This window comes from Camellia sinensis, chromosome 2 (genome assembly GCF_055761805.1).
Source record: "Camellia sinensis isolate YWXY chromosome 2, ASM5576180v1, whole genome shotgun sequence".
Taxonomy (NCBI): Eukaryota; Viridiplantae; Streptophyta; class Magnoliopsida; order Ericales; family Theaceae; genus Camellia; species Camellia sinensis.
This window is the reverse complement of record NC_138962.1, coordinates 46,027,068-46,099,156: the sequence shown is the minus strand read 5'-3', so window position 1 is coordinate 46,099,156 and position 72,089 is coordinate 46,027,068. Positions and strand designations below refer to the sequence as shown.

General features: G+C 37.9%; 3 protein-coding genes across 4 annotated transcripts; 2 read left to right on the top strand and 1 right to left on the bottom strand.

The window, feature by feature from the left end:
* Window positions 1–8,164: 8,164 nt before the first annotated feature.
* LOC114267648 (eukaryotic translation initiation factor 5A) lies at window positions 8,165–25,743 on the top strand. The gene is made up of 7 exons (XM_082908982.1): window positions 8,165–8,173; window positions 21,103–21,177; window positions 23,998–24,120; window positions 24,257–24,313; window positions 24,396–24,470; window positions 24,906–25,030; window positions 25,704–25,743. Exons 1-7 carry the CDS (start codon window positions 8,165–8,167, stop codon window positions 25,741–25,743), a joined length of 504 nt encoding a protein of 167 aa, XP_082765108.1.
* Window positions 25,744–32,319: 6,576 nt separating this feature from the next.
* LOC114258448 (lectin 9-like) lies at window positions 32,320–35,356 on the bottom strand. 2 transcript variants are annotated; one of them, XM_082913517.1, is made up of 2 exons: window positions 34,828–35,356; window positions 32,320–32,735 (listed from the first exon to the last, which is right to left on the bottom strand). In XM_082913517.1, the coding sequence occupies exons 1-2, from the start codon at window positions 35,348–35,350 to the stop codon at window positions 32,605–32,607; spliced, it is 654 nt and encodes a 217-aa protein (XP_082769643.1). In that variant the 5' UTR covers window positions 35,351–35,356; the 3' UTR covers window positions 32,320–32,604. The 2 variants fall into 2 exon arrangements, with proteins under 2 accessions (XP_082769643.1, XP_028054202.2); XM_028198401.2 differs by having other exon boundaries at window positions 34,852–35,356.
* Window positions 35,357–47,935: 12,579 nt separating this feature from the next.
* LOC114258446 (uncharacterized) lies at window positions 47,936–56,041 on the top strand. Its single transcript, XM_082908975.1, has 6 exons — window positions 47,936–47,995; window positions 52,304–53,120; window positions 53,202–53,438; window positions 53,521–53,616; window positions 54,040–54,279; window positions 55,896–56,041. Exons 1-6 carry the CDS (start codon window positions 47,936–47,938, stop codon window positions 56,039–56,041), a joined length of 1,596 nt encoding a protein of 531 aa, XP_082765101.1.
* Window positions 56,042–72,089: the final 16,048 nt, after the last annotated feature.

Below are 72,089 nucleotides of genomic sequence, written 5' to 3'. Positions count from 1 at the left end.
AAAACAACAAAATAACGAGATCCTCCCATAGTAGTAGTAGGGGAAGGGCCCCAAATATCCGAATGTATAAGATCAAAAGGAGAACTGGAAACAAAAATACTTTTATTGAATGAAAAAACAGGTTGTTTTGCAAGTTAACAAGGTATACAATCAAAATTATCTCGAAATACAGGACCCAATTGACCACTAGAAACCAAAGACTTTAAGCGACTACCAAAAAGATGTCCTAAGCGACAATGCCAAAGATGAAAATGAGATAAAGAAGAAGCAAATGCAATACCAACGATCTGTAGGGAGTCCGAAACATGAAGGTGAATGAGTTCATAGAGACGTCCATGCTTATGCCCGATTCCAATAGTCTGTCCTGTCTGAGGGTCCTGCACCAAACAACCATTAGCAAAAAATGTGACGTTTAGACCAAGTTCACATAATTGACTAATGGAGATAAGACTTAAGGTTAGAGCAGGGATATGATAAACTTGAGGTAAAGATAACTGGGATGTGGAAACAGTCCCAACATGACTAACAGACATGAGAGAACCATCAGCAGTATGAATGGAGGGAAGATGAGTAGAGGGAGAGATGGAGGAGAATATAGTAGAGCTGGAAGTTATATGATTACAACAGGCGGAGTCAAAATACCAAAAAGAGTTATCTAAAGTCACAGACAAAGTAGTAGGAGGAGGTGTACCAGAGGTGGAGAGAAGCTGTTTGAACATGGCCTCAACATCGGTGTGAGAAAAGACAGGAGCAGACGGAGCAGGAGACTTAGAGAAATCCTCAGAGGCAGCAGCAGCTGCTGTGCGATGAAATTGACGATAAGAGCTCCCCTTAAAAGAGCCACCGCGAGAGGAGTGACTGGTGGAAGATGACCAGGATGGATTGCGAAAACAATCCTGTTACAGATGACCAGGACCAAGTTTGTTGCAATAACGGCAGGAGCGGACAGGGCAATGAACCAAAAGATGAGTAGAAGGAAGGCCCCGATTCTGACAATAGAGGCAAGCAGTGGTCCGTTGGTTTGATGAGGACCGCGACTGAGGAGTGGCAAGAATAGAGTCCACATGATGAGTCTGGAGAGTACCGAGACGAGTCTCCTCAGATAATAACTCATAAATAGCCTGTTCAAAAGTGGGCAATGGATGGTGATAAAGAAGAGAGACACGCATTGGCTCAAAAGAGGGAGTGAGTGTAGACACCCCATTTTTGACCGACCTTAAGACTCAGACGTCACCGATTGAGCGCTTGGTGATGTTGCATATCGTGCTCGTTCAGAGAGTTCAGAGGCTTGGCCGCGAGCCTTGCCTCCGGACTTCCAGACTCTTTCTTGCTTTGCCTCGGTTTGTGAACCAGGCTCTGTTTTCTCTGTTTTCTCTTTTCGAAGGGAGGGAGAGGTCTCGTAGATCATCTCTCAGTGGCCGTAGGCTATGTTTCGTGGTCGTAGGCCATTTTGCCCGTTCGGAGTCCGGTTTCCGATTTTTCGGAGCCATTGGCCGTGTGCCTCGGTTCGGGACCGCTTAACCATCTCCGTTTGCTCCGGTTCTTGGCATACGTCTTATATCCTCCCTTTTGAGGGACACTGTGGTTCGAGAAACCGACTTCGTGGTCGAACACCACTCCCGGTGCCTAACAGTCAGTTTTCGAGGCCCCGGGCTGCGCGTTTCGGCCCCCGAACCTTCATTTTGTATCGGTTTTGGTTCGTTTTTGGCAGGGACCTCTGTTTCATTGCTAGGAAGGTCATAGAAGGATGGGAGGCTAGTAATTGTTCTGTCAGCCAACTTTATCCCTTCATCGCCCTCCGTCGCCCGAATTTTCTCACTTCAAAGCCAATGTTGATCACCCTTGGGCCATTTTCTTGCACCCTAAACCCCATATTTGTGATGTACACATCTGGGAGGCCACCAATATTTGGTGGCCGGCCAGTAATTGCTTTTGAACCCTTTTGAAAAGTGGGTTGTTCTCTCTCCTGGTTCACTATCTCCAGTTTTTGACCACATGATTGTGTTGAGCACACATGGGAGGCCACCAATATGTGGTGGCCGGCCACCAATTGTTCTTGGACCTTTTGACCCCTAACCGACCGGCCATGGGAAGTAGCCGACCGACCACCTGTAACCTGGATAACCAGCCGGCCTTGCTCCTTGCTGCAGGTACATTTCAAATATGCATCTATTTTCCTCCCAGATTTTGTATCCGGGGGGCCAACTTTTTGGGGGGAAACTTGAATTCATTTCCCCCCCATTTTTCCCCCCTTTTCTCCCCCTCTTTTGCCTATAAAACCAGCCTCCCAGCTCTGGTTTAGGGGTTAGAAAATTTGCCTTTGAGCTCCCATATTGTATCTCTCTCCCTCTACACTTCCAAGCTTCAAACCTCTCAAGTCCTACACCCTATTTCTACACCACCACCTAACACCACACCACCACTCCATTCCAGCAGCTTGGAGGGCCTTCTCAGAGCTTTGGAGGCACCTTTTCTCAAGCCAAAAGGCTGCTAAAGTTTGGTCTCCAAGGGTGAGCAACATTTCCTTTCTTTCAAGCTTATTTTTGTATCCTTTCTAAGCCATACATGCTTGCATATTTGGACTCCGACTCTAACTGAAAATAGCATTATTTTGAGGTCTTATTCATGTTTGTTTTAGGGTCCTTCCATGTTTAAGGTCCCTAGCTACCACTTGCTTCATTACTCCTCTTGTGTGCCTATTTCTTGTGTAGTATTTTTGGCCTACGTGTAAACTTTTTTGAGCTCTATCATAAACTGTAAAGTGGCTTATTTTGAGCCCTTCTTCAACATTGTTGAAGGGCTCATCACTATTTGAGACTTCCATTTTCCACTTGCCTTTATATCCCTCATTTGGCCTTATTTTTGCATGATTTGTTACCCCCTTGTGTTTGCATTTTTGGACTCTGGTCCAAACTGTAAATAGACTTATTTTGACTCCCTCTTCATGTTTGATCAAGGGTCGTTCACTGTTTGAGGCTTCCTTTTTACACTTTGTGTTTAAACCTCTTTTTAGGCCTTATTTTGCATGGCATTTTAAGCATATTTATTCACTGTTTTGGGCTCGGTTGTAAACTGTAAAGTGCTTCATTTTGAGCCCCTCTTCAACTTTGTTGAAGGGCTCTTAGCCATTTAGGGCCAGCAGCTGTCACTTGCTTCATTATCTCGCTTTCGGGGCCATTTTTGCATGCTAGCTTAGCCCCATTTGTGTTCGCTGTTTGGCCTTCCTTAAAACTGTAAATATGCTTGTTTTGGGACTGTATTGAGTCTGTCTTTACATTCCATGTTCGAATAATGCATGCTTTGTATAGCTATAGGTCATTGCGTATGCCTAGTTTTGCATTTCGGGTCTCATTTCATGCATCGGGTACCATATTGCCATATTTCGGGGTTGTTTTGCATCGTATTTCGGTACTGAAATTTGCATGCTTGTATGCCATATTCCATGCCTTGCCATGCTTTGTTAGAGTAGCATTTGTGCCTTAGGTTCGGTCCTCGGTTTGCGTGCATGTGTGCACGCATTTCGAGTGTCTCTTTTTTCATCTCATGGCCTCTTATGTGAGTGTGGTTGAGGTCCACTTGTGTTAGTGTAAGTCCATTATCGCATTGTGTATGCCATTTCCTTCCATAGCGTTGTGTATGCAAGGTTGTATGTTAGCGCATTGTGTATGCCATGCTATCTCGTGCATCGTGTATACCATTTCATAGCATGTTGCATGTTAGGTTGTATCTTAGTTGCATTTCATGCATGTCATGCATATTGCATTGTGTTTAGGATAGGAGTTAGCCCGAGCACGGGAAACGAGGTACGTTTCGTACTCTGAGTGATGGAATGTGTCTCAATTCCCTAGTCACCGACACTCCGGATTATCCACGGTGGAGTTAGGTTTTAGTTGAGTTTTCATGTGCATTCATTCTATATTGAGTAGTGCAATTCGACTCCTCGGCCATCATGCATCGAGATGCGTAATTGGTGGCACGAGGATCGAGGCATGCATACATCTGTGAAAATACATTGCTATGCCCCTCTCCTGCTCTCTGTTGCAGCAAATCAAGAATTAGCAGTCTTCCGGGGCTCGGCGCGCTTTCCAAGAATCATTGCAAAACAGAGGCTAATTGGGGCATCACAGTGGATTTCCGCGCAAAGGCGACCCGGATATGCATCATTCATCATCTGGAGAAGAGTCAAGACAGTCCCTGGCTTGCATGCCAGTTTATTATTTTTCTTAGTTAATTTGTAAATTAATTAGGGATTTGTACATATTTGGGCTGTATTATTTGGACTGTACTATTTATTTGGACCCTCTGTGCGAGGGCAATGTTGTAATAAGTGTGCGTGTGTGTGATGCATATCTTCCAACCCCACGTCTTTCTCCCTTTTATTTACCCGCTTATGATGGTTAGATTAGGGCATGTTTCAATTAGCATACAGTATGATAGCATGTTTGCATTCATTCATCTGTCTTGCATGCACCGGGCTCGGCGCATCATACTAACTGCATTTGTTTTTCAATTCCAAGTTGAATACGTGTTAGCTGTAGCATTTCATATGCCATGTTTAGAATAGCCGAGCCTGCTATAGTTGCATTTTGCGTGTGTTGCATTAGGCATTTCTGTATAATTAGGATCATGCATGGATTTCTAATTAGCTTCTGTTTTGGCTTGGAGTACTCGGTAAGTTTTATGCTTTAGCATCCTTGCATGTGTGTGCGTGACTGCCATGAATAGCATGCTTACCATGAGGCTATATGCTTATGTGATATAACTGCCTGAATGCCTGTGGGTGAAGGTTGGGTTATTTGGATTGGAATAATTCATCAAATGTGTGTTTTAAAGCCCACTAGATAGTGGCAAAATCATGTTTTTCTAAGCCCACCCGAGGGTGGCAAATCCACGTCTTAGCCTACTTGCGAGTAGCACCATCAAACCACTTTCAAACAAACAAACACGAAATGTTTTGTTCCAATTCAGGCGACCCAGTCTATACTTGTATGCTGTGCGTATCACATAGTAAATCTAGGCTAATAACCGGAATAAGAACACATAATGTTTTCAAAAATAGATATCATGGTTAGTAGAGGCCGATCTTTGATCGGGCGAGCGGGGGTGCTCACGAAGTGACCTTCCCCAATCGTACCCAAGTTCCCGAGCCGAGGCAACTTTGGTGATGACGGACACGTGGCCTTAGGCAAACGAGTCAGGGTTTCCTAAATTTCTCCAAAATAAAATATTTAGGTGGCGACTCTGTATCTGGCAAAGCAGTCCATGTTTGGCACTTCTTTAAAAAAAATCTGTTTTCTCAAAACGATTTGCCGGATTTGGACTCTTTGGTTCAGACGTAGAACCGTGACATTTGAGAGTCCTGAGCTGTAGTAAGCCCAATATCGAACGGAACGCGGGGGGGGGGGGGACTCGTTCTTCTCCCGGGGCGTTCGGGGGACGTTTACAGTTTCTGGCGACTCCGCTGGGGACTTAGAGAACTTGACTCGAACTCATGATATCTTGTTTTGACTACATTTGTATGTCTCTTTGCATTGCATTTGCATTGGTGCGCCTAGGATACCGTGTTTGCCATCTGCTATTCCTGAACGGTTTGCCGGAGGCTTGTCTTGTCAAGGCATGACCATAAGGCTGACCGGTTGTGGGCTCTGCCAGTATGGGAACACAAACCCCGGTTTTACCGGGGCACCCTCTTTGACCATTCGACCTAGTGCATATTCGAATCCATAGTGACCATTCCAAACTAGGACAGGTTGCTTACCCGTTTATAGGTTGTTTGAAACCGCTGCGTGCGTAGTGAAACCCTAGCTCCTGACAAAATAGGACAGGGAAAACCCTACCCCAACATAGTGGTGTTTTGGCTCTCAATTATCTGTTATGTGCTGTCAGAGTGTGTCTCTACAGGGATTGCATGTATCAGTTTATGAGTTTGGGGCATCAGGCCTGCGGGCATCAGTCAGTATTTGAGAATTAGTTATCTGCGGGTATCAGGGATTCAGTTTTGGGGACAGTGATTCAGGGATAATGATCAGTGTTGGAGGACAGTGTGTATTCAGCTTATCGACCGTGTGTTGTTATGCCCGGCTGTGTGTCATGCATCTACTTTAAGCTGTTATGCTGTCCGTTTATCTGTTTATTTATTTCCTTATTGCTTTATTTATCTTTTTACTAGGGCAGTTTTAGCACAATTGCTTCCGACCCAGTAGATATTCCCCAAGCACTTTGGACAAGAGGTCGCCGGCTCAATCGATCTGAGGATCTGGTTGACGGACAGCCAGTGTTTCATTCTCTACCCCCAGTTGTCAGAAGAAGGCCAAGGAAACGCAGTGTGTCTGAGCAAAGGTTACCAGAACAGTGGTCTACCCTAGCAGTGAACAGTCAGGCTGAGGTTTTAGTTTCTGCCATAGAAATACACATACCCGTCAGTCAGCAGGATCAACAGAGTGTAGCCGAAATGGAGGATATGATGCGCCAGCTCCAAGAGAGCATGAAACAAATGCAGGAGGACGCCGCCCGCCAAGCAGAGTTCTCTAGACAACAGGCCACAGTCATGGCTCAGCAGGCCGAGCTAATCACTAGACTGCAACAGCAAAATGCAGCATCAGCCTCACATCAAGTTCCTCCTCCACCAGGGGTCTCGTTACCCGAGCAAGCACCTACTGTCCAGAATGCTCTGCCAAACACCTAGAACACCTTACCCAATGTCCAGAACATCCAAGAGGACACGGACCTTCCAACGGGGCCAGCTCCGCCCCCGCTTCCGCCTCAACTGTCCAAGACCCATACACCCAACCACCCGGACTCTCCCTTCGAGTTCGAAATAGACCATACAGCTCTGAAACTGAGCAAGCTCGAGAAGCTTTTCAAGAAATCACAAGGAGTAAAGGCTATTTCGGATATCGAGGACGGATATACCGATGTGGCCGTAACGTTGCCAGACAGATTCAAGATGCCGCAGATTGATCGTTTCGACGGATCTGGGGATCCCATGGTTCACCTCCGGTTATTCTCAGATATACTGCGGCCAATGGGCCTAACCCGACCACAAAAGCTTTCGTTGTTCGGCCGAACCCTGTCGAGTGTGGCCACTATCTGGTACGCGAAGTTGGAAGATGAGGTAAAGAGAAGTTGGGATGAAATGGCCAAGGCCTTTGTCGCACAGTACTCGTACAATACCCAGATCGAGATTACAACTCGTGATCTCGAAACGACAAGGCAGGAGCCCAAAGAAACTTTCTCAGATTTCGTAACTTGGTGGAGGGCGAAGGCATCGATGATGACTTTGAGGCCCACTGATAAGGACCAAATCAGGATGATTGTGCGCAATCTCCAACCAAACTTGATGCAGAAAATGATTGTACTCCCCTTCCCCACTTTTTTGGATCTACATGAGATGGGGTACAAATCGAGGATGCAATGAAGCAAGGTCTGATTGACCAGGACAGGGAGCAACCTCGGAGAACATTTAATCGCAACAATAATGTAGGCCCGAGTGGCGCTGCAACTGCAAGAGCTCCAGAGGTGAGCATGGTCACCACCATCCCCCCTCCCCTTCCAAGACCCATGGCAGCCACACCCTTCTCCGGTGCATCCGGAAGCAATACTCAAACCTCTAAATACCAGCCCAGAGGCCAAAGAACTTTCACCCCACTATACATGCCTTTGTCTAAGGCTCTGGGGGTCTTAATCAGAAAGAGGCATCTAAAACCCCTAGAGCTGAGGCCATTACCAAATCCACTTCCACCTTCTCACAACCCAGCCAAGTACTGTGCATATCATCAGCAGCACGGTCATGATACTGACCAATGTTTCAGGCTGCGTCACGAGATTCAAGACCTCGTTGACAAAAATGTGATTTTGCCGCCAGAAAAACCCAACGTCACAACCAACCCCCTCCCTACACACAACCAAACTCCACCTCCCAAAAGAGTCAATCTTATCTAGACTGGGGTCGTGTCTTACGATCCTAGCATCTATATTACCCTCACCCATCTACCTAAGCCGGAGGTGCTCCTTCCCGACTGCACTGACTTCTTGTGTATGTTGGACATCTCCACAACCCAACCAGAGCCGACAGTGGTGACCATCGAAGATGGGGCAGGGCAGACTTCAGGAAAGAATGGGATTGTTGAGTCTGGGATTGAACAGAGTTTTGCTGGGGAAGTCTATGATCCAAGTGAGTACATCCTGTCAACAAGCCAGATTGGACTGGGTATAGAATTTCCAGAGAAAGAAGAGCTGTGTGTGATCCAGGGGGATGGATTTGAGCAAGGGGCAAATGATCTGACAGCTGTGGAGGAGGACTTTGCCAACCTGCAATTTTTCGATGACCAAGAATCAGGGGGCGCGGCAGTCAACTGGTTTGATTATGAGGAATCGGTAGAGGCCACTGAATGGCTGGATGATCAACCAGATGTGGTGGAAGAATCCCAACCAGAACAAGGCCCGGTAGGGGCGAGAATATCAGCTGTGGCCTGAAGGGCCGGAAGTCATGTTACATTGCCGGAGAGCGCCGGTACAAAGAATTTCGCTCAGGACGGAAGCATTGTGAATGCAGGGAAAGTTGAACAACAAACTGCACTGACGCAGGTAGAACAACAGGGTTTTGAGAGAACCGGGAAAGCCAAAATCCATGAGGGAATCGAAAGTGCTGCGCGCACAAGAACAGAGGATGCTGTGAGCATGCAGGCCGAAAGTGCTGCGAGTACAAACATGTCCGAACCAGACAGGTGCCTTTTGAATGCCAACGGAATGTAGTGGGAAGACGATGACTTATGTCTTGCCCACATAGACGATGACTGGGGAAGCAATCAACCAGATGACACTTGGTACTTCGATGAGGTTGATCACATGACAAGAAGCGGGCGGTACTTCAAGTCCCCGCACCTAGACCAACCCGAGGCATCTGGGAGGGACAAAGAAGCCGAAAAACAGAAAGAGAAGCAGATCGAAGAAGAAGCTGTACTTAAACAGTTAAAGAAGATACAAGCAGACATCTCCATCTGGGGACTGCTTATGGCGTCGTGAGTACATAGACAGGCTGTCTTATCTGCCATGGACAAGTCCAAACTCTCTATAGATACTACACCAGAACAGCTGGTTGGGCTGGTTTTTCCGGGAGGAGGTTCCCCGGCATTAACTTTTTCAGACAAAGAACTACCGCCTGAGGGCACAAATCACAACAAACCCCTCTACATTTCCGTGGAATGTAGAGATAAGTGGATACCGGTGGTACTTGTTGATACCGGGCCCGCCATCAATGTCTGCCCAGCCAGAACAGCATATGCAATCGGGTTGAAGCCCGCGGACTTCGTGCCAACTACTCAGGTGATCAGAGCATATGATAATACTAGCAGGGAAGTGATGGGGACTGTCAAAGTTTAGACCCAGGTTGGTCCCGGACAACACAGCATTGAATTCCATGTCTTGGACGTTCCTGCAACCTTCAATCCACTTTTGGGGCGACCGTGGTTGCACCAGGTGAAGGCAGTCTCTTCCACTTTACATCAGATGTTGAAGTACCCTCACGGGAAGGGGGTGGCTATTGTCTTCGGGAATTCATCAATCCATCCGCCACCGGAAGTGTCCACGCCAGTCTTGGAAATCGAGCATGGCACTGAGGATGTGTTCTTATCAGGGTTCACTTTGGCTGAGGCTCGAGTGGTGCAGAATATTATGGATGTGAATGAGGGGTGTACGTCAGTGCTCAATCCGTCTACCTCATGAACAAGTTACAACACATCCCCGGAATGGGATTGGGAAGGAGCGACCGAAAGGGCGTCGCAGCATTGGCCGAAGTGCCACACAACCCTCATACCTTTGGCTTGGGTTATCTGCCCACCAAAGAGGACTGGGTGAGGAAGGGTAAAGAGATAGCTGGGAGAGCCAGAGCAAAGAAGGCGGGGAAGCCTTTTGAATTAATGCATCGGCCCATTCAGGGTACCCTAAACGGACGCTTCGTCCGGGAAGGGGAAGACTTTCCATTTTGTGGCTTCCCAAAGCCATGGCTAAACGCGGAGAAGAAGCGCATGCCAGGTTTCAAGATCTTCTTCGACTTGCAACTACACGGGGATGACGTTGCCGAAGAGCAGACAGATCCATTAGCTGAGGTTGAGCAGTGTAAGGAAGTACAGTCTGAGGACACCGAAATCGAAATGGGGGTAGCGCTGGCGAGTCTACTTTCAGATCCTTCGATCGACCAAAGGTGCTTGGGGGATAACTCCTCGGTTTCCATGATTGGGGATGAAACGGCTGCGGGCCTACCAGCAACTATTTTGGATGCATTTATCGCACCCTCTCTCACTTGGCAGTACGAGGAGGGATTTTTGTCCAGCAGCACCGGGTTAGGTAGTGAGCCGGAATCTGATTCCACCGAGTCTTGTGAGTCAAAATCAGGTTCCAGCTCGACTGAGTCTGAGTCTGGTAATCTTGGGGATGATAACCCGGATGCCACAATTATGTCCAGGTCGTCTTTTTCTTTCTCGTTTGAGTCTGTTGTAACTGAGAACTCGGACGATTTGGATGTGCTTAATGAGAATCAAGTAACTGTGGTTTCTGAGTACTTTTCCGTGCCCTTAATTTATTGCATAAACTCAGACTTTCAAAATTTTGATGAAAACGACGAGGTGGAAATTCCTCCGGTTTTGTAATGTTTAATTGAGCATGAGCATGAGAGATTTGTCAAACCCTTAACGGATGAAATCATTACCGTAAATATTGGTACTGAGGAGGACCCGCGGCTGGTCCAGATCGGGTCCACGTTGTCTTCGGAGGAACGCGAGCGCTTAGTCACTTTACTAAAAGATTTCAAAGATGTTTTCGCGTGGTCCTACGAAGACATGCCTAGGATCGATCCTGAGATTGTACAGCACCGGATCCCCCTTGACCCCGAGGCCCGACCTGTCAAATAGAAACTTAAAAGGATCCGCCTGGACTGGGCTCTCAAGATTAAGGAAGAGGTCACCAAGCAAATCGATGCGGGCTTCCTGCTGGTATCCGAATACCCAACTTGGTTGGCCAACATCGTTCCAGTGCCGAAGAAGGATGGCAAGATCCGGGTGTGCGTGGATTTCAGGGATTTAAACAGAGCTAGTCCGAAGGACGACTTTCCCTTGCCGCATATTGATGAGTTGGTGGATTTCATAGCAGGGCATGCTTTGCTCTCATTCATGGATGGCTTCTCAGGGTACAATCAGATAGTAATGGCACCAAAAGACAGAGAAAAGACTGCATTCACCACCTCGTGGGGAACATACTGCTATAGAGTAATGTCGTTTGGGTTGAAGAATGCCGGAGCTACTTATCAACGGGCCGCGACAACAATATTGCACGACATGATCCACAAAGAGGTTGAGGTGTACGTGGACGACATGATTGTCAAGTCCAAAGAAAGAGAGGGCCACTACACCGCCTTGCAAAAGTTCTTTCAAAGGATCAGAGACTTTCGGTTGCGGCTAAATCTTCAGAAGTGTACGTTCGGTGTTACAGCGGGAAAAATGTTGGGATTTCTGATTACACAAAGGGACATCGAGGTCGACCCTTCAAAAATCAAGGCCATCTTAGAAATGCCACCACCAAGGACTGAAAAGGAGGTGCGAGGCTTTCTGGATAAAGTGCAATTCATAAGACGGTTTATCTCAAAATTAACCTTGACTTGTGAACCACTTTTTGGTTTCCTGAAGAAAGGCAAGAAATTCCAATGGGACGGCCGATGCCAAGCTGCTTTTCAACAGATCAAGAAATATTTACAGAACCCGCCCGTGTTGTCACCACCAGAGCCGGGGAAACCGTTGATATTGTACCTTTCAGTGACTGAGACTACAATGGGCTGCATGCTCGCACAAGAATTAGTGGATAAGGTGGAGAGGGCCATCTACTATCTGATCAAGAAGATGTTGGATTACGAGACCCGCTACACTCCGCTCAAGAAGGCTTGCTTAGCTTTGGTATGGGCTACCAGGAAGCTGCGGCACTACTTGTTAGCTCACTCCGTAATGTTGGTTTCACGACTGGATCCCATCAAATACCTTTTCGAGAAACCGGCACTTACGGGTAGGCTAGTTCGTTGCCTGCTGTTGCTCTCCGAATTCGATTTGAAATATGTGACACGCAAGTCAGTCAAAGGAAGAGCAGTGGCAGAGTTCTTAGCCGATCATCCAGTCGAAGGAGGTGAAGCAGTTGAGTACTTATTCCCAGATGAAGCCATTTTGCACATCGACGATGAATGTTGGACGATGTACTTTGACGGAGCGTCAAATCAATACGGGTATGGGATAGGAGTGTTGCTGATAGCACCCGACAATTCCCGTATCCCTCTAGCCTTCAAACTCCGGTTCAAAGTCTCGAACAACGAAGAAGAATATGAGGCGTGCATTGCCGGTCTAGAAGCGGCCCTGGAATTAGAGGTAAGACGGTTGGATGTCATCAGTGACTCGAACCTTGTTGTGTCTCAAGCAAAAGGAGACTGGAAAGTCAAAGAAGAAAAGATGATGATGTACCACCAGACCTTGGACTTGTTAATCCCTCGGTTTGAAAAGCTAAACTTTGCTCATCTTCCAAGAGAGAACAACAGGTTCGCAGATTCTTTAGCAACTCTATCTTCCATGATAGACATCCCGTTTGGAATCCGGATGCGTCCAGTCGTCATTGACCAGAAATTTACGCCAGCCTATGAGTCGATCGCTGCTATAGATGAGGTTTAGGACGAAAACCCCTGGTATTACGACATTTGGAATTTCTTGGAAAAGGAAGCATACCCGCCAGGGGTAAATGCCAAGGATAAAAGGGCAATCAGAAGAATGGCCGTTCAGTTCATCATCTGTGGGGGTAAGCTGTATAAGAGAGTTCATCTGGGAATGCACAAGCTGTGTGTTGAAGCCGAGGAATCGAAGCGCCTGATGGAGGCCATCCATGGAGAAGAATGCGGTGCGCATATAAAAGGAGTAATGCTAGCACGGAAGATCCTCAGACAGGGTTACTACTGGTCCACCATGGAGGAGGATTGTATTAGTTTTGTTCGGCGATGCCACAAGTGTCAGATTCATGCAAACCGCATGAACATCCCACCGTCGAAGCTGTACAACATGACTTCGCCATGGCCATTTTCAGTTTGGGGAATCGATGTGATCGGGGCTGTCACTCCAAAGGGGTCAAATGGGCATGAGTTCATCCTGGTTGCGATAGATTATTTCATGAAGTGGGTCGAGGCCCAATTGTATGCGGTGTTGAAGGCGTCACACGTTGCAAAGTTTATCAGAAACAACATCATTTGTCGCTATAGAGTCCCGAACGAGGTCGTTTTAGATAATGGTTCCCACTTTAAGAAGGAAGTGATTGACTTGTTGGAGAAATACAACGTGGCTTTCCGTAAGTCATCTACATACCGGCCGCAAACCAACGGAGCGGTCGAGGCCGCCAACAAGAATATCAAACACATACTGCAGAAGATGGTGGAAACCTACCGGGATTGGCCAGATAAGCTGCCATTTGCTCTATGGGGCTATAGGACTTCGATCAGAACTTCTACCGGAGCGACTCCGTATTCATTGGTTTATGGGATGGAGGCCGTTGTACCTATCGAGATTGAGGTTCCGTCATTACGAGTATTGGTTGAGTGTCAAATAGCCGAAGCAGATTGGCAGTAGAGCAGATTTGAGGAACTCATGCTTTTTGACGAGAGAAGATTGAAAGCACTGTACCATGTTCAAGGCTATCAGCGCAGAATTGTCCGGGCTTTCAACAAGAAAGTTAAGTCTAGGAATCTAAAGGAAGGAGATTTTGTGCTCAAGGACAACCGAGCTCCCATCCACGACCCAAGGGGCAAGTTCAAACCCAATTGGACTGGTCCCTACATCATCAAAGCTATTTGGTCAGGTGGAGCTGTGGTTCTGATGGATCTAGATGGCCTAGAGTTCTCATAACCGATCAACATGGACAAGTTGAAGAAATATTACCCCTGAGAGGCTCGCTAGGCTGAAAACCCGAAAGGGCGACCTAGACAAAAGTTAGAGCACAAAAAATTGGAAAATATAAAATCTGAGCTCGCAAGGTTGAAAACCCGCAACAGGCGCCTTGGCAAAAGTTAGAGCATAAAAAGGAGAGGTTAAATACCCGAGTGTACCTTAACCCCGAACTACGTAAGGCTTGATTCCCATCTTTGGGATACGTAGGCAACTTTATTCTGAAGTCCAGCCGTAAAACAATTCGACTGTGTCCATGCGATGGTTTTGGTTATCTTTGTCTTCTCTGTATCTGAGGATTTGGTTGTGTTCGTCACTCTGAGGACTGCCTACAATGCGCTGCGGTGCCATCCAAATAAGGGGCAACTTTCTGTTGCCATTCAATGCGCCGCGGTGCCGTTCAAATAAGGGGCAACTTTCCGTTACCATGCAGTTCCCCTCAAGCAAGGGGCAATTTTCCTTCGAATCTAAAGTTGTGCATCTCAAGAGCGGGTTCCGTGCTCGTTGAGCAGTGGCCGTTTGCAAAAATAGTTTTTGAGAATTTTTAATAAAGTTGACTAATTTTCTCTAAAAAATTATTCCATTTTTCCAAAACTGGACCATTTCTTGGACCCCAAAAAGGGAAAATTTTCAGTGCTTACAGCCTAACTTGCATGATTTCAAATCAGAAAATCAAACAAGCGCGTTAATCTAACTCTCATTTTGATCAAAATTGTTTTAGAAAGCCAAAACAAAAAATGGTCAAATTGATGAACTAGGTGCACAGTTGAGTCAGGCTTCCTGTCTTTTCCTCGTTGTCAATCATTTGCTAGAAAGGGCACTCTACTTGCCAGAAAGGGCATCGTATTCGCCAGAAGAGGGCACAACTGAAGTTAGCAGAAAAGGGCTGAAAGCTCTCAACATCCTCCAAGCAGCGAGGTATCAAGCCAAGTGCAAAGCACGAACTGGAATGATCTGATCACGTCCAAACTCCCCGGTGGAGCATCATCAACCAATGTCAATTACAGATCTGCTGCACATCCAGCCGCATCACAACCCCTCTGTGGGAGAAACTCACTGTTGTGAACAAGAAGAAGAATCTATCGGAATGCTAGGGGCAAGAGCCCGCAACTTTCTGTTTGTCCATCAACCACCCAGGGAAGGGATAAAAAATGAGAGATTGAAGAATAGAGAGATGTGCGCTGAGAGAAAAAGTGAGAAAAGGGCTTTTTCAGAAAAACAGAGCCTGAGGGCCGAGTGATGTGAGAATCACAAATGAGAAAAGGTGGGAAACAATACCCGGAGAAACTAGCTCCTCGTGCATCGAGAGGTCTCTCGCCTTTGTAACACAGCTGAGTGTTGTGTTTGTGCATTTTGTTTGTCTCGTTTCTTTTTTTAATTCGTTTGAGTGTCAAAAAATGTGTTTAGGTCATTTTACCTTGTTTTTCCTTTGTTGAGTTGTGTTTAGGTCGTTCTACCTTTGTTTTCCATTGTTGAGTCGTTTTGGCTGTGGTCAGTTGTAGGCTCAATACTTGGTCGAAAACTCATCTCTCAATTTCAAAAATAAAATCATTTTGTGCTCCGAGTGCCGTGCCGTTCTCCACATTTGTACAAAATAGAATTTGTTCTTTCATAAAATCGCAGGATTCAACCTAGGTCATGTGAGAACAGTAGAACCAGGACCTATCTGAAGCTATATATAGTTCCGGACTGCAAATCAAAAGCAAAAGAGGAAAATGTCAGGTATCTGAGTTTGTTTCAACTTCAGTAAGTTCCAGGACTACATTCCGTGTGTACCTCTTCAAGCCTTGTCAATGCTCCGAAGTATGAGTGTGCCTCTACCTCAAGCGCAAGATCAAGCCTGCTTCAAAGTTATGCACCCTTCCACCTGCATTGTTATGCACTTTTCCACTTGTATTGTCATACACACCCTACTTCCATTTATTTGCATCTTGTGTTATCTTCTACCTTTTATCCTTTTACGCTGAGCAGCATTTGGGATCGTTGTCCTCCGGGACTTTCTCGGGTTGCGTTGTGCGCGCACTTGAGCGGTTGTTTTCAGACCTCTTCTCACGATTTCGGCATGGTTAGAGTGTTCTTTTCCTCACATGATTTCAGCGTGTTTGGAATTTATCTTAAGTTGCGTTGTGTACGCACCTGGGCGGTTGTTTTCAGACCTTTTCTCACGATTTCAGCGCGGTTTGAGTGTCCCGTTCCTTACGCGATTTCAGCGTGTTTGGAATTTGTCTCAGGTTGCATTGTGTACGCACCTGGGCGGTTGTTTTCAAACCTCTTCTCACAATTTCGGCGTGGTTAGAGTGTTCTTTTCCTCACACGATTTCGGCGTGTTTGAAATTTATCTCAGGTTGCGTTGTGCGCGCACTTGAGCGGTTGTTTTCAGACCTCTTCTCACAATTTCGGCGTGGTTAGAGTGTTCTTTTCCTCACACGATTTTAGCGTGTTTGGAATTTGTCTCAGGTTGCGTTGTGCGCGCACTTGAGCGGTTGTTTTCAGACCTCTTCTTACGATTTCAGCGTGGTTAGAGTGTTTTTTTCCTCACACGATTTCAGCGTGTTTGGAATTTATCTCAAGTTGCGTTGTGAACGCACTTGAGCGGTTGTTTTCAGACCTCTTCTCACAATTTCGGTGTGGTTAGAGTGTTCTTTTCCTCACACGATTTCAGCGTGTTTGGAATTTATCTCAGGTTGCGTTGTGCACGCACTTGAGCGGTTGTTTTCAGACCTCTTCTCACAATTTCAGCGTGGTTTGAGTGTCTCCTTCCTCACACGATTTCAGCGTGTTTGGAATTTATCTCAAGTTGCGTTGTGCGCGCACCTGGGCGGTTGTTGTTTGGACTTCTCTCACGATTTCAGCGTGGTTTTAGTGTCCCGTTCCTTACGCGATTTCAGCGTGTTTGGATTTTATCTCAGGTTGCTTTGTAGACGCGCTGGGCGGTTTGTGTTTGAACCTCCTCTCACGATTTCAGCGTGGTTTGAGTGTCCCGTTCCTCACACGATTTCAACGTGTTTGGATTTTATCTCTAGTTGCATTGTATGCGCACTTGAGCAATTGTTTTCGGACCTCTTCTCGTGATTTTAGCGTGGTTAGAGTATTCTTTTCCCTTACACGATTTTAGCGTGTTTGGAATTTATCTTAGGGTGCGTGGAACGCGCTCCTAATTTGATTTTCTTTGTTCTTCCTCCACTCACGAGTCCAGCGTGGTTGGCGTGTGTTCACCCTTTGCATCTATTGCACCACATCTATTACATCGTATCTATTTTACTGTCTGGTCTAGGAGACCTTAAATCCTCTGGTCTAAGAAGACCTTAAATCCTGCATCTTTATTCGCACTGTCTTGTGCACTTTCCAATCTAGGAGACCTTAAATCCTCTAAATGTGCAATTCCTTTGGTGTTTGTCGTGCCCGAACGACTTCCCGTGGTCTGGTATAGCCACCTACCTATGTTTGCAGTGAGTTCCTAGGAGACCAACTGAGACGGTGGAAACTAGAGTTCGAATGGCTCATGCCTAGAACACAAAGGTTCGGGATTTCCGAGACTAAAGTCTAGTTTAAATACTCAGGGGTGTATCCTTGGCTTGAAATCTGTATGGCAGCCCCATAGATTGAGAAAGCATCTGTATGCACCTCAATTCTGGATACTGATCCAACCTAGTCTGTCACCCTGTTGGAGAATAGGGAAAGCTGTGACCATAGTCAGGGAGAAAAGTAATACCTGCAGTTCAACCAAGAAGAAGCGAAAGATCCCCAGCAGCATGAGGTAAGTCATTGCCAATTGCCCCTGTAAGGTACCTTTACCTCTTAGCTATTACATTGCATTTTAGCCACTACATTACAGTGCATTGCATGAATCCTCAATCTTTGAACCGGCTTCGCGTAGCGTATAAGTCCAATTATCAAACCGGCTTCGCGTAGCGTGTAAGTCCAATTTTCAAACCGGCTTCGCGTAGCGTATAAGTCCAGTTATCAAACCGGCTTCGCATAGCGTATAAGTCCAATTTTCAAACCGGCTTCGCGTAGCGTATAAGTCCAATTATCAAAATCTTCCTGCATATCATTTTGCATCTTGCCCCCCTGCCTGCGGGCACTACTACAAAAATAGTTAAAGATCACACTTTGATAAAAAAAAAAGATCTCACTTTTATTGGAAGTGTGATAAAAAAAATTAGATTGATATTTTAATCACACTTAATTTGATTGAGTGTGATAATATTTATTTTTTATGTCACTTTTCAATTAAGTGTGATTATATATATATTTTTAATCACTCCTTCTAATTAAAGTGTGATTATATGTACACTACTACTTTTTAATCACACTTTTTAAACAAGTGTGATTATATATATATTTTTTAATCACACATTCTAATTAAAGTGTGATTATTTATATATTTTTTAATCACACCTTCTAATTAAAGTGTGATTATATATACACTACTACTTTTTAATCACACTTTTTAAATAAGTGTGATTATATATATTTTTTTTAATCACATATTCTAATTAAAGTGTGATTATTTATATATTTTTTAATCACACTTTCTAATTAAAGTGTGATTATATATACACTACTACTTTTTTATCACGCTTTTTAAATAAGTGTGATTATATATATATTTTTTAATCACACATTCTAATTAAAGTGTGATTATTTATATATATTTTTTAATCACACATTCTAATTAAAGTGTGATTATATATACACTATTACTTTTTAATCACACTTTTTAAATAAGTGTGATTATTTATATATTTTTTAATCACACAATGTAATTAAAATGTGATTATATATACATTACTACTTTTTAATCACACTTTTTAAATAAGTGTGATTATTTATATATTTTTTAATCACACAATGTAATTAAAATGTGATTATATATACATTACTACTTTTTAATCACACAATGTAATTAAAATGTGATTATATATACATTACCACCACTCAGTACCCATTTACCACCACCATCTACCACCCGCCACCACCAGCCACCCACTACCACCAGCCACCTGTCACCCACCAGCCACCACCCACCACCACTACCACCTACCACCCACCACCACTACCACCCATCCGCCCCCCACCTGCAACCACCGCCACCCACTCGCTACCACCTGCCACCTTCACCCACCCACAACCACCATCACCCGCCATCCGCCACACACCTGCCACAACCACCCACCACCACTACCACCTACCACCCATCGCGCCCCCCACCTGCAACCACCGCCACCCACTCGCTACCACCTGCCACCTTCACCCACCCACAACCACCATCACCCGCCATTCGCCACACACCTGCCACAACCACCCACCCCCTGTCACCACCATTCACCACCCGTTACCACCACCACCACCACACACTCGCTACCACCCACCACCCGCTACCGTCACCCATCTACCCACCATCACCACCCACCACTTACCTGTCACCACCACCCACCCGCCACTACTCGTTACACACCTGTTACTACCACCCACCACTCGTCACCACCACCACCACCACCCACTCGCTACCACCCGCCATCGTCATCCACCCACCCACCACCACTCGCCATCCGCCACCCACCTGCCACCATCGCCCACCACCCGCCACTACCACCACCACTCACTCGCTACCATCCACCACTCGTCACCATCACCGACCCACCCACCACCCACTCGCCATCACCCACCACCACCCGCTACCCACCACCCATCGTCACCATTTTCCACCACCGTCCTCCGCCGTCACTTACCACCACTTGTCATTTCTCACTCTTTTTTATATTTTTAAATTTTTTTAAACATTTTGTCAATTACCAAACGCGTTTGTAGTTTATGTTTTTCTAAAAATAAACAAAAAATAAACAAAAACCAGTTTATAAATTTTTTGTAAATATGAACTGAAAACGTAAACGTTACCAAACAGACCCTAGCCATTTCATTTTCAATTTTAGATTTAGATTTGCAAAAATTTTAAAAACTATCATAAAAACTTATTTGATAATTTTTTTGGTTTATAAATGGTTGTCTCAGTTTGTAAATTTGAAGAAAAAATGTAAATTCAAAAAATAAGTTTACGTTGGTTTTTAAATATAAATTTAAAAATTTTACTAGCAAAATTTTTTTTCAATTAATTTTTTTTCAAATAATTTTTTTTCAAATAATTTTTTTTGGGTAAATTACACTAACACCCCCCTGAGATTTATGTTTATTACAGTTCTCACCTCACATTTTGGAAATTACATTTCCCCCTAAGGTTTAAAGTTTCATTACAGATTTTTCCCTTTTTTTTTAAGGTTTAAAGTTTCAATACAGATTTTCCCCTTTAGCAATTTAATTTTTTTAAATACTAATTTTGCCCTCACTGGGTAAATTACATTGACACCCCTCACATTTTAGAAATTACAATCCCATCTCTAAGATTTAAAGTAGCATTACCAATTGCCCCCTTGGTCAGTATCAGTTGGAAAAAAAATTTATTGAAAAAAAATTAATTAAAAAAATTAATTGAAAAAAAAAATTGTTAGTAAAATTTTTAAATTTCTGTTTAAAAACCAATATAAACTCATTTTTTGAATTTACGCTTTTTCTTCAAATTTACAAATTAAGACAACCATTTATAAATTAAAAAAAGTATCGAATAAGTTTTTACAGCAGTTTTTAAAATTTTTGTAAATATAAATTGAAAATTGAAAACGATGGTAAAAATATCGTAAAATTAACAAATAATTAAATAAGTTACCAATATGTATGATTTGATTTTTAGAAAAAAAATTTAAAAATTAAAAGTTAATTTGATTAAGAAATAAAAAATAAAAAATAAAAAATAATTATTACTTTTATATAATTTTTATCTTTCGAATGGTTAAAAATAATTTTTTATAAATTTAATTGAAACACGTATGTATATAATCCAAAAAAAAAAGAAAAAAAAGTAGGCGCTAAAATAAAATGTCGTGGCGCCAATCACCAAAAAATAATAATAATAATAATAAAAAAAAAAAGAAGAAGAAGAGAGGTTCTGTTGCTATTCAGCAAATAAGAGAGGGAGAAGATAAAAGGGTTAGTGACTATTGATGTCCGGTCAGACTATTGAACCAAGCAAACCAGAGCCGCCACTCTACTATACCAGTAAACACAGCTCTGCAAGGAGTAACTGTCACAGATTCTCTCTCTCTCTCTCTCTCTCTCTCTCTCTCTCTATAATTTCTCGGGGTTTCCATTCGCTGAAGAAAAACAAGTACAGAATCAGCTCCATTACTCTTTTACATATATACAAATCGAACCCAGCTTTTGATTCTCTGATGTATGTATAGACTATAGTATCGTGTGTTTTGAGTTGGGACTGTTCTAGGGTTTCTTCTCAATCACAGACTTTGGCAAGGCGTGTGCACAATAGGGACATTAGAGGTCATTAAACATTTTTTTTAATTTCTTTTTTTTCTATTTTCCTATTCGAATTTAGGTGTTTGAATTTCTTGGTTAAGTTTTTGGTTTTCATTGGAGCATTATCTTTAATTGGGTTGGGTTTCTAAGTTCGAAAAGCTTTAATTAATGATGAATCTTGAAACCCATCAATATTAAATACTAACATGTTGTTGATACAAAAGAACAAAGAAAAAAGGTGTTAGCTGCACTTTTTGATGTGGTAAGCTTGCTGAAAACAATAATTCAATAGGTTCAAGAATTCATGTACTATTGCTTTTTGGATCAGTTCATTATGAGTTGTCGGTAAAATTTTAGAATGTAGTTTTTGTTTCTTTATGTTCTTTGTGTCTGCTAGGTACTCGATCAAATGCCACAAAGTGGCTGCGTTTTCTTTGATGTTGCTGACATATGTATTATATTAGAAAATTCAAATGCCTTGTGGTTTTGTTGGGTTGCTTATATGATGAGAGGAAATTGAACACTAGCTTTGCCCTTTTTTCATCAAAATTATTTTCAATTTGCTATTTATTAGAATAGATATCTGTCAATATGGGATAAGGAGCTCACAAGCAACGCAGATATAGCTTTTTAAAAGGACAAGTTTATTGTCATTTTGTGTAGAGGTGAGTTTTGGATGCTGTCACCTGAATGAAATTCTATGAAGCACAAGAGGGAGTTTCACCCGAAAGTATTCTCCAATGAACTATTCTGAGGTCGACTATTCCACTTACTACAGGAGAAATGGTTATTTATGGAAACTTGTTCACATTATGTGTACATATTGTATTTTTTGATTGCGTCATTGTTAATTTTTTCGTTTTCTGATTGCATTACCGTTTCAGATATATCACTACAAATATTGTATATTTATTAAAAATATTGCCCAATACCAAAGAGAGTTCAAAAACAAGTACATACCGTACCACTGACAAACTTGTTCCTTATCCAGTATGGGATTGACAACGTTGGTGTTGACATTTTAAGTGTTAAAAAAAAATTAAATTTGAAGTTAAAAAGATTATTATAAAATTTCGTAATATCAATCACAAAATCATAAACTCATTACAAATTGGTGTTACAATATTGTAACCAAACCACAAATAAATCACCAACTTTTATTCCATGACCCACAAAATTGTAACATTTTGTTACATTAATTTATGGTAAAATTATGTATTTTGTGGTTGATGTTATGCTAATTTATGGTAAAGTTATGGATTTTGTAATTGATGTTATAAAATTTTATGATAAAATTATACCAATTGTGGTAGGGTGCATATGGTATGTGCCCGGGTGCATATGGTGTGTGTCAACCGCTAGTAACATATTAAATGTACTAATTAGTGTACAATTGTTTTTATCTTCTGTTCTAGTTAATCCGATGATCTTCTTAATTAGTTTTTAACAATTAATACTTAGTTATTGGCAAATTAAATCTGAATTCCATATTGGAGAGACCTACACCTTAGTTGTACCTCTAGTACTTTTTTCCATGTGTTTGGATGATTTCAAAGCTAAAGTTTATGGCTTTCAAAGCCCTTTTTGCAGCTGAATTTGTAGATTTTAAATCTTGTCAACTTGCCTTTATTTTAATTCTTTCTTATTGGTGTATGTGACATGGTTTCTTCACTTTGATACAAGTCTGTACACGGAGAAAGTCAATCTAATTGGTAGAGTCATCTGTGATCCATGACTACCAGTACCTTAGTTGTGTTTTATCTTTTCCTTCTTATGGGTTATGTTAGGGTTGTTAGAATCTTACAATTTACGATTTCATTTATATGATTCAATTCATGGTGTTGAATCTTAAATTGGGTGAATTTTTTATTCAATTACGATTCAATACGATTCATTGTGATTTATAGGGCCATCCATAAGGTAAGGCGAGTAAGGCCGTCGCCTTGTGCCCCCAAATTTTGTCTAAAAAATAAACTTCGAAATAATCTCGATCTTAAGTTATGTTTGGTTAATTATTTCAGTCATAAGTTATATTTGGTTTACTAAAATAAAGTTAAATAGAGTAATCATTCCATCATAATATTCATTTCACATTTGATTTACTAAAAAAAATTTAAAACGAAATCAAAATTCACCATTTTGAGGGAATGGTAACTTTATGAGTAACGAATGACCATTTTCATTTCAATGAACCAAACACTGCATTATAATATTAGTAGTTTAAAAATAAAAGTTTAAACAAACAATTAAATTGGTGAATTATTTAAAAATAATGGATGATTGCTTGCTAAATGTATGAATTATTTATAGAATATTGTTTAACTATACGAGTTACAATTGCTTCTGGAGAAATAATTTTTTTTTTTAAATTGCGATTAATCAATACTATGTGTTTATATATATATATATATATATATATATATATATATAATTATATGTCATGCTAAATAAAATGAATCATACAGTTCATGATTCAAAATTTTAACAAAGTGATTCACGATTCAATTCTTGATTTGGCAACAATAGTTAGGGATTTTATTTATTCCTCTTGTGTTGATTGTGGCCTTGCTAGCAACCAGAACCCACATAATTGCTTAGTTTGTGTGACAAGAATGCCTCCTTATATGTGAAGTGTTTTTGGACTTTCTTACTAATATATGTAACTCTGATACAGGTTGTGGAGGTCTCAACTTCCAAAAGTGGCAAGCATGGTCATGCCAAATGTCATTTTGTTGGTATTGACATTTTCAATGGAAAAAAGCTTGAAGATATTGTTCCCTCTTCCCACAACTGTGATGTATGTGCTTCCTTCTCAGTCCTGTGCATCCCAAAAATGCCTTTTAAGGATCATTTTTTTGTTATCGTGGTTTGTTTTACCCCCTTTCTTATAACTAAGCTCTCAAATCATAATGACTTGTTCTCATGAATTGCAGGTTCCTCATGTCGCCCGTACAGACTACCAACTGATTGATATCTCTGAGGATGGATTTGTATATATACGAACTTTCTCTTGTTCAATTGCCTTGTTGCTTTTGGTGTAAATTCTGTTTTATACTATTCCCAATGTTGTAGGTGAGCCTGCTGACTGAGAATGGTAATACTAAGGATGATCTGCGCCTTCCAACCGATGAAAATCTGCATACGCAGGTTACTAGATGTCATTCTCCCTTTCATTGTGGATGCTTATCTTTTACATGCATCTTTTATGAACATGTGCCATAGCATTGAATCTCTCTGTTGGCGTACAGCTCTGTTTTAATGTCATCATTTTTATGTGGATCCAGTTGTTTGTTATGTTTCTGATGCAATTGTTGAGTTTTAATTAAAAATTTCTCAGCAGGTTAATGAGTTAGTTAATTATATCTTCTGGATTGTACTTGCTAATCTGTTTACAGTATGATGCCAGACATTGATAATTGGAAAGTTAATGATCAAACTACTGTGAATTTGTTTTTATACTTTTGTTTGTGATATTGATTCCTCTCTGCCCTTACTTAAGCGGAAGTTTCGTGCACTGAGTACGCCATTTTTTTTATTGATTCCTCTCTGCATTGCTAATAGTCAATTGTTTGAATGCTACAGATCAAGGATGGATTTGGCGAGGGGAAGGACCTTGTCGTGACTGTGATGACTGCCATGGGAGAGGAGCAGATCTGTGCCCTCAAGGATATTGGCCCAAAGCAACTCCCTGAAAGCTTTGGAGAAAGGTAGGGGATTTCAATTTCAAAGTGCAATAGGTTTGAGGACAAAGGCCCACCATTTTGAGGACTGTCTACTATTGGATGGATTCTTCAAATATGGTATAGCCTTCCATCTAAGACAAATTTTTCATTATTAGGGTTTTATAATTATAATTTTTCTTTTTGCCTGTTTGGTTACTGCTTGAACAATGTTGGGGAATTGATTTTCCAACAAGACTGTAAGACACTTATTTTGGACCTTGGATTGTTGTGGGTATCATGTTTTACGCCATGTTCATCTCTACACCTATATCTACAAATTTTTCTTCGTAACATACAAGATATACAATGCATATAATAAGTGTAGAGAGAAAATAAGGGAGTATTTAGAAGCTCCGGTGAATTCTTTTCATAAATGCAGCCTCTGCTTCTCCAAAACTTGCTGCTGTGGGTGATAGTAACTGCAATGTATGTACTCTCCCCCCCCTCCCAAAAAAAAAAATGGAGTAAATTCTTGAGTTTTTATTTATTTATTTATGGGTACCTAGAATTATGGTTCAACAGTAATAATAATATACATTCACAAAAAAGATCGTACACATGTATTGAGATTTATCATTTTTAAATACTGTGCTCATTAGTGACCTCCTAATTACAATGTCATTGACACTGAGCTGCTATGGCATTTAATTGTTAACAGGGAAGTTACTTCCAAAAGGATTAAGATCAAGCAGAAATGATTAATGTTCCTATTTTGGTTTTCTGAATTAACTTTTTAGTTTATTCATATGAATCAGCGGTTTCTGGATTAATTTGTGTTTTTATTTTTCAGGTCAGAAATTTTTTGGAGAGATGCAAAATATGGTCCAAGAATTAAAGAACTTAGTTTTTTAAGTTTTTTTTTTTATTTTTTAATATATGTAAGCACAGTTAATTTTTTTTTATTTAATTCCTTTGTATATACTTTTAAATATTTAATTTTCATTTATGAAATATATGACGTTATTCTATTCAATATGTGGTTATGATTCAAAATATAGTATATAGTGTGTATTACATTATTCAAATGTGCATACAAAAATAATATTGATTATTTTTGAAATATGTCGAACCTTTTTTTTATTACAGATTTTATTAGTTATTAATCACACTTAAAAGGTGTGATCTAAATGTTATTAATCACACTTAAAAAGTGTGATTAAAAATGACTTTTTTTAATTACATTTCCAAAGATCACACTTAAAAGGTGTGATCTAAATGTTATTAATCACACCTAAAAAGTGTGATTAAAAATGATTATTTTTAATCACACTTCCAAAGATCACACTTAAAAGGTGTGATCTAAATATTTTTAATCACACTTAAAAGGTGTGATCTAAATGTTATTAATCACACCTAAAAAGTGTAATTAAAAATGATTATTTTTAATCACACTTCCAAAGATCACACTTAAAAGGTGTGATCTAAATATTTTTAATCACACTTAAAAGGTGTGATCTAAATGTTATTAAGCACACTTAAAAAGTGTGATTAAAAATGATCATTTTTAATCACACTCCCAAAGATCACACTTTAATAAAACTTAAAAGGTGTGATTAAATAACATACATCACACAAAAAAAGTGTGATCTTTATCTGTTTTTGTAGTAGTGGGGCATGCCTGCGGGCGCATCTCTGTTTATCTTGCCTGTTTGTCTAAGTCTTCGGCCTTGTCAAAAATGGGTCGTCTCTGGGCTTTGACATTCACTCCCGTCACTTATGACTTTCGAGTTCTGTCAAAGAGGGGCAACTGTAGACACCCCATTTTTGACCGACCTTAAGACTCAGACGTCACCGATTGAGCGCTTGGTGATGTTGCATATCGTGCTCGTTCAGAGAGTTCAGAGTCTTGGCCGCGAGCCTTGCCTCCGGACTTCCAAACTCTTTCTTGCTTTGCCTCGGTTTGCGAACCAGGCTCTGTTTTCTCTGTTTTCTCTTCGCGAAGGGAGGGAGACGTCTCGTAGATCATCTCTCAGTGGCCGTAGGCTACGTTTCGTGGTCGTAGGCCATTTTGCCCGTTTGGAGTCCCGTTTTCGGTTTTTCGGAGCCGTTGGCCGTGTGCTTCGGTTCGGGACCGCTTAACCATCTCCGTTTGCTCCGGTTCTTGGCATACGTCTTATATCCTCCCTTTTAAGGGACATTGTGGTTCGAGAAACCGACTTCGTGGTCGAACACCACTCCCGGTGCCTAACAGTCAGTTTTCGGGGCCCCAGGCTGCGCGTTTCGGCCCCCGAACCTTCATTTTGCATCGGTTTTGGTTCGTTTTTGGTAGGGACCTCTGTTTCATTGCTAGGAAGGTCATAGAAGGATGGGAGGCCAGTAATTGTTCTGTCAGCCAACTTCATCCATTCATCGCCCTCCGTCGCCCGATTTTTCTCACTTCAAAGCCAATGTTGACCACCCTTGGGTCATTTTCTTGCACCCTAAACCCCATATTTGTGATGTACACATCTGGAAGGTCACCAATATTTGGTGGCTGGCCAGTAATTTCTTTTGAACCCCTTTGAAAAGTGGGTTGTTCTCTCTTTTGGTTCACTATCTCCAATTTTTGACCACATGATTGTGTTGAGCACACATGGGAGGCCACCAATATGTGGTGGCCGACCAGCAATTGTTCTTGGACCTTTTGACCCCTAGCCGACCGGCCATGGGAAGTAGCCGACCGGCCACTTGCAGCCTGGATAACCAGCCGGCCTTGCTCCTTGCTGCAGGTACATTTCAAATATGCATCTCTTTTCCCCCCAGATTTTGTATCCGGGGGGCCAACTTTTTGGGGGGAAACTTGAATTCATTTCCCCTCCATTTTCCCCCCTTTTCTCCCCCTCTATTGCCTATAAAACCAGCCTCCCAGCTCTGGTTTAGGGGTTAGAAAATTTGCCTTTGAGCTCCCATATTGTATCTCTCTCCCTCTACACTTCCAAGCTTCAAACCTCTCAAGTCTTACACCCCCTTTCTACACCACCACCTAACACCACACCACCACTCCATTCCAGAAGCTTGGAGGGTCTTCTTAGAGCTTTGGAGGCACCTTTTCTCAAGCCAAAAGGCTGCTAAAGTTTGGTCTTCAAGGGTGAGCAACATTTCCTCTCTTTTAAGCTTATTTTTGTATCCTTTCTAAGCCATACATGCTTGCATATTTGGACTCCGACCCTAACTGAAAATAGCATTATTTTGAGGTCTTCTTCATGTTTGTTTTAGGGTCCTTCCATGTTTAAGGTCCCTAGCTACCACTTGCTTCATTACCCCTCTTATGTGCCTATTTCTTGTGTAGTATTTTTAGCCTACGTGTAAACTGTTTTGAGCTCTGTCATAAACTGTAAAGTGGCTTATTTTGATCACTTCTTCAACATTATTGAAGGGCTCATCACTATTTGAGGCTTCCATTTGCCACTTGCCTTTATATCCCTCTATTGGCCTTATTTTTGCATGATTTGTTACCCCCTTGTGTTTGCATTTTTGGACTATGGTCTAAACTTTAAATGGACTTATTTTGACCCTCTCTTCATGTTTGATCAAGGGTATTTCACTGTTTGAGGCTCCCTTTTTACACTTTGTGTTTAAACCTCTTTTTAGACCTTATTTTGCATGGTATTTTAAGCATATTTATTCACTGTTTTGGGCTCGGTTGTAATCTGTAAAGTGCTTCATTTTGAGCCCTCTTCAACTTTGTTGAAGGGATCTTAGCCATTTAGGGCTAGCAGCTGCCACTTGCTTCATTATCTCGCTTTCGAGGCCATTTTTGTTCGCTGTTTGGCCTTCCTTAAAATTGTAAATATGCTTTTGTTGGGACTGTCTTGAGTCTGTCTTTACATTTCATGTTCGAATAATGCATTCTTTGTATAGTTATAGGTCATTGCGTATGCCTAGTTTTGCATTTCGGGTCTCATTTCATGCATCGGGTACCATATTGCCATGTTTCGGGGCTGTTTTGCATCGTATTTCGGTACTGAAATTTGCATGCTTGTATGCCATATTCCATGCCTTGCCATGCTTTGTTAGAGTGGCATTTGTGCCTTAGGTTCGGTCCTCGATTTGCGTGCATGTGTGCACGCATTTCGAGTGTCTCTTTTTTCATCTCATGGCCTCTTATGTGAGTGTGGATGAGGTCCACTTGTGTTAGTGTAAGTCCATTATCGCATTGTGTATGCCATTTCCTCCCATAGCGCTGTGTATGCTAGGTTGTATGTTAGCGCATTGTGTATGCCATGTTATCTCGTGCATCGTGTATACCATTTCATAGCATGTTGCATGTTAGGTTGTATCTTAGTTGCATTTCATGCATGTCATGCATATTGCATTGTGTTTAGGATAGGAGTTAGCCCGAGCACGAAAAACGAGGTACGTTTCGTACTTCGAGTGATGGAATGTGTCTCAATTCCCCAGTCACCGACACTCCGGATTATCTACGATGGAGTTAGGTTTTAGTTGAGTTTTCATGTGCATTCATTCTATATTGAGTAGTGCAATTCGACTCCTCGGCCATCATGTATCGGGATGCGTAATTGGTGGCACGAGGATCGAGGCATGCATATATCTGTGAAAATACATTGCTATGCCCCTCTCCTGCTCTCTGTTGCAGCAAATCAAGAATTAGCAGTCTTCCGGGGCTTGGCGCGCTTTCCAAGAATCATTGCAAAACAGAGGCTAATTGGGCATCACAGTGGATTTCCGCGCAAAGGCGACCCGGATATGCATCATTCATCATCTGGAGAAGAGTCAAGGCAGTCCCTGTCTTGCATGCCAGTTTATTATTTTTCTTAGTTAATTTGTAAATTAATTAGGGATTTGTACATATTTGGGCTGTATTATTTGGACTGTACTATTTATTTGGACCCTCTGTGCGAGGGCAATGTTGTAATAAGTGTGCGTGTGTGTGATGCATATCTTCCAACCCCACGTCTTTCTCCCTTTTATTTACCCGCTTATGATGGTTAGATTAGGGCATGTTTCAATTAGCATACAGTATGATAGCATGTTTGCATTCATTCATCTGTCTTGCATGCACCGGGCTCGGCGCATCATACTAACTGCATTTGTTTTTCAATTCCAAGTTGAATACGTGTTAGCTGTAGCATTTCATATGCCATGTTTAGAATAGCCGAGCCTGCTATAGTTGCATTTTGCGTGTGTTGCATTAGGCATTTCTGTATAATTAGGATCATGCATGGATTTCTAATTAGCTTCTGTTTTGGCTTGGAGTACTCAGTAAGTTTTATGCTTTAGCATCCTTGCATGTGTGTGCGTGACTGCCATGAATAGCATGCTTACCATGAGGCTATATGCTTATGTGATATAACTGCCTGAATGCCTGTGGGTGAAGGTTGGGTTATTTGGATTGGAATAATTCATCAAATGTGTGTTTTAAAGCCCACTAGATAGTGGCAAAATCATGTTTTTCTAAGCCCACCCGAGGGTGGCAAATCCACGTCTTCGCCTACTTGCGAGTAGCACCATCAAACCATTTTCAAACAAACAAACAGGAAATGTTTTGTTCCAATTCAGGCGACCCAGTCTATACTTGTATGCTGTGCGCATCACATAGTAAATCTAGGCTAATAACCGGAATAAGAACACATAATATTTTCAAAAATAGATATCATGGTTAGTAGAGGCCGATCTTTGATCGGGCGAGCGGGGGTGCTCACGAAGTGACCTTCCCCAATCGTACCCAAGTTCCCGAGCCGAGGCAACTTTGGTGATGACGGACACGTGGCCTTAGGCAAACGAGTCAGGGTTTCCTAAACTTCCCCAAAATAAAATATTTAGGTGGCGACTCTGTATCTAGCAAAGCAGTCCATGTTTGGCACTTCTTTAAAAAAAAATCTGTTTTCTCAAAACGATTTGCCAGATTTGGACTCTTTGGTTCAGACGTAGAACCGTGACAATTGAGAGTCCTGAGCTGTAGTGAGCCCAATATCGAACGGAACCCGGGGGGGGGACTCGTTCCTCTCCCGGGGCGTTCGGGGGGCGTCTACAGTGAGAGCAATGAGAAAGTGAACCAACCATTGCTGATTACGATAGGTAGTAAATAAAGCAGCATCTTCAAGGTGAGGCCATACCGATTCTGAGAGAGCAAGCTGGTCCCAAACAAAATACATTTGAGAGAGAAGGTCATTAATAGACTGACTGGTTTCTTGACGCATGCGGTGGAGTTGACTTTGAAGTTGATACTGATGGGCAAGACCGGTAGTCTGGAAACGATCTCGCAAAAAATCCCAAATGGCTTTAGAAGGATTCGAAATAGTGTCAAGTTGAAAACGGCCAAACTGGAGACTAATAGAGGGAACTGAGGTATTTCGAAGCCAAATAATGATCTGGTAGTTTTTATTGTCCCAGTCTTCGAGTCGGTCTTCATATTTGGCAGTAGTTTCAGTATCTTCTTTGATCAGTTTGGTCACATCCCCAGTAATAATACACCAAAGTTTCCGTCCTTTGAGAAAAAAAGACATGGCTTAGGTCCACAGTACATAATTGGAACCATTACGTAGAACAGAAATTGGATGGGAGGCATCATGGCGATCCATAATAAAAATGAAGTAGAGCGAAATAAATAGGAACAGGCCTGTAGGAGCAAAATTTGGTAAAATAGAGTATACCAGTGAGTCCGGAAGGTTGAAAATAGCTCGGAAAGGGTCCGCTGATGTCAGCAGAGGGCCAGATGATGTCAGCGACGCACAATAGCAACCAGAGGAGCGGTGCACAATAGCAGGGACGGCGGGCGGTGCACGATAGCCGAACGGCGCACGCGCGGTGCAAGGGAGTAGAGTGGCGTACGCGGGGGCACAATAGTCGAACGGCGCACATGCGGCGCAAGAGAGCAGAGTGGCGTACGCGGGCGCACAATAGCCGAACGGCGCACGCGCGGCGCAAGAGAGCAGACTGGCGCATGAAGGCGCACAATAGCAAGATGGCGTACGCGGGCGCACAGCAGCAGGCGCGGCGCACGCAAAAGGTAGGGCTGACGTCAGGGATGACGTGAGCACACAAGGGAAGGTGCATGAGAGCACGTGTGAGAGTGGCGGTAGAAGCAGAGACACGTCGAACACGGAAGTGGCGCGTGAGGGCGCGTGACAGATTTTCTGGTAACGTGTGTGGTGCCGTTAGAATCGTGAGAAAATTCCGAGCTGGTTGGTATGAAGATATAATGGTTTCGAAGTAGTTCTGTAGTGCCACTGTATACGGGACTAAGAACACGGATAAAATAAACTCAGCTCTGATACCATGTTAATTTGGTAGAGAGAGAGAGAGAGATACTGAATAACTTGTATTGTATTATGTTCAGTAGTTACAAAGAGCAGAGCACTCTCATTTATAGAGAGGCAAATGTGGTACAGTGGACATAAGATGCTAACCCACTAACACCGAAAGCAGAAAGTATAGTAGGACACATGACAGCTAGATACAGTATGTTACAATATTATATTACACTAACACTAACAGTACCATAATCTAGTGACATTAGACTTAATAGAATGATATCGATTACCAACGTGAGTGACTGGGGTGACGTTTTGGGGTCCCAAACATTCCAATAGGTATTAAACTCCACCACGACAAATGGGCTAGCGGTGTTCGCTGTTGACGTGAATGCCTTCAGAGGAGATGCAAGCGTCTCCGTCAATTGTTATGTGGACATTGGGTTGTTGGGAACCGATGTTGTTTAGGTTGAAGCTCAGTGCAGGTGCCCAAGGAACTGCAACAAAGAAGTAAAATGTAAAAATTAAGTGACAATAAAGAAGAATATGTGATTGGAAGGCCATTGTTGTGATGGGGAAATTTTATGGAGTTGGAAGTATGTAGTTTAACTGGCATATAAATAGTTGTTCCAAAATCTTGTGATATGTTGATTTATTCGTGTCTTTTTGCACTTTTCATTTAACTGTTGATGATTTTTTTTCCATCATTTTCTTAATTTCACCAACTCTTTCTCTCTGTCCATTCTTTCCCTATCCCATCATGGCTACGCTACTCCACTCCTTTTTAATTCAAGGAAAGACTATGAACTCAAAAAAATAAAATAAAAAATTGTTTAAAAATTTAAATATACAATATAAATTTAAATTTCTTGTTATGATTCATAAATGAATCTTTACCTTGAGAATATAAATTCTAGACAAATTTTTGGCATGTTTAATTTTTATTCCCAACAATCCAAAGTACTATGTAGTAAAAGCCCCACATTTACTAAGGTCGCTATTGGTTATTTATTAGTCAACTAAAAAAAGTCTCCCCCACACTAAGCTAAGGTGGCTTTTTCTATGTTAGCTATGACGCAACTTTGGTGTCCATCTTATGCATGTAACTTTTGGATAAAAGGGGTAGGCAAGAGAAAGGCAAACCAAAAAAAAAAAAAAAAAAAAAAAAGGGCTGGATTTGGAATTGCATAAAATTTGGTGGTCAATTTCGTGAATTTATTGTTTTTTTTTTTAAGTTATGAAATTTCAATCTCGGAATCTAATTCTATAAAATCTATCATGATCTTGGAAGCATATATTAGTAGCTTCTTTATTTTATTTCAATATTTTTATTTTTGATAATTTTCGTTATATTTTCATATTTTTGTATTGCTCATTACGAAATTGCCAATTCTGATTGTTTCATTTTAAGTTAGGTCGGTTTTTACTTATAAATAATGGATGTAAACCTTAGGGCTCTTTAAATTTTGAGAATTAATATATTTTGAGTTTTATACTATTTTATTCTAACCTTTGATGTCTTTGTGAATCAATCATTGTTGAGCTTTATTCTTAATATTCATTGTGAATCAACGAGTCTATAGAGAAATTTTGTTTTTGATATTGAGTTTTCAATCAATGAATTCTAAAATTGTTACTATTACATATTTCGCGTTGCATCACTTTTGTTGACGTAAATAAATAAATATTTATTGATAAAAAAAAATATTTACTAAAAGTCCCTCAAATAAGTTGTATCTTGTGAGAAATCTAATTCAAACAAATTTAATGCTTAAGGTTCTTTTATTACAGCAGACGTCACCTCACTTGGGCTATAACCGGAGAAATTTATGTACTTATCATTTAATTGATGAATTTTTTTGGTTGCCGCTGCCACCGGGGTTTTTAGTTTCACCACCTCCTCTCTCTATGTGTCCATTCCTCTCCTAACCCTCTAACCCGAAGTAATAAGAATTGAAATCCCCACACTTGCTATTGTGGCTATTGTTTGACTTATTAGTCAATTAAAATTAAAAATGTCTCTCCCCACACTAATTAAGCTGGCTTTGGTTGAATTAAAATTTTCCAGCCTCCTATGATCCCATTTTCTCAATTACACTACACAATCCAACATTCTGATAAAATATTATAAAATCATATTATAAGATGGATCGATAACATATTATTTCAAATAAAAATGTATATCCTTCCAAGGAGTAACAATTATTACAATTATTCACTAATTGCTGGTAAATACCTTATTCAAAGTCCAAGATTATCTTATGCCCTCGGAGTTGTAACATTTACATTGTTTTTTTCAAATTTAAAAGCCCGAATTTAATTTCCATGACTTAATAATATTTTTTTCAAAACACGCACCAATTGCAGCTGAGAAGCCTAATGCAATCCATTCTGACAAATAGTCCCTTAGATCAATCCCGAAAGAAAGATCTTGTTGGAATATGACATTATTGATAGAACTAGTGACAACAACACTCAATTTTTTTGTCTTAGAGCGATAACTAGTCACAGCTTCATTTTCTATCCCATGAGTTATGTCATTGTACCATACTTTAGTCACATTAGACTTAATAGAGTTGATATTGATACCAAGATGAGTAACAGGAGTGATACTTTGTGGATCCCAAGAATTCTGAAAGGTATCAAACTTCACAGCGACAAGTGGACTAGCGGTTTCCAATGTCGATATATCGATTGGAAGACCAATGGCACCGCCCGTAGTGGTGCCTGTGGTGTTGCTGGGATCCCAAGGTTCAAGGAAGAATGCAAGCCCATCTCCGAAAATTGAACTTCCATCCGAATCAATCAGGAAGGAGAAATAGGTGGTGAAGTCCGTCAACTTGCCGAAAAAACTGTTCCAGAGGTGAAGCGGTTTGAAGTAGGTAGCTTTGCCAGCTCTATAATTTAAGTTGGTATCACACTTGTCCGCCGTGAGGTGGATGCCATTGGAGGAGATGTAAGCGTCTCCATAGGTGGTTATGTCGACGTTGAGATTTTTGGGACCGATTTTGGCGATATTGAAGTTTAGTGCAGTTGCATAAGGAGTTGCGAGAAGATTGTAAAATGTGATAATTGAGAGACAAGAAAGTTGAATGTGTGATTGGAAAGCCATTGCTGGGATGGGATGAGGAAAAGTGTATTCAATTTGGGGTATAAATAGGTACATCATTGTTTGAAATTTTGTGATTTGGTCAAAGTGGGTGTTCCCTGTTTTAGAAAGAGGAAGAAGGTGTGATCATCTAATCCATGCACGTTGACAACTGTCCAATCAACCCCTTGTTTTGTTATGTTATACAGATGTTTGGATAAATTACACTGACATCGTTGAGGTTGGCTCTTAATGCTGATCCTTTGGGAATTAAGATTCCAACACAAAATTTTCAAAACACATTATAATATTCATAATTAAACACACAATTAAACTCAATTTAAAAATTAATTTTAAATCTCATAATTAATCATATAACTCAAAACTCAATACAAAATTCTTTTCAAAACTCTATTTTAATATATATATATATATATATATATATATTTTTTATTTTCTAAAATCATATTTAGAATTATGATTTGAGTGTGAAGTCATATTTTGAGTTATGAGTTTTGAAATTTTTTTTATTTGATTATGAATTTTAAAAAGGGTTTTCGTTACATTTGTTTGGCGGATTAAGTTGGATGATATTGTTAGTAAGAGAATTGTTAATAAGGGGATTGTTAATGCGTGGATTGTTAGTGAGGAGATTAGGTGAAAGTGTGTTTGCTTTAATGATATAGTATTGAAGATGGTTAGTGATAAGATTGTTAAATTATTTTTATAAAAAATCTGACTTCTATATTAATATATATATATATATATATATATATATTAAATAACATGTTGCAATTGCAAAATAAATAAATAAATAAAAATTGAATTGTTCTGGTCAACCGGCCAGATGTCCAGGGGATGTCCGAGTGGATGATTGGGTAGACCCAATCAACTATATTTCATAAATTTTTGTAATGTATTTTTTAAATATTAAAAAATTGAAAAAAAATTATTTTTTATTTTATATAATTTTTATTTTTTTATTTTAAATATTTTATTTTATAAAAATATTTTTAAATATTTTATTTTATTTTATTTTATAAAAATATTTTTAAATATTTTATTTTTTTTGTTTATGTGTTTGGTTACGATTTGAATGTGGAGTTGTATTTTGAGTTTAAAATATTAAAATTAAAATATTTACAAAATAAAGTAAAATATTTAAAAATATCTAAATAAAAATTATATATTTAAAATAAAAAAATAAAATTTTCTTAAACATTTTTTAATATTTTTAAAAAATACATCCAAAAAATTTAAAATACAACTCAAAATTCAAAAACTCAAAACTCAAAACTCAAAATACAATTCAAAACTCTTTTCAAAACTCAAAATTCTTTTGAAAATTTAAAATTCAAAAATCTTTTCAAAACTCATAACCAAACAAATTTTCTCTTTTCAAAACTCAACTCATAATTTCACACTCAAATCACAACTCCACAATTCAAATCATAATTCTAAAACTAAACCAACACACTACCTTTATTTCTACACATTATTTCCACTATGCACATCTTTCTCAATTTACACACTTAAAAATATTATAAATATTTAAGCCATGTTTGGTTTGTATTTGTGAAATAATTTTGAGAAGTAATTTTTTAGAAAAAGTTTACAAAATTTGAAATTTTGATTGGTTGTATATTTTGATAATAGTTTTGTGGATTAGGATGGATGCGATTGTTAGTGAGAGGATGATTAATGAAGATATTGTTAATGTGAAGATTGTTAATGAGGAGATTAAGTAAAAGTGTGTTTGTTTTGATGATAGTGTGGGAGATGGTTAGTGATGAAAGTATTAAATTATTTTTATATAAAATAAATTAAAAAATTATTTCTATATTAAAAAAAACTAAAACAAATATTAAAAAAATAGGTACATTTGGTAAAAAAAAAATTAAATTAAACAAATAATTTTTATATAAAATAGACTCAATCCGCTCACGATTTTCCCAATCCGATCCAAAACTCAATTAACCTAATCCCCCTATTGAGGGGGATTACTAACCCCCGCAGACTATCAATCTCCCCTCCCAAATCAACACCAAACATGCTGTGGGTAGGACCTACAGCCATAGCAATCTAGTCCCCCCTCTCACGTTAGTAAACAAACATGACCTTAGAGTTTTGGAGTTTGGAATAATTTAATTTTTGAATTTTTATTTATTTTTTATTTTTTATAGTTGAATAGATGGATGAGAAAGAAAAAATAACTGATTGATGTGTAGGATGTGAGAGAATGAGAAGAGAGAAAAAAAATAATTAATTGATGGGCAAAGAAAAGTGATTTTTAAATTTTTTTTTCTAAATTTTTTAACCAAACAATTTTTTGAGATTTTTTTTCTCTAAAATTGTATCTCTAGATACAAATCAAACAAGTTGCTCAATCCACACTTTTTATTCCAAATATGCCCTAATTGTAAAATTGTAAACACATCTTATACACACCCAAAACGTAGTGCACACACTCAAATCCTAAACAATGTACACACTCAAAAATGGTGCTGTTACTATCACAAAAAAAAAAAAAAAAAAAAACAAAAAACAAAAAAAAACATGGTGCCGTTTGTACATATCGTTGAAGGTTGAAAACGTGCAGCTTGTTTTTAATTCAATCTTCCCCTATTGTAGCACTCCCATTACAAGAATTTACACATTTACCGACCAAAAAATTGGTCGCTAAAAGTTCATTTTTGGTCAGCAAAACATATTCCCGACCAATTTTTTTGGTCGCCAATTGAGGGTCGCGGAAAGTGATTAGCGACTAAAAAAATTTTTAGTCGGCAAAACGTTCTATTTGGCGACTAAATTGTTGGTCGCTAAACATATAATTATCGCGACTAACCTATTTAGTCGTGAAAAGACTTTGGTCGGCAAAAATTACATTCAACGACCATACATGTTAGTTGCTAATTTGGTCGGCAAAAATTACTTTCAACGACCAACAAAATTAGTCGGCAAAAATTACATTCCACGACCAAAACTTCTTCGTCGCTAAATAATAGTTTCTACGACCAAAAAATTTGGTCGCCATTTGTTACTTTTCGCGACCAAAACTTTTGGTCGGCAAAAGTGAGATTCCACGACCAAATGTTGTTTTGGTCGGCGATAGATGTATTTTTTGCGACCAAAACTCTTGGTCGGCAATTGTCATTTTTTGTAAAAAAAAATTATTTATTTGTCGCGACTAATAATTTGGTCACCAAAAGCAAGAAAACAATACACCTGTAATTCCTAATAATTCATTCAATCCATAATAAACCTATAATTTTAAAGCATCATTCAAACCAACTGAATCATTAACATTCGACACAATACATAATTCATTAACATTCCACAAAATACAACTATTCTAAGTTTTCATTCACAAGTCACATCCATCTAGCATAACAATTTGAAACATAACTATTTGTTATCCATGCGCAGCTATCAACAAATAAAACTACTAATATTTGTTATCCATACACATCCATCCAAAAATATTTAATCCTCCCAAAAATGCTTATACTGCCAAGTAGTCTTGCACAATTTAGCTTCGTGCACGAGATCATCCATCATCCATCTATACCAAAGAAAATGAGAAATAATGTTAGGTTTGTTTTTAATGAAAATATTTGAAATGGGTAATTAAATTATCAATTTCAGAGAATCGTAAGTTCAAATCAAAATGTCTAACTCATTTGCAGGTAATTAAATTATCAATTTCAGAGTATAAGCTGCTAATTACAAATTTGAAATGGGTATTAACAGATTGGACAATGAGACTCATGTTTACACAGAGAAAAGTGCAAGGTTCATATATAGTCATGGCAAACACAATCAAGCTTGACAAGCACAGACAGACATAGAAGACTACTACAGTGTTGAAAACAATCTTTCTCTTATTTATGGTTTTCTCTGTTTTTTTGTTTCTTTTCTTTTCTTTTTCTTTGTTTATGGTTTATTTGTTTCTCCTTATGTAGTTACTTCAAAGGAATGATCCTGAAAAGTTTGTGAACCTCGGAATCGACCCTCCTAAGGGTGTTCTATGCTATGGTCCACCTGGTACCGGTAAGACTTTTAGCTAGAGCTGTGGCTAATAGAACTGATGCGTGTTTCATCTGTGTTATTGGAAGTGAACTTGTTAAGAAATATGTTGAGGAGGGTGCCCGTCTAGTTCATGAACTATTTCAGATGGCACGTTCCAAAAAATCTTGTATCGTGTTTTTTGATGAACTAGATGCCATAGGAGGTGCACGTTTTGGTGATGGTGTGGGTGGAGACAATGAGGTTCAGCGCACTATGCTTGAAATTGTGAATCAGCTTGATGGATTTGATGCTCGAGGGAACATCAAAGTTCTGATGGCATCAAATCAACCAGACACTCTAAACCCTTCTATTACTAGTGGATCCGTGGTTGGTGCTATTTGATTATATAGTCCATCAAATGTATCATCATGACAGTTTGAGATTTGCAATAGCTTTGTTGAGCTAAAAAAATAAAAAAAAAAATTGTCTAACTTTTTATGTGCCACCACCAAGGTCGAACACAAGGATGTTCTTCTCACCACCTTTACTGTCAAATCCATAGGCAATAGCTACAGTAGATGGTTCATTTAAAATTCTAGCAACATTCAGCCCAACAATAATACCAGCATCCTTGGTAGCTTGCCTTTGGGCATCATTAAAGTAGGCTACAGGTTGCAAAAAAAAAGTAAAAGGGAGTACCACAGCATCCTTGGAAGAGTGGAGAATAATAGTAGTAATTTAGAAGAGTTCTACTCACCAACAACTGTGACAACAGCATCCTTAATTGAATTTCTTCCCAAGGAATGCCTCACAGTCTCCTTTATCTTAATTAAAATCATAGCACTGACCTTCTTAGGGCTAAATACCTTCGGCTTTGCATCCTTAATCTTAACTTCGATACAAGGCTTTCCATCTTTATTCACAATTTTGTGTGGAACAAGCTTCATATCCCTTTGGACTGTTATTTTGTAATTTTAAAATTGTATTTGATTTATTTAATTTATTTTATTTGATATTTGCATTTTTTTAGGAATAAATTTATAACGTTATATTAGTTTCCTAGTTTTTTGGATTATCCTACAATATCTCCTAAGTATCTAAATTATGGTTATTTAAAGACACATTAATGTGTACTAATTGGGCTTTTTTTTTTTTTTGTTTTCTTAATTGTGTATATAATAAGACTTCAAGTAATCGTCTAAAGAAGTCAAAATTCCAGTAGCATTCAAATGGTAGAGAGTCCATCCAGCAAAACATTATATCAATAAATCGAGCTTCTAGCACATAAAATTTATTGGGGGGGAAAATTCAAAAAGGGCATCTAGACAGATAGGTTGATCAAATAGAGCAATAGTTATCAGCTTCAAACTAACGACTAAAGATGAACATTTTCAAATGTAATGATATCATAGTTTAGAAAATGACCAGTGTTGGGCTGCTTGTGTAAGTTTTTAATTGTGTTTTAAAAATGACCATTTAAAAATACAGAGATGATTTGCAATAATATCATAAATATTCATGAAGCTCCCTGCAATAAGCACACATCGAATGAAACACAATGCAAGAATCAACGGAATAATTTGCGCTACCTTTGAGAGAGAATATAGTTCCAAACACTCCTTGGAATTCTGAACCATGAAACAGCTAAGGCACTCTTCAAGTATAATGTGATGTTTCTGAAATCATGTGCGCATGTCCTCAGCAGAAATTGAAAGTTACAAAGCTGGACATTATGATCTGCAGGATGGTAGAGTGATTCCTCCACAAGAAGCAGCAATTATTATGTACAGAAGCACAACAATCAAGCATGTCGACAAGGCCCTGTCGTAAGACAAAACACAAGTTTATGTGCATGAAATAAGAAAAACCCAAAGACATGTCAGAGCAGGGTGCCTTCTCCCATGCCCATCATAGTGCCTTCTCTACTTTCACAATGATTGACCTCTTTGTTTTCCCTTTTTATTTTCGTTGGGCTTAAGATGATTATCCACTTCATTACATATTTTGTTTAATTCTGGTATGAGTATCAGACCAGGGTGTGTGTCTAAGCGTTGAACCTACCAAAAACCTATTGTATGTTAGGATAAAAGAATATATATGCACATATCCAAAACTTTGGTATGAGTATGTGGACACATCTTGAACATTTAAATACATTGTATAGTCAACAGTGTGTAATATTATGGCATAATATGTTGTCATTACGTAGGAATTTACTTGAAATTAATTGGAAGGATTTCTATCTCAAATCAATGCAAGAAGCTAGAAAATTTTCTTTACTATCAAAGGTGGTGTTTTTCTTCATCAAACATTATAAAAAGATTAAAGAACCCAAATGTCTAATTTGGCCATGTAACACTGTTTAGGGAAAAAAAAAGGTCTAACTTAATAGCAAGCGACCAGTACTTACAAGAGCTTGGCATTTTTCATCCAAAGAGCACGGCTGAGGCGCCTAGACTGTTTCTTAAAATGAAAAGCACTGTCTTGCATTGTTGCTGTTTTGTCAACAAGAAGCTCAATCCGGTCACCCCTTTCTAGTTTGCTATATGTCAACAAGAAACTATTCTAAAGTTATGCGCGATTTAAATAAGAAACTTGAACAGTTACATACAGAACAAAAAAGGCTAAACTTCCATAGCTAAATGCCTCTTCATCGATTATCAAAAGGGAAGAAAATATTGCTTTCTACATGAATTCTTGAAAAAGCAGCAAAACTAGCCAAACAGAGAGCTTGTGAGATCAACCAGCTACCATCTAGTGAGATTCTGTAATGATATTAACAGTTAAAAAAGACTGCTCTTGGGCCCATTTGACAGCAGCAATGGCTTGAATGCAAAAGAGGGTTGAATGCAAGGTTCAACTGAAAGTTGGCGAGCAGAGGGAATATGACCAAAGGCAGAGACAGTGTGTGCTTGTGAAAGGAAGAGTAAAGGATTTTCGCTTGAAGCGTAACTTGCAGGGGACAAAGCTTTTTCAAATCAAATACAATTTTAATCCTACCATCCAAAATGGTCCATAAAATGCAAGAAATTTGGAGTAGAATATCCAATTGTTTAGGCTTGCAATTGAAGGCAAAATTAAACAAAAACCCAACCAATAGAACAAAGAAGATGTCTGGATTGTGTAAGTTAATAGACCAAGCTGAGAACCAAGCCAAATTGATCTAACAAAATCGTGAAGCAGAAAAATGTGTATCAAGGTTTTAATTCGCCTATGGCAAAAAGGACAAAAGATATCTCCCTTTAGAACAATTTGGGTATATCAGAAAATGAGTGACACTAGCTGAGTTGTGTGCTTCATATAGTAGTATGGAAAGTGTGTGTGTGTGTGTATATATATATAGAGAGAGAGAGCATACTTCTTCATAAGTTTCTCATTTTGCTCTCAACAGAACAAGAAAGGCACTGATCAACGCCTCATTAGCTTCATGCAAAAGAAAATCCAGAGACGCCTCGGCCTCTGATTCCGACAAGTCAACTCGATTAATCAAAGACTCAATCAACTACAGAGAAAACCCACATAGATAGAAATCAGAATTGCACAAAAAAACAAAAACCCAAAAATCAAAACCATTTTTTAACAAAGAAAAACAGAGATTGAGCTGATTGGAACCTCGTTGAATGATGAAATCGTTCGTGAAGTAACAGAGGACAACCTAGACACCAACGCTGCACATTTTCTAGTCCCAGCAATTGGTAAAGAAACTTTGAAGAAGCAGCTTCGGAGCTCATAACTTGAACCAAAATTCGCCGCTCGTCGCTCGCCTCCGTGAGAGAGAGAGAGAGAGAGAGAGAGAGAGAGAGAGAGACGTGTTGTTTTGAAACAGGGCTCTGCAAACCTAAAAGGAAATGAAAAAAGGGAGGGAAAGACGGAAAAAAGGGGGGAAATAAGTTTGGGCGGGCGGGTCAGTGAAAAAAAGGGGGAAAATTTGGTTCATTTTTTTTAATGATTTTTTTTTATTTGGTAGAAGTAGGCTAATGTTTCAATGAAAAATAATTTTCGTTAAAATAAAATTAATTTTTTATGGTCAATTAAAAATATTTTTTTGTGGTCCATTTTTTTTTATACTAAAAATCAAGAACTAATTTTTTGTGGTAGAGGAGAAGGAGCGACAGTAGTGGTGAAGGTGGTGGATATGAGGTGCTGGTGGTGGTGCTGGTGGTGGTGGTAGTGATGGCGAAGGAGATTAGTGGTAAAGTTGTGATAGTGGTAAAGGGATAGAGTGGCGGTGGTAAAAGAGAGGTAATAGTAGTAGTAGAGAGTGAGAGAGAGATAGAGAGACAAAGAGAGAAAGAGATAGAGAGTGAGAGACAGAAAAAGAGACAAAGAGAGAGGAGAGATGAATGAGAGAGACAGAGAGAGAGAGAGAAGAGAGATGAACGAGAGAGACATAGAGAGAAGAGAGATGAACGAGAGAGACACAGAGAGATAGAGAGAAGAGAGATGAGCGAGAGAGACATAGAAAGAAGAGAGATGAACGAGAGAGACATAGAGAGATAAAGAGAAGTGAGATGAGCGAGAGAGATAGAGAGAGAAAGAGAGATGAGCGAGAGCGAGAAGAGAGAGATGAGCAAGAGAGATAGAGAGAAGAGAGATGAACGAAACAGACAGAGAGAGAAAATATATGAGAAAAGACATAGATAAGTGAGAGACACAGGGAGGGAGAGACAGACAGACAGACAAAGAAGAGTGATGAGTAAGAGAGAGAAATAGAAGAAAGATAGGAAGATGACAAAATGGGTGAAGAGAAAGAGAGAGTGATGGAATGAGAGAAACAGACGTGCGAGAATCGATGGCAGAGAGAGAGAGACGTGTTTAAGTGTGTTTGAAATCCCTCTAGAGTTCCTCACCAAATTAATTTAAAAATCCCTTCAAAATGATAATAAATAAAAAGTAAAATTATAATAATAAATAATAGAGAGAGAAAGAGAGAGAGAAGAGTGATAAGTGAGAGAGTGAGAGAAAGAAAAAAGAGAGAGAGAGCAAGAGAGAGAGAGAGATAGACAAAGAGAGAAAGAGACAGAAAAAGAGACAGAGAGAGATGAGAGATGAACGATAGAAATAGAGAGATGAACGAGAGAGACAGAGAGAGAGATAGAGAGAAGAGATATGAGCGCGAGAGACAGAGAGAGATAGAGAGAAAAGAGATGAACGAGAGAGACAAATAGAGAAGAGAGATGAGAGAGAGATGCGAGAGAGCTCAAGAATAGAGATGAACAAGATAGATAGAGGGAAGAGAGATGAACGAAAGAGACAGAGAGAAAAGAGAGATAGAGAGAGAGAGAGAAAGAGAGAGACAGAGACAAAGACAGAGGCAGAGACAGAGTAGGAAAGAGAAAGAGACAGAGAGAAACAAGAGATGAATAAGAGATAAACAAAGAGAGAGAAAAGAGATGATCGAGAGAAAGACATAGAAAAAGAAAGAGGTAAAGAGAGAAGAAAGATGAGTAGGAAAGACAGAGAGTGAGATAAAGAGAAGATAGATGAATGAGAGAGATAGAGAAAGAAAAAAGATGAGAGAGATAGAGCGAAGAGAGATGAGCGAAAGACAAAGAGAAAAAGAGACAAAGACAGACAAATAAAGAAGAGTGATGAGTGAGAGAGAGAAAAAGAAGAGAGAGAAAGAGACAAAGAGAGAAAGAGATAGAGAGTCAGAGTCAGAAAAAGAGACAGAGAGAGAAGAGAGATGAACGAGATAGACAGAGAGAGAGATAGAGATAAGAGAGATGAGCGAGAGAGACATAGAGAGAAAAGAGATGAACGAGAGAGACAGAGAGAGAGATAGAAATAAGAGAGAGATGAACAATAGAGACAGAGAGAAAAGAGAGATGAGAGAGAGCGAGAGAAGAGAGATGAGCAAGAGAGATAGAGACAACAGAGATGAACGAAAGAGACAGAGAGAGATAGAGAAATGAGAGAAGAGATAAATGAGTAAGAGACAGACAGATAGACAGATAGACAAACAGACAGAGAAAGAAAAGTGATGAGTAAAAGAGAGAAAGAGAATAGAGAGAGGAAGATAAAAAAATAGGTGAAAAGAGACAGACAAAGAGAGAGAGAGAGAAAAAGAGCGAAAAAGATAAACGAGAGAGATACAAGGAGAGATGAGCGAGAGAGATAAAGAGAAGAAAGACAAAGAGAGACGAGAGATGAGAGAGATAGAGAAAAGAGAGAGATAGAGAAGAGTGATGAGTGGGAGAGAGAAAGAGAAGAGAGACAGAGATAGAGACACAGAGAGAAAAAGAGAGATAGATAGATAGAAAGAGAGAGAAAGAGTGATGAGTGAAAATAAATTTTTATTTTTCTTTCAACGACGAAAATATTTTAGTTGCCAAAACAATATATAACACGACCAAAATAATTTTTAGTCACTGAAATTAAAGTTTTGCCGACCAAACTTTTGGTCGCGAAAGATAAAAAATAATTTTTTATTTTTCTTTTAGCGACGAAAATATTTTAGTTGCCAAAACTATATATACCGCGACCAAAATAATTTTTAGGCGCTGAAATTAAGGTTTTGCCGACAAAACTTTTGGTCGCGAAAGAGAAAAAATAATTTTTTTTCTTTCAGCGACTAAAATATTTTAGTTGCCAAAACTATATATACCGCGACCAAAATAATTTTTAGTCATTGAAATTAAAGTTTTGCCGGCCAAACTTTTGGTCGCGAAAGATAAAAAATAATTTTTTATTTTTCTTTCAGCGATGAAAATATTTTAGTTGCCAAAACTATATATATCACGACCAAAATAATTTTTCGTCGCTGAAATTAAGGTTTTGCCGACCAAACTTTTGGTCGCGAAATATAAAAAATAATTTTTTATTTTTCTTTCAGCGACTACAATATTTTAGTTGCCAAAACTATATATACCGCGACTAAAATAATTTTTAGTCGGTGAAATTAAGGTTTTGCCGACCAAACTTTTGGTTGCGAAAGATAAAAAATAATTTTTTATTTTTCTTTCAGCGACTAAAATATTTTAGTTGCCAAAACTATATATACCCCGACCAAACTAATTTTTAGTCGTTGAAATTAAGGTTTTGCCGACCAAACTTTTGGTCGCAAAAGATAAAAAATAATTTTTTATTTTTCTTTTAGCGACTAAAATATTTTAGTTGCCAAAACTATATATACCGCGACCAAAATAATTTTTAGTCACTGAAATTAAAGTTTTGCCGACCAAACTTTTGGTCGCGAAAGATAAAAATAATTTTTTATTTTTGTTTTAGCGACGAAAATATTTTAGTTGCCAAAACTATATATACCACGACCAAAATAATTTTTAGTCGTTGAAATTAAGGTTTTGCCGACCAAACTTTTGGTCGTGAAAGATAAAAAATAATTTTTTATTTTTCTTTCAGCGACTAAAATATTTTAGTTGCCAAAACTATATATACCGCGACCAAAATAATTTTTAGTCATTGAAATTAAAGTTTTGCCGACCAAACTTTTGGTCGCGAAAGATAAAAAATAATTTTTTATTTTTCTTTCAGCGACGAAAATATTTTAGTTGCCAAAACTATATATACGGGGACCAAAATATTATTTAGTCGCTGAAATTAAAGTTTTGCCGACCAAACTTTTGGTTGCGAAAGATAAAAAATAAATTTTTATTTTTCTTTCAGCAACTAAATTATTTTAGTTGCCAAAACTGTATATACAGCAACAAAAATATTTTTTTAGTCGCCAATTGTGGCAAATTTAGCGACTAATTTTTTTTAGTCGCCAATTGTGAGATTTTTAGCGACTAATTTTTTTTTTAGTCGCCAAAAATTAGTATACCCCGACTAAAAAAATTTAGTAGCTAAATATTGTACTTTTACCGACTAACATAATTTTTAGTTGCCAATTCCACAACTTTTGGCAACCAAAATATTTTTAGTCGGCAAAAGTGGTCGCCAATTGTGTATTTTCTTGTAGTGTCCATTGAATATCATTCTAGGTTTGTTTTTAATTCAATAAATATATTAATTTACTCAAATTATTTTACTCATTTTCGTAGCTTTTCATAAGTTTGTGTAAAGCTTTACAATTTTTTTACAAATTTCAATCATTTTTTGAAATAGGTTGACAATGTCCAAAAATATAATTGCAGGTCGGTTCGGAAATACAATGTCTAACGAATGTGTTTTATTCGAAAATTGAAAATCGAAATTTTAATTTGGTTTGGAAGTTGTAGAGAGTTGGAAATTAAGGCCCAAATTAAGTATTAAGTATGGGTTTAAGTGCTGAGGTCGCTTCTTTTGGGCGACCAAGAATGTCTAAAGGAGCATGAGTTAAAGCACAAGAAAAGTGGGCCAACAGTGGGCTGAAGCAAGTCCGACCCGCCAAAGGTCCAAACAGACTCCACGAAGGAAAGTGTCTAAGTGAAGTTGCAGAGGCAACACTTGCAGCAATTAAGTTGCTGAGACACTTTGCCTCAGCGCCGCCATTCCCAATATTGTCGGTTCTGCCGCCATTTGAAGTTATTGAGGAAAGGAGAAAAACTGAAGCACCTAAGTTGCAAAGGCAATACTTGCAACGACCAATTTACGAAGACATTTTGTCAGCGACACCATTTCTAATATTGTCGGGACTACCATCTGAACTTACTTCGGGAAATGATTGCCGCAGCAACTATAGCCGCCGCAATGAACTTGCGGAGGAAACATCCCACCAAGGTAATAGCAGCCTTTGGGAGGAGCTTCCCTTCCACAAGTAGAGACTAGCTTGGTGCTGATAACAGGCTCCAAATCTTACTGGTTGGAACCGATAGCAGGCCCAGAAATACAAGTATACCGCGGTCCCGCAAAGGTGAAAGTAGGGCAGCTTGAGCGTAAGGGACTCCCTTCCCATTACTCAGGTCATGGACCTGCTTTAGTCGCACAGGCAGGACTAAGGAAGTCTCCTTGGGCTTGGTACTAAGGTACATCATGGCTTATAACAGGCTTGGCTGTGGCTTTTGCCCTAGGAAGTTAGGGAGTTTGTGGTTAGGTGGCTAAGGGTGGAGGCTTCACTGAGGTGAACACGAACATAGCTTATAGCAGGTTAATGAAGTCCTGAGAATGCATGTACTGGCTAAATAGAACTGAGAGAGCAAGTGTAGCAGCAAGGTTTACTGCTGCAAGTGCACTTGCTGAGGCTCGAGCTAAGAAGGTAAGTGCAGTGGCAAACACTACCATCGCAAGTGCATTTGCTGAGGCTCAAAAAGTAGTTGTAGCGCTAAACACTCCCGCCGCAACTATACTTCCTACGGCTTAAAAAGGTAGGTGTGGAGGCAAATAGATAGTACACAGTACATGCGAGGGACATGTGGCACCTTTAGCCTGGTGGCTCAAGGCAGAATATTTCACGTGATCCATAGGGACACGTATCTTCTCTCTATTTGGCCACTTGTCTCTTGCTACCAAGGAAAAGCCTATAAATAGGACCCAATTTCTCAAGGTCCAGGAGAGGATTATTGGGGATTTGGGCAGAGATGCTGCCCATTTGTGCACTGCTATCCATTTTTTCTTGAGCTACTTCACCCTCACCTAGCTACTCATTCTCTAGCCATTCCACTATTATTGGACAATTGCCTCTCTAATCACTACTCACATCGAACTCGCCCCTACAAAAGTTGATTGTTAAAAAATCTGAAAAATCTAGAAATACCCTAGATATTGATTTGTGATTTTGTATCAATTTTAAGCAGTAAATAACAATTCCAATCAAACAATCAAGACAAATCGACACAACGATTTTAACGTGAAAAGACTACAATTTGAGTGCCTCCAATTGTGATAAAAAAAACCACGGACAAAAGCCACAAAACAATCCACTAAGAAGACAAAAAGAATTACATAAATGCACTCTCAAATACCTAGCGAATCCACACCCGAATTGAACCGACCTCTATATGCCTCTTCCACCACAGTCTTTACCTCAGAATCGTCTTACCCAACGTTAAATCCACAACGCCGATGTTGAATTCACGATGATGAACCACTCTAGAATCCACCAAAGCTTCAGGTCCAAATTCTACGAAATCCACCGAAGAACAACACTGTCTTTTGTATTGAACGAAACAAACAATCTTTTGATGAATACTTTTCAAACTAGATTTAAACTCAAACAAACATCAAAGAAACTAGCAAGCAAGCTCCAGATATAAACCCTAATATCCAAGAAGAAGATTTGGAAGTCGTACCCTAAAATTGGACTAAAACACTTATTTGTAGAAAACAGATTTGCGATCTCTGCTAGAGCGCAATAATAGCCGCTCGAGCGGATTGACGCTCGAGCTCAGGAAATGCCGCTCAAGTAGAAAAAATAACTCCCAGTACTTTTGCAGGAGATCAAACTTCTGGAACCAAAGATTCTTCACTCGAGCACACAAATGGTCGCTCGAGCGGACAAGTAACTTCGACTGCATTTTTGCTCGATCCCGACATAGTCAGCAAAGTGGGAAACATGAAAGAATAAACTTCTGAAACATTCTGCAAGGCGCAATTCGGGTTGGATTCACATTTTAAACTCATAGCCTCACTGAAATAAAAGATCGAATACAATTACAATTGAAAAGAGTTTTGTCAAACAGGATTGCCAAGAATAAAAGCTGAACAATCTCTCCCTTTGGCAATGACGTGACAAAACACACCTAACAAATAAAATCCTAATCACCCCAACCCATTACAGCCAACAAAAAGAAACTTCTTTCTTAAGGTCATGATTTGCAAAACAGCTATTAGTGCCATGATCTCTAAAACAACTATTAGTGCCACAAGAGTATATGAAAAAGCAATAGACATATGACAAGATTTTTTTGAAGCATGAGATGGAAATATGAATAGATATAAATTAGAGATTTTAAGAACATGTAGCATGAAAACGTGAAAACTAAGACACATGCACCCGACACATGGAATGAATACATGAAATCCTAAGACACATGCACCCGACAACATTTCTCTCCCTTTTTGTCACGAATTGACAAAGGAAGCTCAAACAACGAAAGCAAGATCAAAAACCACACAAGCAGGGACAAGGTGATGGAAAATTAATAACCTGCAAGAAGTAAGTAATAAACAAGCAGTGGATAGCAACACATAAACCAACTAATGCCAAACTCCGTTACCAAACCAATCCAAGATGAACCAAACTCCCCCGTCACTAAAAGCAATCACAAACACTGAAAACAGTGAACAAGAAGAAAAAGACAAAAACAAAATATGGTGAAGCAAGCAACGAATTTCAAATTTGTATCTTAAAAACACACAAGATTATCCAAAAAACACAATTACTTGAAAACACAATGTGCATAGTTTGTAGAAGATTCCTCATAAGAAAAAGTGATGCATTATGTGAAAAGCATAGATCCTATGATAAAAGCGTGTGTGTGTGACTCTTGGAGTTCGACAAACACTAGATTCAAATCTTAATAGTGATCTGATAGCTGGACCTCCGGCAAGAGAATCTTAACACAATTAAGGAAAGTCAAACTATTAGGAATCAAGGGGTATTTGGTGAGTAAAAGCGGAGGCTCCCTCTCCATCAATAAAACTTTTTTTCTTTCTTTCTTTTGCATTTTTTTTCTTTTCTTTCTATTGCACATTTTTTTTCTTTCTTTTGCACACTCATTGGCGGTTGACACGCTCAAGAGTATAGAAACCGAACCAGAGAAGCATGAGACAATAAGGATAGCCTGGTTGGTGACTCTGAGGTATCCTTTTCCTCATGCCTTAACTGCAAAGAATTGAGGAAAAAACCGTGGAGATGCAAAAACATGGAAGGTGGTTAAGAGATTCAACATCACCCATGATATGCTAGTATAGGTCATAGTAGCGGAGGGACTTGGGGCTCAGGGGGGTCATGTTGCCCCCCTTGACTTTTGAATTTTTTTTTTTTAGTGGGGTTTGCTTTCACACTGTGTAGTAATGCCCCTCCTAATACTAATACATAGCCCTTCCAAATATGTCAAACCTACTAACACATGCGCACCGAGGTTTGTTTTTTTTTTTTTTTTTTTGGAATCCCAATCCTAATCAAATATTGACAAATAATCTTTTTTTTTGGATAGGTACACACAACTCCAATTACAGTAAGGCTAAAACTCTAAAATCCTAAAAGTGTATAAAATTCTTTATTTTTTTATTTATTCATAATACTTGTTAAGTATCTTCGTATTTTGTTTGTCTTCTTTGTCTCCCTTTGTTGCTTTGTTATTTGCCAACTCGTGATTCACCAAATTAGGATCACACAACACAAATTTGGGACCACACTACAACATTGGTATCTTCTCTTCATTGTTTACAGGTAACTTTATTTACTTATTTTTACTTTTAGATAAAAATTATAAGCATTAATTTATAGTTATTTGTTAAGTTATGATTTGTAAAATTTTTTGATTCGTTATTATTTATGTTAAAATAAGAGATTTTGATATGCTAAAATTATGAATCTTAATTGATGGTGATTTATATTAAAATTAGGGATTTTGGTTTGTTGTTGTTTATGCTAAAATTAGGGATTTGATTTGTGCTAAAATTAAAAATATTAATTTTCAGTGATTAATATTTGAATTAGGGATTTTCATTTGTTATAATTTGTGCTAAAATTAATTTTTTTGATTTGTTGTGATTTGTGCTAATTTAATTTTTTTGATTTGCATTAACATTGGAGATTTTGATTTGTTGGGGTTTGTGATTTTGATTATGAATTTTTATTTTGATTTTTGGTTTTTTCAAACAATCATGGAGAAATATTTCAAAAGAAAATCAAAGTTGGAATCATCTCTACCTCAAGAAGAAGATGATAATTATTCTTCCGCAAAACAAAGTCACATAGAAATCAACTTAGTAGATCTTCCTGTAGATCTAGGACTACGACCTCAGATTATGGACTATAATGCTAATCATTGAGACCAAATTCGTAGGGCATATCTACAAAATGGTCCTTGTGAACCTCGTGATCATAATTTTCCACAAAAATCATTTGGACAAAAACTTCAGCGATTTAATCAAGCTTGGTTTAGTGAATTTCCTAATTGGTTGGAGTATAGCGTAGCAAAAGATGCAGCATTTTGTTTATGTTGTTATCTTTTCAAACCTGATATTGGAGATCAAGCTGGTGGTGATTCTTTTGTTGGTGAGGGTTTCTCAAATTGGAAGAAAAAAGAAAAAATTCATACTCATGTTGGAGGTCCTAATAGTGTTCATAATCAAGCTTTGAGTAAATGTCAAGACTTGTTAAACCAAAACCAGCATATTCAAACTATTTTTTTCAAACAATCTGATCAAGCTCAAATTGAGTATCGAACCCGTTTGAATTCATCGGTCGATTGTGTCAAATTTCTTCTAAGACAAGGACTTGCGTTTCGTTGGCATGATGAATCTGAAAATTCAAGTTACCAAGGAAATTTTCTTGAACTTCTTAAGTTTCTTGCTGATCATAATGAAGATGTCAAAGTAGTTGCATTGAGCAATGCTCCACAAAATCTCAAGTTGACATCTCCTGATATTCAAAAAGACATTGTAAATGTGGCCGCATTTGAAACTATCAATGTGATTATTAGAGATCTTGGTGATGCACTTTTTTCTATTTTGATTGATGAAGCCCATGACATATCAATCAAGGAGAAAATGGTAGTTGTAATACGATATGTTGACAAGATGGGCCATGTGATTCAGCGCTTTTTGGGTATTGGGCATGTTGCTAATACGAATACTCTCTCACTCAAACAAGCTGTGAAAAATTTATTCTCTAGACTTAGATTGAGTACTTCTAGATTGCGGGGTCAAGGATATGATGGGGCTAGTAATATGCAAGGTGAGTTCAATAGTCTTAAAACACTTATACTGAAAGAGAATCCTTATGCATATTATGTTAATTGTTTTGCTCATCAATTAGAATTGGCACTTTTAACCGTGGCAAAGAATCATAATCAAATTATTTTACTTTTCACTTTGGTTTCTAATGTGGTGAATGTTGTTGGACCATCACGTAAACGTCGAGATATTGTTAGGGAGAAACAAGTTGCAAAAGTTACTGAGGCACTTAATACTGGAGAGCTATCTAGTAGGCAAGGCATAAATCAAGAAACTAATCTTAAACGTGCTAGTGATATACGTTGGGGTTCACACTATGGTACTTTAGTCAGCTTGGCTAGTATGTTTTGAATAGTGATTGATGTGCTTGAAATGATTTTTGGAGGATGGTTCAAATTCAGAACAACGAGCAGAAGCAAATGTATTGTTGGACTCAATTCAATCATTTGAGTTTGTATTCAACCTTCATTTGATGAAAACGATATTGGCTATTACAAGTGAGTTATTACAAGCACTACAAAGGAAAGATCAAGATATTGTTAATGCTATGAATTTAGTTCAAATTTCTAAAGTACGGTTCCAAAAGATGAGGGAGAGTGGGTAGACATCTTTACTTGATGATATTTTGTCTTTTTGTGAAAAACATGAAATTGATGTTCCCCAAATAGAAGATATGTTTGTAGCTTGAGGGAGAAAAAGGCGCAATGCTCAAGAAATTACAAACTTACATCACTATCGCGCTGAGTTATTCTACACTGTTTTGGATATGCAAACACAAGAGCTAAATGCTTGTTTCACTGAGTCGAACACTGAGTTGTTAATTTGTATAGCATGTTTGAATCCATCTAACTCTTTCTCTAGTTTTGACAAGAGAAAGTTAATTCATCTCGCTGAATTTTATGCCAAAGAATTTTCTTCAGTGGAGCTCATGGTACTTAATGATCAACTTGTTATCGACATCCTATGCGGTAGTGAGTTCTCAATATTAAATGGAATTGCCGATCTTGCTAAGAAAATGGCAGAGAGTGGAAGAGACAAAGTATATCCATTGGTGTATTTGCTCTTGACTTTAGCATTAATCTTACTTGTTGCAACTGCTACTGTTGAGAGGGTATTTTCAGCTATGAATATTGTGAAGAATCGGTTGCAGAACCGAATAGGTAATGAATGGATGAATGATAGCTTAGTTTTCTACATTGAGAGAGATATTTTTTATGGCATTGACAATGATACTATTATGGAAAGATTTCAAAAGATGAAAACTCATCAGGATCAATTGTAAAAATTTAAAATTAAAAACTATTTGTAATGAATATTAATTTTTAATGTTTAACATCAGCTCGAAAAATTATTATTATGTTATTGTTATTGATTGGGGAAGAAAAATTTTGAGATTGTCATTAATAGGTGCCCCCGCTATATTAAATTCCTAGCTCTGCCACTGATAGGTTAGTTCCTCTAGAAAAGCAAAAGATACAATGCCAGAAGTCCATAGTGAAAAATGATCACTAAGGCTTAAAACTCCGATATTTGCTAATCCAAAAGTATGTACAGAATGAGACATACTAATCAAAGATCACACACTCAGAAATAAGTAATGACCAAAGAAAGCACACGCATATTAACATGCAATGGATATTCTGATCAAATCCAATATGCAACAAGAACATCTCAAAAATTTCAAGCTTGCAAAACCATACTAAGAAAATCTTTTTGTTTTTTTTTTTAAACAACGCAAGATAAAAAAATAAACAATCGCACATTAAATGACCCAAAAAGAAAAAACACATAGAAACTTAAAAACTAAAACGAATAAACAAATTAACACAAGTCAAGTTTTCTCACCCAAACCGATTTAGTATGAACAAAGTTGTGAGAACTGTGGTTCTTGGGTGGTGCCTTGACATTATGGTTCCCTTCTCCTTCAATAGGAATCCGTCTCGACTTGGTTTCCAACTTTCTGTTCCTAGGTCTAGGCAAACACAACATTTGTTCATGTTTGGTCTCAAGAAAATCAAAACAACGAGGTCTAATATGACCCTTTATCTCATTACCACCAATGAAGTGTCTCCTACCCCACGAGATGTTGGAATTTCTTCCATCTCTATGGGACATTCTCCTATGCAACTCATAACAATAAGGGCAAATATGACCATACATACCACAATGATGACAAATAAACACAGGGTGTACCTTCTTTTCTTTGACCTTACCAACTCTAGGAAGATTGAGAAGTCTTTCCTCTCGTTGAATCTTTTGCTCTCCCTGCCCTTGAGTTCTTGTATCATAAGGTGCGGATGCACTCTTTTTTGCTCTTTATTATCACCAAAGCCAATGCCACTCTTGTCATAACACATTTGTTGAGACCCAATGATATTGTCCAAAGTCTTTGATCCTTTGTTCCAAAGACCAGTGGTAGCCATAGCATACTTGAGCTCTGCCTCTTTCTTGATCATTAGTTCTTCCAAAGCAACTTGGGACATCTCAAGAGATTCAATCTTTTCTTCATATGTTGCATAGATTTGCTGTAGCTCATTCCTCTTTGTCTCACAAGTCAAGAGTTTTGCACAGAGAGCTTGTCGATCATTAGATATCTTGACAACATCATTCATAGCCTCGAAAATCTCCTCATTTAGTTTGACATTCTCACTTTCACATGCTTGGAGTTTCATAGTGAGTTTGTCATTCGATTTGGATAAGTTAAGAGATTCCTTATACAACTTTTCATAAGCTTGCTGAAACTCTCCATTATCACTCTCTAAGGATTCATCATCAGTGTCATTCTCAACCGGCTTCTTTGGATACTCTGTTCGTCCTTCAGTTTCAGAAGCCGCCATGAAAGAAAGGGATTGTTTATGCCTCTCTTCGCCTTGTGCTTCGTTGTTACTTTCATCTTTATCAGACTCTGATTCATCATCCTAAGTGATAGCGAAGGCTTTCTTCTTCCTCAAACGAGTAGGGCATTCTTGAGCAAAGTGGCCAAATCCTTAGCATTCATAGCATTGGACTCTTTCAGAGTTCCCTTGTATTATTCCTTTCTTCTTCTGGGTTATAGAATTAATTTTGAATTTATCTTTGCCTTTGGATTTATGAGTTGATTTCAAAAGATTAGAATTCTTTTTCAGAAAAGACTTTTTAAATTGCTTTATTAAAGCATCCGTAATCTTGGAAAATCCTCATCAGAATCCTTTCCAACTGTATGAGCACTACTAAAAGGAATATTATCTTTTTGTTTCTTTTTAAAATTTCTATGTGCCTCATAAGTTTAGAGATTTCTAACCAAGTGATCCAGCTTGAGATTGTCAACATTTTGAGCCTCCTTAATAGTCGTAACTTTTGGTTGGAACCGATCGAGCAAGGATTTCAAAATTTTTCCCACTACCTTGGATTTCGGTATTTTTTTCACCTAAATTGAAGCTGAAATTTACAATGTCACCCAACTTCTCATAAAATTCATCAAAAGTCTCACTATTTTTCATTGAAAGGTTTTCGAAACTAGATGTGAGCTTTTGAAGTTTTTAGCATTTAACTGAAGGAGTGTCTTTATGTCACGACCCAAACCGGCCCCTATAGGTTTAGCATCGTAACCGGCCAGTAATCCTTGGATTACCGAAGGCCTCAGAACTGATTAGCAAAGTTGAGGGGCTAGCGGAAGCAAATACATAATTAAAACTGTCCAATGAGCTGTGCTGACTTATATGAAACGGAATATGTAAAACTTTATATATGTATAGGTGGGCAGTCTAGAGATCGAGCCTGAAGGCTTTTGTCTGGATCTGTGTTCTGTTGTCAGCCAACCATTGTGCCTCCCGTGGAGGTCCCTAAAGTGCCCTGTGTTTAAGTTTTGTTGGTTCTGTATATATAAGACTTGATTTGATCTTGTTGGCTGTACTTAAGATGCTATGTGTATGGGTATAATGTATGAATGACTATTGAATGCGTATATAAAGTTTTACATATTCCGTTTCATATAAGTCAGTACAGCTCATTGGACAGTTTTAATTATGTATTTGCTTCCGCTAGCCCCTCAACTTTGCTAATCAATTCTGAGGCATTCGGTAATCCAAGGATTACTGACTGGTTACGATGCTAAACCTATAGAGGCGGGTTTGGGTCGTGACAGAGTGGTATCAGAGCACGAGTTATACCACACACACGTGTCCATATGAGCTATAGGATGCCCTAGAAATGAAATAGGGACATTGCATTATCATGTGTAAGTATGTGAACTATTATGAACACATCCTTATTAAAAATGAATGGAAATGAAACCTTTGAGCATGATCAAAGAAGTTAAGTGAAATAACATGTAATGTTAATTTCAATATCGAATGTGGAATCTAAGTGAACATGAACGTGTGAAAGTAAAGGATCATGTGACCGTATCTGAATTGAAATGAAAGCATAAACACGTTTGATATGAAAAAAAAAATGAAACCAATGAGGACTTTCCCTAAGTTAATGGTTACCCTATTTATGTATAGATCAATGGAAAGGACAAGGAATGTAGATGAATCCAAATCTTTTGATGCTAGAATTAACAGGCTAGAAAGAGTGGTTGAAGCCTTAACCGAATCCTTGAGACAACAACAACAAAGGCAAATATACGTACCTGAACCCGCCGATTATGATCTGATAACACTGATACAGAAATACAATAAACTGAAGCCACCAGAATTTCTTGGGGGTATTGAACCGTTAAAAGCTGAGGCTTGGGTCTTAGAAATTGAGAAAATATTTGAGGTATTTCCGTGTACTGAGGCGCATAAGGTTTTGTTGGCAACATTCACACTTAAAGAAGAAGCTAGAAGATGGTGGATGTTAGTACGAAATGATAATGAGGGTATGACATGGGATAGATTTAAAGAAATTTTCTTTGAAAAATATTTTCCCCAATGCATCCGAGATAGGAAAGTATCTGAATTTGAACAACTAAAACAAGGTGATATGACTGTGGCAGAATATGAAGCAAAATTTACTGAACTAGCCCAATATGCACCCCACATGAAAGATACTGACTACAAAAAAGCTAGAAAAATTGAAGGTGGACTTAACCTAGATGTGTATGACCAAATTGGCGTTTTAAAACTGTCAAAGTATGCAGATGTCCTTGATAGAGCATTAATGTCTGAGGCAAACATAGCAGCATTGAAAATATCAAAATCAACATCATCAACTGACTCAGAAAGAATGAAACAGAAGAAACAGAAAGTGGAAATGACCAGTAATTCAATGACCCCTGTGAATGAAAAATCTAGGGCAATAACTTTGAACAATGAAAGTCGGGGAAGCAATGTGAACAATGAGATACCTAACTGTAGAGAATGTGGGAAACAACATTGGGGCATTTGTCACCGCCTATCAGGAGCTTGTTTTAGATGTGGACAGAAAGGACACTTAGCTAAATCTTGCTCACGAGCTCGTCTGAACAACACCTACAGGCAAGGAAAGGTTTACATCCTAGTTCAAGCAGATGATCGGAGTACTAAAACAACTAACGCATGTATTACCTTAATTATGTGTAAAATGTGTGTATGAAAAGTGATTTGAGAAATCTGTATGACCATGACTTGAACTGAACCGTTATATATTGACTGACATCATTGAGTAATTAGACCCATGAACTCGAATTATATACGTGAACCGTTTGTGTGTGGAACTTCTGAAATTGAGAACCTATATTAGTTTGGAAGAATGAACTTTTACTTATGAAATTGTGAATGAATGTGTAAATGATCATTGATTCTAGACTCGTATCCGTACACATATGTCCTTGCTTGTACACTTTGAGACCTCTGCCTGATGTGAACTATATGTGTGACGCTTTAGACTCTTTTGTGTAACAACTACCTATGCTATGGAGAATGTTTGGACTTATATATATCTATACCTTTGCTTGGGATGTTGATTGATTCAAACTTGACACGCTCTTTGTATCTAGGCTAAGTGGACTTATGTCTTGTTGCCTTAACTGTCGTATTTGGAGAAACTGCTTTGTGTTCATCTGTACATTGAACTCATGAATCCGTATTGGGAATGTTATTAGATTTTGAACATGCACATATATGACTATACCTTTGCTCAGAATGATCGATATGTTATTTGTTTTGATAACTTGACCATTGGGATTATGACTCAGGGACTGTGTGACTAAGTAAAGACCCCATGTGATAACCTCTAAACTGTGAACTGTGATTGTTAAAAATTTGACAGGACTGTTTGACTCTACTAGTGAGCCTATACTTTGGCGACTGTAAGACCGATTTGAAACTTCTGCATAATACTCTGCTATTGTGTACCACCGAGAAACTTTATGTGGTACGCCGTTGTGTACCTTATGCCTACATGAAAGACTCATTTGGGAAATTGCTATATTGACTGTGATGCTTACCTCTTGATATGAACAACTGTATGCCTATGCACCCACATGTAAACTTATTTGGAGAATGCCACATTGTATATGACCTGAAACACTTTGATTAGAACTATTATGATACATGACTTTGATGTGACTTTGAGAATTGATGAACTTAGACTAATTGTGAAACTACTGACTATGCACCTAAGCGAATGAAGTATGAACTATAGAACCAAATGTGCTTCGTTTGGAAATGATGAGGATGGAACTTTTACCTGATCTAATTTGATAGAGCTATGGTTTGATGAGACCTTTGTTTACCTGAGAGAACTTCTGTTTGATGACTCACGCTTTGAACTTTTATTTGATATGACTGGGTAGAACTTTCATCTGATATGACCCGGTAGAACTTTCATTGATTTGATCTGAAGAGACCTTTGTTGAGAACTATTATCTGATTTGTTTACGTTATGGGGGCTTGTGAATTGCTTATGATTGAATGACAGGGCTGTGTTGCTAAGGGAACTAACCAAATAAGAATTTGAATTAATTTTGAACACTTACGAAGAATGTGAACCGTCAACAACAGACTATGTAATTATAAATAGCTTTTTACCACATGCTTATAACTGATTGGAAATACGCGAATGAGATTATGGAATTTGGTAACTTATGCTTGGAGAATATGAGAATACTGTATGTATGACATGTGATTAATTACCCGATATTACCGTTACTACCATGAACTTGTTTGACTAAGAGAATGACTGCTTTTGTGTTATTGCACTTCGAAACGGATGGGATTTGTTGACAACAGACTGGTTTGATTATAAACTCTGACTACTTGGAAGTATATGTAATCAGTATAACTACTTCTGTATTGACACATAGTACGATTGAATTTGTGGGAACTGAGGCTGATGAATAGTACATGAATGATTACTTCAGAAATTCGTTTACTGCTATGGGGTTAATGTACGAAATGGCCTTGTATTTTTGGTATACTTTGGATGACCTGGACTAACTGTAATGAATTACCGAATTGAAAACCAAATTGAATAAGGACAGGATGGATGACTCAGAAATGAATAAATCAAGTCTCTGTGACTTGACAATAGGAAATTACTTATGAAAGTGGAAACAGTATGAATCTATGACGTCCGATAAGTATTTGATATAAGTAATGTGAGTAATGACTTAGTAACGTTATGTTCAACCTTATTTCGTTTCTGTATGATGAAATAAGATTTGTTTTCTGAAATGCTATATGCTGTACAATGAATGATTATCCAATTTCTGATATGTATTCATGGCATCTTTAGCGTCATGTGATATGTGTTAGCTGTTACCCGGTATCGGAGGTTCCTTTATGGAACTTAATATGTCTGCACTCTGTTACCCGTATCGGAGGCTCCATCATGGGGCTCAGATTCTCTGTTACCCGGATTCGGAGGTTCCTTTATGGAACTGATTATTCATAACCATCACGTGTCTGCATCTGTTCTGTATCTGCTCTGTTAGTGCTAGTGAATGTACCACGTATGCTTAAGCAAGACTTGCGACATCTGTGCATGATTTGGATAAGAATATGAATATGAATATGTATCTGAATCCGTTCTTGACTAAAATCTGAATGTGTATAAGGCTCTATTTTGATGCGAACCCTAATCCCTGTATATGATTTATGATTCTGTTTCTGTATGAAGCTAAGGTTGAGATTGGGTTATGAGCATATTTATTAATATAGTTATGCTTCTGTTTTGTAAAGAGTTGAAGTTATATTTATGATATAAGATAACTTGAGTTTAGAGGACCAAACTTCTTAAGATGGGGAGACTGTAATAATCCCGATCCGCAATTAGCCACTAATCGGAAATTAAGGATGTTAATTAAGTAGATAAAATAAACTATGGGTTTATTATGTAATTTGCATGATCTTTGGCTTTCTATCTGTTACTTGTAGAAATATTTATCTAGAATTCCGCTTTAATATGAAAATTGAAAGCCTTATCGGCATCCGAAATTGGAATTGGTTACATGAATGTGTTATTTGGAATTTTTAGAACACTATGACAAATTTTGTTAAAAATTGATTTAGTCTGATTCGTTAAGTTGCGTTTGGCAAGCCTTATGTTTTAATTAATATATTTTAGCATCATAGCTATATATATGAGCCTTAAGCTCATTTTTGAGCTCAAGACCCTTCATCCCTTGAGTGGAAAAATCTGGTGAGACGTTTTAGAGAGAGATGGAGCACAATTCTAGAGAGAGGGAATGAGACATTCAAGGTAGAGTTGAAGATTTTGCTTGAGTTCATTGATATTGTGCAAGAGCTAGATTAATTCAAGACTCTAGGTATGAAATCAACCCCTAAATTATGAATCTAAGTCACCAACATGAAGATTATGAGCTTAAAGGTGTATATTGAGCTTAGAATGAAGATTTGAGTTACAATTCGTTCATGCATGCTTATGTAGGTGTTAAATTACCAAGTTAGCTATGAGTTACATCAATTGTGTTGAATTTGGAGGTTATAATGTACATGCATGTTAGAATTAGCATGTTAATCACTTGAATTCATGGAGTTGTCAAGATCATTGCATGTAATTTACTTATGTTTGTCAAGAAGATGGGGGATTTGATTATAATTCCACTTGCATGTATATATATATAGAGGTTTGTCATTTGAGTTTGATTTTGGGCATCTATGTTGTTGTCATGAGTTATTTGGCACATGCATGTATAATTCATCATGTTTTAAAGCTTAAATTCATGTTTTGAAAAGGATTTCCCTCATGCATGGAGCCTTTGAGCTCGATTTTGTTAAAACCATGGTGTTGGAGAAAAAGAGTTTTTGAAACATACATACATGGAAGTTTGAACTCAATTTTGGCTAAATCCATGAGTTTGGAGCTAAGGGTTTGTAAATGATCATATATTTGTGATTTAGAAAAGTTTTCCAAGTGTTTTGAACAAGCCATGCACGATTTTTCCATTCAAATTGCAATTGGAAGCTCAAGAACCCTGTTCTGGAAAACCTAGATTTTTGAAGGTCGCTCGAGCGGGGGATTTGCCGCTTAAGCGGACATTTCGTGCATCCAGTAGTTTTGCAGGCCATTACAGCCTGCTCGAGTGACCACTTGGACGCTCGAGCGAACCTTTTTTCATGTTGTTGATCTGCTCGAGCATGGGAGTTATAGCTCGAGCATAGATTATGACCAACCAGTACTTCTTTCAAGTTTGCAGGCCGCTCAAGTGAAGTGAGTCACGCTCGAGCGACCCCTCTCATATTTGCATGTCCGCTCAAGCGAGGAAGGCTACGCTCGAGTGGGGACCTTATTTTTTGAAAACTTACTAAGTGTTCCAATTCATGTTTTGGCATCCTCATTGCATCTTAGGCATTCCTAAGCCTTAATTAAGCCATAGTAATGAGGTTATGGATTAGAAACACACTAAGGAAAAAACGTACTAAGTTTGAGATTCAAGAGTGTGTTTTGAGCAATGTGTTAAGGAAGAACAAGAATCAATATAATGTAAGCTAAACCGTGTTGGCCATGTACATGTATAATGATAAGGTATGTTTGTGTTATGTACCTTTGTGGTTGTAGGTCAACGTCTGAAGATCGATTAACCGTTTGCGAGAACCACTGTGAGTAACGTTATTGTAAAGATACGTTCATATGAATTATGTTCCAAATGAATTATGATAAGTTACCATTCTGAAATAATATCTGTTTTCGTGAACGAAAGTTCCATGTTTTATGGCATCCATAGATAGTCCCAAGTCATGGGGGACGGCATGTTAATGCGGGTCCATGACATACATGTGATTACGAGATCTCGTTAGCCACTTTATTGTGGTCATATGTGTTTAATCGGTATCCGGAACCGATTACTCTAGTCGAAAGACGTTATGTGATATGTTCTATGGGATGTACCATTATTATGTTCTGATATAAGAATGTTTATGCTATGATCTGTTTTATGCTTATGATATGTTCGGATTTTGTTCACTAACCTCTTTACCTTAATGTTATTCACTGGGCCTTAGCTCACTGTGTGTATATATGTATAGGTGGGCAGTCTAGAGATCGAGCCTGAAGGCTTTTGTCTGGATCTGTGTTCTGTTGTCAGCCAACCATTATGCCTTCCGTGAAGGTCCCCGAAGTGCCCTGTGTTTAAGTTCTGTATATATAAGACTTGATTTGATCTTGTTGGCTGTACTTAAGATGCTATGTGTGTGGGTATAATGTATAAATGACTATTAAATGCGTATATAAAGTTTTACATATTCCGTTTCATATAAGTCAGCACAGCTCATTGGACAGTTTTAATTATGTATTTGCTTCCGCTAGCCCCTCAACTTTGCTAATCAGTTCTGAGGCCTTCGGTAATCCAAGGATTACTGGCGGGTTACGATGCTAAACCTATAGGGGCGGGTTTGGGTCGTGACACCTCATGAATAGTTTATAAGATATCCAAAGCCTCTTTTGCGACTTCACAATTGCAAATACGACTAAACTCTTCAGGTGTGACGGCGCAAAAGAGGGAACTGATAGCTTTACTATTCCAGCTCCTATTTTAGTAATTGATTATGTCCCACTTATCAATTGGTTTGGGAAAGGTTACTCCATCAACGATAATCGTCAGTTCGGTCCACCCATACATGGCAGATTGCCAATATAAAAGAGAGCGTTGTTCGGGGTAAATGTGATAGAATTAGATTACATCTCTAATGGGGTAAATGACATCAATCTCTCTGTTGTGGTGTTTAAGGCTAATATGGTTGGAAATCCCAAGGAATAGTGGGTTGACACTGGAGCAACTCGTCACATTTGTACCAGACATCCGGAAGAATTTAGTTTATGGCTCTTTGTTAAGTAAAAATGGTTTTAGACTTGTATTTGAGTCTGATAAATTTGTATTATCAACAAGTGATATCTATGTTGGTAAGGGATACATGAGTGATGGTCTCTTCAAGTTGAATGTAATAACGGTTGTACCAAAACTTGTTATTAATAAGAATAACACATCTTTTGCTTATATTCTTGAGTCGAATTTATGGCATAGTAGATTAGGACATGTAAATTTTAATACTTTGCGTAGATTAATTGGTTTGGATTATATACCAAAGTTTGAAATTGATCCTAATCACAAATATGAGATTTGTGTAGAAGCAAAACTAACTAAGACTCCATTTAAATCGGTTGAAAGAAAAACCAAACATCTAGAATTAATTCATATTGATGTATGTGATCTTAAATTTGTTCAAACTAGAGGAGGAAAAAAGTATTTCATAACATTTCTCGATGATTGCACAAGATATTGTTATGTATACTTACTTAGAAGTAAAGATGAAGTCTTGGAAATGTTTAAACTCTACAAAACTAAAATTGAAAATCAACTTGGAAAAACCATTAAAATGGTTAGATGTGATAGGGGTGGTGAATATGATGCACCATTAAATGAAAGTTGTGCACAACATGGCATTATTCACCAAACTACAGCACCTTATTCTCCATAACAAAATGAAATTGTTGAAAGGAAGAATAGAACCCTTAAAGAAATGATGAATGCCATGTTACTAAGTTCAGGCTTACCGTAGAACTTGTGAGGGAAAGCAATATTGTCTATTAATTGTATTCTTAACAGAATACCCATAAGAAAACCAACAGCACTCCTTATGAATTATGGAAATGTCGACTGCCTTCCTACAAATACTTAAGAGTGTGGGGGTGTTTGGCAAAGGTAGAAGTTCCTGTTCCTAAAAAGACTAATATAGGACCAAAAACAGTGGATTATGTGTTTATTGGTTATGCTCAGAATAGTAGTGCATATCGATTTCTGACTTATAAATTAGAAATACCTGATATAAATATGAACACTATTATAGAGTCAAGGAATGCTGTGTTTTTTGAACATGTCTTTCCTTACAAGAAAAGGCAGGAATTAAGTTCATAGAAAAAAACTTATGATTGTATACAAAGTCAAGAGACTAATGACAATCAAACACACAAGAGACTAGTAATGGCCTCAACCAACAAGATTTAACTGATGATGAACTAAGATGAAGTAAGAGAGCAAGAACATTAAAATCTTTTGGTCCAGATTTTCTGACATACCTGTTAGAAAATGAACCTTAAAGCTTTAAGGAAGCAATGACAGGTCCTGAAGCACCTTTGTGGAAAGAGGCTGTTAATAACGAAATTGAATCCATTATGCAAAATCGTACTTGGGAATTGGTGGATCTTCCAACTGGTTCTAAACCTCTTGGATATACGTGGATATTCAAGAGAAAAATGAAAGCAGATAGTTCAATAGACAAGTATAAAGCAAGACTTGTGGTAAAAAGTTACAGACAAAAGGAAGGTTTGGACTATTTTGACACATATTCCCCTGTGACAAGAATAACATCCATCTTGCAGCGTTGTGTAATTAAAAATACATCAAATGGATATTAAGACAGCTTTCTTAATCGGTGATCTAAATGAAGAGATCTATATGGAACAACCCGAAGGGGTTGTAGTGCCAGGGCAAGAAAAGAAAGTTCGTCGACTTATAAAATGTCTTTATGGATTAAAACAAGCGCCTAAACAATGGCATGAAAAATTTGATCAAGCAATGCTTACTAATGAGTTTAAGATAAACGAATGTGACAAGTGCGTCTACGTTCAAAACACTGACTAAGGATCTGTCATAGTTTGTTTTTATGTGGATGACATGCTTATCATTGGAAGCAGTCAAAATATGATCAAATCAACCAAGAAAATGCTGAACAAAATATTTGATATGAAAGATATGGGGGTTGCAGATGTAATATTAGGAATGAAAATTACTAAAACATTATCTCAATCACATTATATTGAGAAAATTCTTGATAAATTTATCAAGGATGATATGAATGTAGCTAGAACACCTGTAAACATCAGTCTTTATTTATCGAAAAATAAAGGAGATGCGGTGTCTCAGTTAAAATACTGCCAGATCATTGGAAGCCTAATATACCTAATGAATTGTACTCGTCCTAACATAGCTTATGCAGTCAGTAAATTGAGTAGGTACACTAGTAATCCCAGAGAAGACCATTGGAAAGCGATCATTCGAGTTCTTAGATATCTAAGATTTACCCGTGATCATGGTTTGAGCTTTACTCGATATCCAGCAGTACTCGAAGGTTATTGTGATGCCAATTGGATATCGGATACTAAAGATTCAAAATCCACTAGTAGATATGCATTTACTTTGGGAGGCACCGCTGTTTCTTGGAAATCCATGAAACAAACATGCATCACATGATCCACAATGGAATCTGAGTTCATTACTTTAGACAAAGCATGAGAAGAAGTAGAATGGCTTCATCACTTCTTAGAAGACATTCCAATTTGGCCAAAACCTGTGCCAGCTATTTGCATTCATTGTGATAGTCAATCTGCAATAGGTATGGCACGTAATCATATGTATAATGGTAAGTCACGACATATTCGTCATCGACATAATGCCGTAAGGAAATTGCTCTTAAATGGAATAATCTCAATAGATTATATAAAATCTAAAGAGAATATTGCGGATCCGTTAACAAAAGGTTTGACAAAAGTGCAAGTGTATAGTTCATCGAAGGGGATGAGATTAAAGTCTATTACATAAGATTCATCATAATGGTAACCCTACTTATATGACTGGAGATCCCAAGAACTAAGTTCAAAGGGACAATTAAGTTATGTATGGCTTACCAGAAATCACCAAGGGATTAAAATTCCCTACCCATTCCTATGGTGAGTGATATCTGCAACATGTGTTGTATGCAGGGGTCTAAGGATAAGCTTTGCTTTTAATGATTTTAGGCATAAAAATCAAGACGAGTATATGAGATACTCACAATAAGAATCGCCTATATGAGTGTCGAACTGGGGCTGGTTCTATGAGAATAAAGAGGCTAAATTCTCTAGAAACACTCATGAACAACCAAGAGCGTTCAAGGCCAAAATGAACACAACCGTGAGAACCACGATGTGTCAGAAGATATTTTGTGTGAAATCTATTGTCTTGGCTTACAAAAACGGCTGAACAATTCAAGGCATCACGTCCATTGGTTAGCTAGTAAGTTCGATATGTTATCACTAGAGAAGGTTCAAGGCCGAAAGCTACCTATCCTGATGTAAGATATTTTCGATTTATACTCTTTCGACAAATTTTGCATATTGTTGCATTTCCGCTGTCATCAAATTTCATTCATGTTGGGGATTGTTAGAAATGGTTTTGAAAAAATATGGAAAAAATAGAATTTTTTCTAAACTTTGGTCTAATTTTTAGGTGGGACCCGTGCGCCAAAGTTGGCGGGTCTAAGTAATAACGCGTTCTATGCCGCATTGTGATTCACGTGGCATATTTGATTACTCAAAATCATTATCGGGTGAATGGGAAATTGAAGTCAAATTGAGTTCTATGGAAATGGAGTTTTTGGTGAAAATTCCTTAAGGTTTGAATAATAGCTTGTCCCACATTGATTTGGTGGGAAACTTTAAGTGGGTTTATAAGGCTTGGAGTTAGAACTTGGGGTAGGCCCCAAGGGGGACCCAAATTTTGTAGAGATAGAGGTTATGGGCAAAGTGGGTTAGACCCATTGGACCCAAAATAAACACGCGCGCCGTTCGTTCGCTCGGTCGGGCGGGCTGGGCTGGGCTGGGCGCGGGTGTGTGGTGTGTTAGGCTTGTCCGACCCAATACTTATCTTTTTGGGCAAAAAACATTTGAATTTTATTTTCTAAAATTAAATTCTAATTTTTTGGAATTTGAATTTCGAAAATTAATTTCAAAATGGGCTCCATTTTTTTCCCCTACCCGGACAGATTCAAATCTGTGCAAATACGGTTTTTATCTGTTCAAAATTTGAACCCAACAGATTTATATTTGTTCATTCAAACTGAATAGGTATCATACCTGTTCAAACAGGTTTTGCACCTGTTTAATTCAAACCTTATAGCCATGAAATTTCCTATATAAAGGCAGTCCCTCATTTGGATATTCGTTCCAATTTTCGTTCTTGTCTGCTGCAATTCATCTCTGTATTTTGCTGCTTTAATTCCATTAATTTTTTATGAGAAAGAGTGTATGCACTAAGTCTGTTCGTCGTGCGAATATATTGTAGTGCTGCATTGATTCGTTGTTGATCATTTTATCCTGGGAGATAGACGTTCACATTCTAAAAGCACGATGGACAAGACGAATCTATCTTAAGGATACAGTGTCAAACACTGGATTTGATCAGAATATTGTTTAAGAAATTAATCAAGTAAGTTATTAATTTATTTTATGATTTATTTATTTATATCAGATTTTGATTTTGTTTTTGTAACAAAATAAAATCTGTTTTTATTTATTTATTTTAATTTCTAGTTTGATTTTTTGTAATCAAATAAACTCTCTTTTTTCCTATATTTCTTTTGTATTCCATTTATTATTTAGTACAAAAGCAAAATTTATTTCACTGAGTACAGTGAAGATTGTCGGAAGGAAAAAAGGAAGACGACAATTTTAAGCACTAAAACTTATGTTTTCAATTCTAGATATCATTATCAAAATCTAAATTTTCATTATACAAATCTTTCATAACACTATAAAATGAGGATAGAATTTGACTGAGGAATAAAGACTCAATGGATTGAGAGGGTTTGAGAATTGAAGTAAGCTAATAATGGCTCTGTTTGGGAAGTGAATTTTTGATTTTTTTTAGGTTAAAATTTATAAAAAGATAAAATAGGTTAAAATAATTAATAAGACAAAAATGTTATATCAAATCCATAACCATTTTATTTTTTCTCACAAACATCACATTGAACTACAAAAAAAACTAACAATCTTCCTAAACATAAAAATTTCAGCCTACTAAAATAACCAAAAATTAAAATAACTTACTAAAATAGCCAACTTCCCAAATGAGGCCAAAATGTTCACGATTTTAGAAGCAATTATTGCATATCCCAAAAGATATTTTTTGGTAGGTTGATTTTTTTTTTCAAGTTTAAATTTAAATTTGAGAAAATTTAAGAAGTGCGCAAGATTTACCACATATCCCAGTTTAATAATCTGAATTATTTATTTTGTAGAATCTCTTATATATATTATTTATGAAAAAAAAAAGTTATTCTGATAATCACATAACCTTTTTATTTTATGAAGTTTGTCTAAAAAAATGGATGGCTAATGTTATTTTTTTAAATAAATCATTCATTTATTGAAAATAAATCATAATAAAATAAAAAATAATAATTATCAAATTAATTAAATTAATTGAATTTTTAATGAATAATATATCCAAAGAGCGGACACAGATTTTCAAATACAATGTATTGTTTTTCTGAACTGAAATACAATTTGCATGAGTCTTCGGTTTCACATACTCCTCAAGCCAAAGACTTTTTTTGATTAGAAAGTAATCAACTTTTCTACAATAAACACTCGGAAAAAAATTCAGTGTGATTGTCACTAATAACTCTTTAAGTAATCATTGGTCAACTAAGTCCGTCTCTCCCCCACTAACAAAAGGGGAAAGTACCTTCCTAAAAAGTTTTTTAGTCAAACCTCCTTCGTACTAAAATTTTAATGCATTTATGATAAACATAATTTTTTTTTTAAAAAAAAATTCAATAAATATTATTATTATCAAAATATTAAATTTTAAAATAAGATAATTTATAATTTAGATGTCAATTTTTAATAAAATTAATATTTTTAAAATCATCTCATCAAGATCTATTAAATAAGATCTATATTGACTATGAAATTCTTTAAAAAAAATTATTATCATCAAAATTAATGTAAATAGTAACATGCTATTCTATTTGACAGTAATATATTACTTTGTCTCATAATAATATGTTACTCTGACAATATTGTCTAAAAAAAAAGAATATTTATTTTGTCCTTATTCAATTATGCGTCTTCCTTAGGAGGTTTATGAAGCAAAATAAATTTGGCTGTCCTTTAGTCAAACAAGGGTCCAATTGAAGGATTTTGGCTAAATTTTTCGAAAGAAAAAAAACAAAAAAACAAAGGGGGAAGTCTACTAATACAGACTTATCTATCCAAAATTTTTTGAGTGTAATTATGTAGTGAAGATGAATTGTGTGTAGTGTGGGGTTTATGTTAAATCTATGTGAGTTGTGGTAGAGATTAATTTTTAGATAATTTCTAAATTGATAAGGATAGATTTGTAGTATTACTTGTAACAATGGTAACGTTGGTTGAAAAATCAAGAAATCTCATAATAGATTTATCCATTCAGACTTATCTACACTTACCTCATACTCTCTAAATAAAAATTATGACTGGTTCTGCTCATTAATTGATTTGAACGGATTATTACTAATTGAACAATATGAACTAAAATAAAAATAAAAATAAAAAAATTAAATACAAAATAAATGAAATTAATAATTTAAAAGATAAAATGAAAAAAATAACAATAATTTAAAAAATAAAATAAATTAACCCTTCTTATAAATATCTTCCATAGTCAAAAAAAAAAAAAAAAATAGATTGGAAAACTCATCTTAAGTAATCCATGCCTGAAGTCATAGAATCTATCATGGCTCACCAAAACTTTAGTAATTGTAACATTATGAATTTTTCGAAGTGGGATTTAACACCACAACGGTGTGACTTTTATCTGGTAGGTTTGTTCCGTGTTTTATTTATTTATTTATTTTTTTAATTACTTGTAAATGAAACCACAGTTCTCCTCATATTGAATAGATTACAAGTAGAGGAGGCTTGACTTTATTCACGGCAAAAAGAGTACGCAATTTTCTCAACATTGCAGATGGTGACGATACAATAAAAATCGAATAAATTGGGGTGGCTGCTGTGCGGGGTACACAGCAGCTACTGTTGTGCAGTTATTTGGGTCCTTTTTGGGGTTCATTTTGATAATCCGAACCGTTCACATTTTATAATATATCAAGTAGAACATACCTGTAAAAAATCAAATTAATCGGATATCGTTTACCGATTCATCCACTCACATTTGTATCTATAAAAATAAATAATAATTGTAATTTAATGTATTAAAATAAATACAAATGTGAGTGATGAATGGGTAAACGATATCCGATTAACTTGATTTTTTACAGGTATATTCTACTTGATGTATTCTAAAATGTGAACGGTTCGGATTATCAAAATGAGCCCCGAAAAGGACCCAAATAGCTGCACAGCAGTGGCTGCTGTGCACCCCCGCACAGCAGCCACACCAGCTCCATAATTTAGATGTAAGGTTGATATTATTAAAAAAAATAAGAGTTAAATTAATTTTCAGTGACAATTTATGGAATAAAATATATTTTTTTTAGTTTGGGCTTTTTTCATATTGGGATCTCAACATGACAGAACTTGAGGGGTTTGTAGGGTCCAATACGGGTCTCGTTTCGATAATCTGAATAGTTTATTTTATAAAGTCCACAATGTATATTATCCATGAAAAAAATTACTTTGATCCGACTATCATAATTTTTTCATTTTATTGCACGTCTTCAAAAAAATGAACGACAAATATATATTTAAAATAGACCATCCATTTTTTTAAAGAAAAATATTGATAATTAAAATCATAAACTTT

Coding starts and splice junctions, on each gene's coding strand:
- LOC114267648 (XM_082908982.1), top strand. Junction 24,121..24,256: donor CCTCTTCCCACAACTGTGAT/GTATGTGCTTCC, acceptor CATGAATTGCAG/GTTCCTCATGTCGCCCGTAC. Junction 24,471..24,905: donor ATGAAAATCTGCATACGCAG/GTTACTAGATGT, acceptor TGAATGCTACAG/ATCAAGGATGGATTTGGCGA.
- LOC114258448 (XM_082913517.1), bottom strand. CDS start 35,350: ATGGCTTTCCAATCACACATTCAACTTTCTTGTCTCTCAATTATCACA. Junction 32,736..34,827: donor CACTCCTGTTACTCATCTTG/GTATCAATATCA, acceptor TCTTTGTTGCAG/TTCCTTGGGCACCTGCACTG.
- LOC114258446 (XM_082908975.1), top strand. CDS start 47,936: ATGATTGCCGCAGCAACTATAGCCGCCGCAATGAACTTGCGGAGGAAA. Junction 47,996..52,303: donor GGAGGAAACATCCCACCAAG/GTAATAGCAGCC, acceptor CAAAAACTTCAG/CGATTTAATCAAGCTTGGTT. Junction 53,121..53,201: donor TGGGGCTAGTAATATGCAAG/GTGAGTTCAATA, acceptor CTCATCAATTAG/AATTGGCACTTTTAACCGTG.